At 52.5% G+C, this 71,500-nt stretch overlaps 3 protein-coding genes across 3 annotated transcripts in view; all 3 read right to left on the reverse strand.

The window, feature by feature from the left end:
- Window positions 1-8,612: 8,612 nt before the first annotated feature.
- Window positions 8,613-49,548, reverse strand: LOC119922221 (histone-lysine N-methyltransferase PRDM9-like). The gene is made up of 12 exons (XM_038742181.1): window positions 49,500-49,548; window positions 40,280-40,397; window positions 35,530-35,653; window positions 31,208-31,318; window positions 28,275-28,348; window positions 27,210-27,224; window positions 26,194-26,881; window positions 25,889-25,990; window positions 24,169-24,440; window positions 20,738-20,805; window positions 15,461-15,645; window positions 8,613-9,534 (listed from the first exon to the last, which is right to left on the reverse strand). Exons 2-12 carry the CDS (start codon window positions 40,367-40,369, stop codon window positions 8,693-8,695), a joined length of 2,571 nt encoding a protein of 856 aa, XP_038598109.1. The 5' UTR covers window positions 40,370-40,397; window positions 49,500-49,548; the 3' UTR covers window positions 8,613-8,692.
- A 603-nt stretch (window positions 49,549-50,151) lies between these two features.
- Window positions 50,152-51,411, reverse strand: ZBTB9 (zinc finger and BTB domain containing 9). Its single transcript, XM_038742182.1, has 2 exons — window positions 50,744-51,411; window positions 50,152-50,694 (listed from the first exon to the last, which is right to left on the reverse strand). The coding sequence occupies exons 1-2, from the start codon at window positions 51,386-51,388 to the stop codon at window positions 50,170-50,172; spliced, it is 1,170 nt and encodes a 389-aa protein (XP_038598110.1). The 5' UTR covers window positions 51,389-51,411; the 3' UTR covers window positions 50,152-50,169.
- Window positions 51,412-60,253: 8,842 nt separating this feature from the next.
- Window positions 60,254-71,500, reverse strand: part of SYNGAP1 (synaptic Ras GTPase activating protein 1) — a 193,448-nt gene continuing 182,201 nt past the window's right edge. The window contains exons 20-23 of the mRNA XM_038742183.1: window positions 63,563-63,662; window positions 62,127-62,224; window positions 61,857-61,977; window positions 60,254-60,303 (exon numbers count right to left, since the gene is read on the reverse strand). Coding sequence (XP_038598111.1) covers window positions 60,254-60,303; window positions 61,857-61,977; window positions 62,127-62,224; window positions 63,563-63,662 — 369 coding nt within the window. The remainder of the gene's footprint in view (window positions 60,304-61,856; window positions 61,978-62,126; window positions 62,225-63,562; window positions 63,663-71,500) is intronic.

Below are 71,500 nucleotides of genomic sequence, written 5' to 3' on the forward strand. Positions count from 1 at the left end.
GTAAAAATGGGGAAGGAGACTGGGAGCCCCCCGTGGGACAACTTGATCACACTGTATCCCCCCCTGCAGCGCTTAGGGCACGTAGTAAGCGCTTAACAAATGCCATGATTATTATGATGATGATCATCATCATCAATCGTATTTATTGAGTGCTTACTATTATGATGATGATCATCATCATCATCAATCATATTTATTGAGCGCTTACTACGTGCAGAGCACTGTACTAAGCGCTTGGGAAGGACAACGATGATGATGATGAATAAATTCCCCCCTTTTAGACTGTGAGCCCACTGTTGGGTAGGGACCGTCTCTAGATGTTGCCAATTTGGACTTCCCAAGCGCTTAGTACAGTGCTCTGCGCATAGTAGGCGCTCAATAAATACGACTGATGATGATGATGATAAATACGATTGATCGATCGATCGATCATCCAAGAGCTCTGGTCTCTCCCGATGCAGGGAGAATCAATCAATCAATCGTATTTATTGAGCGCTTACTACGTGCAGAGCACTGTACTAAGCGCTTGGGGAGTACAATGATGATGATGATGATGAATAAATTTCCCCCTTTTAGACTGTGAGCCCACTGTTGGGCAGGGACCGTCTCTAGATGTTGCCAATTTGGACTTCCCAAGCGCTTAGTCCAGTGCTCTGCACATAGTAAGCGCTCAATAAATACGATTGATGATGATGATAAATACGATTGATGGATCGATCGATCATCCAAGAGCTCTGGTCTCTCCCGATGCAGGGAGAATCAATCAATCAATCATATTTATTGAGCGCTTACTACGTGCAGAGCACTGTACTAAGCGCTTGGGAAGGACAACGATGATGATGATGAATAAATTTCCCCCTTTTAGACTGTGAGCCCACTGTGGGGTAGGGACCGTCTCTAGATGTTGCCAATTTGGACTTCCCAAGCGCTTAGTACAGTGCTCTGCGCATAGTAGGCGCTCAATAAATACGATTGATGATGATGATGAATACGATTGATCGATCGATCGATCATCCAAGAGCTCTGGTCTCTCCCGATGCAGGGAGAATCAATCAATCAATCGTATTTATTGAGCGCTTACTACGTGCAGAGCACTGTACTAAGCGCTTGGGAAGTACAATGATGATGATAATGATGAATAAATTCCCCCCTTTTAGACTGTGAGCCCACTGTTGGGCAGGGACCGTCTCTAGATGTTGCCAATTTGGCCTTCCCAAGCGCTTAGTACAGTGCTCTGCACATAGTAGGCGCTCAATAAATACGATTGATGATGATGATGATGAATACGATTGATTGATCGATCGATCATCCAAGAGCTCTGGTCTCTCTCGATGCAGGGAGAATCAATCAATCAATCGTATTTATTGAGCGCTTACTACGTGCAGAGCACTGTACTAAGCACTTGGGAAGGACCACGATGATGATGATGATGAATAAATTTCCCCCTTTTAGACTGTGAGCCCACTGTTGGGTAGGGACCGTCTCTAGATGTTGCCAATTTGGACTTCCCAAGCGCTTAGTACAGTGCTCTGCGCATAGTAGGCGCTCAATAAATACGATTGATGATGATGATGATAAATACGATTGATCGATCGATCGATCATCCAAGAGCTCTGGTCTCTCCCGATGCTGGGAGAATCAATCAATCAATCAATCAATCAATCGTATTTATTGAGCGCTTACTACGTGCAGAGCACTGTACTAAGCGCTTGGGAAGGACCACGATGATGATGATGATGAATAAATTCCCCCCTTTTAGACTGTGAGCCCACTGTTGGGTAGGGACCGTCTCTAGATGTTGCCAATTTGGACTTCCCAAGCGCTTAGTACAGTGCTCTGCGCATAGTAGGCGCTCAATAAATACGATTGATGATGATAAATACGATTGATCGATCGATCGATCATCCAAGAGCTCTGGTCTCTCCCGATGCAGGGAGAATCAATCAATCAATCGTATTTATTGAGCGCTTACTACGTGCAGAGCACTGTACTAAGCGCTTGGGAAGTACAACGATGATGATGATCAATAAATTTCCCCCTTTTAGACTGTGTGCCCACTGTTGGGTAGGGACCGTCTCTAGATGTTGCCAACTTGGACTTCCCAAGCGCTTAGTACAGTGCTCTGCACATAGTAGGCGCTCAATAAATATGATTGATGATGATGATGATGAATACGATTGATCGATCGATCGATCATCCAAGAGCTCTGGTCTCTCCCGATGCAGGGAGAATCAGTCAATCAATCGTATTTATTGAGCGCTTACTACGTGCAGAGCACTGTACTAAGCGCTTGGGAAGGCCAAATTGGCGGCATTGGAGCCCCCATCCCCCTCCGCCGACGGTAGTTGAGGCCTCCGGCTATCAGCTGAGCACCCCCTCCTCCCTCCGCCGCTTTTTGTCATGCAAACGTGGGACATCAGCAGAGGTCTGCCCCGGCCCCGGCCCATTGTCCGGCCCTTTTCTCCTGCAAACTGAGCCCACCCCTTCCCCCCATTATTGGACCCCTATTATCCCACCTAAAGTCCACCCAATGCTTAATTAATTCATTAGTGAAGGCCATTTGTTAAGCACTTACAACGCCTCGAGCGCTGGGGGAGACGCAAAAGTCAGCGGGGGGGGGGCTCCCAGTCTTCATCCCCATTTTACAGAGCGGGGAAACTGAGGCACAGAGAAGGGAAGTGACTTACCCAAGGCCACACACATTAGAAAGCGGGTGGGGGCGGGATTAAAACCCATGTCCTTTGACTCCCAAGCATGGGACCAATTGATCACCTTGTAACCTCCCCAGCGCTTACGACAGTGCTGTGCACATAGTAAGCGCCTAATAAATGCCATTTTTATTATTCATTCATTCATGCAATCGCATTTATTGAGCGCCTACTGTGTGCAGAGCACTGGACGAAGCGCTTGGGAGGCACAATAACAATCATGATGGCATTTGTGAAGCGCTTACTACGTGCAAAGCGCTGAGCACTTTGGGCGTCCTTGTTAATTTTAAAACCTATTTTTTGGAACATGATTTAAGACTAAATTAAAAGGCCCCAGAGTGAAAGAAATCGGCAAAAATGCTGAATTTATAAAGCAGTCACTGGGAAAATCTGATTCCCCCCTCTCCATCCCCCCCATCTTACCTCCTTCCCTTCCCCACAGCACCTGTATATATGGATATATGTTTGTACAGATTTATTAATCTATTTATTTATTTTACTTGTACATATCTATTCTATTTATTTTATTTAGTTAGTATGTTTGGTTTTGTTCTCCATCTCCCCCTTTTAGACTGTGAGCTCACAGTTGGGGTAGGGGCCGTCTCTAGATGTTGCCAGCTTGTACTTCCCAAGCGCTTAGTACAGCGCTCTGCCCACAGTAAGCGCTCAATAAATACGATTGATGATGATGATGATTACTCTATTTATTTTACTTGTACATATCTATTCTATTTATTTTATTTTGTCGGTATATTTGGTTTTGTTCTCCATCTCCCCGTTTTAGACCGTGAGCCCACTGTTGGGTAGGGACCGTCTCTAGATGTTGCCAACTTGTCCTTCCCAAGCGCTTAGTACAGTGCTCTGCACACAGTAAGCGCTCAATAAATACGATTGATGATGATGATGATGATTACTCTATTTATTTATTTTACTTGTACATATCTATTCTATTTATTTTATTTTATTAGTATGTTTGGTTTGGTTCTCCGTCTCCCCCTTTTAGACTGTGAGCCCGCTGTGGGGTAGGGACCGTCTCTAGATGTTGCCATCTCGTACTTCCCGAGCGCTTAGTACAGTGCTCTGCACACAGTAAGTGCTCAATAAATACGATTGATTGATTCTAAGCGCTGAGCACTGTTCTAAGCGCTCAAGTTGGCAACATCTAGAGACGGTCCCTACCCAACAGTGGGCTCACAGCCTAAACGGGGGAGACAGAACAAAACCAAACCTACTAACAAAATAAAATAAATAGAATACATATGTACAAGTAAAATAAATAGAGTAATAAATAGGTACAAACACATATCCATCTATACAGGTGCTGTGGGGAAGGGAAGGAGGTAAGATGGGGGGGATGGAGAGGGGGACGAAGGGGAGAGGAAGGAAGGGGCTCAGCCTGGGAAGGCCTCCTGGAGGAGGGGAGCTCTCAGCAGGGGAAATGACCTTGGGCAAGTCACTTTTCTGGGCCTCAGTTTCCTCATGTCAACACACGTGCTCACAGCGCCCCCTGCTGTAAAACACAAACACACACACAGCGCCCCCTGCTGGACGCCCTCCCCCCACTCACGCACACACATACTCACAGCGCCCCCTGCTGGACCCCACACACTCACGCCCACAGCGCCCCCTGCTGGAAGCCCCCCTCGCCCCACGCGCGCACACACACACGCTCACAGTGTCCCCTGCTGGACCACACACACACACTCTCACACCCACAGCGCCCCCTGCTGGAAGACACCACGCACACACAGAGCGCCCCCCTCCCCAGCACAGCGCCCCCTGCTGGAAGCGCCCCGCCCCACATACGCACACCCACAGCGCCCCCTGCTGGACCACACACACACTCCCAGCGCCCCCTGCTGGACACCCCCCCCACGCGCGCGCGCGCACACACACACACACACACACACACAGAGCCCCACACTCCCAGCGCCCCCTGCTGGACCCCACACACTCACGCCCACAGCGCCCCCTGTTGGACGCGCACATACACACACACTCTCTCTCTCTCCCAGCGCCCCCTGCTGGAAGCCCCCCCCCACGCACACACATACAGCGTCCCCTGCTGGACCACACACACACACTCTCACACCCCCAACGCCCCCTGCTGGAAGTCCCCACACACCCACAGCGCCCCCTGCTGGAATCAATCAATCAATCAATCAATCGTATTTATTGAGCGCTTACTATGTGCAGAGCACTGTACTAAGCGCTTGGGAAGTACAAATTGGCAACACATAGAGACAGTCTCTACCCAACAGTGGGCTCACAGTCTAAAAGGGGGAGACAGAGAACAGAACCAAACATACCAACAAAATAAAATAAATAGGATAGAAATGTACAAGTAAAATAAATAAATAAATAAATAGAGTAATAAATATGTACAACCATATATACATATATACAGGTGCTGTGGGGAAGGGAAGGAGGTAAGATGGGGGGATGGAGAGGGGGACGAGGGGGAGAGGAGGGAAGGGGCTCAGTCTGGGAAGGCCTCCTGGAGGAGGTGAGCTCTCAGCAGGGCCTTGAAGGGAGGAAGAGAGCTAGCTTGGAAGACCACCGCCCCCCCCCAAACACACACAGCGCCGCCTGCTGGAAGCGCCCCCCACATACACTCATAGCGTCCCCTGCTGGACTACACACACACACACACACACACACACACACACACACTCCCTGCGCCCCCTGCTGGAAGCCCCCCCACACACACACAGCGCCCCCTGCTGGAAGCCCACACCCACCCACCCACCCACAGCGCCCCCTGCTAGACCACACTCACAGTCATGGCGCCCCCTGCTGGAAGCGCGCCCCCCACATTCACACACTCACAGCGTCCCGTGCTGGACACCACACACACAAACTCCCAGCGCCCCCTGCTGGAAGCCCCCCACAAACACCCACAGCGCCCCCTGCTGGACCACACTCTCGCACTCCCACTGCCCCCTGCTGGAAGCGCCCTCCCCCCACATACACACACTCACAGCGTCCCCTGCTGGACCACACACACTGTCACACCCACACCGCCCTCTGCTGGAAGCCCCCCACCCCTCCCTCTCTCTCTCTCACAGCGCCCCCTGCTGGACTAGTGCCCGCCAAGACCTGCTGCCCCAACGGGACACGGGCGGGGACACACACACACACACACACACACACACACACACACACACACACACATAGCGCCCCCTGCTGGCCCAGCGGCGGGGGGAAGGGCCGGGGTCCCCCGAAACCGGGACACGGACACCCAAACACATCCAACACACACACACACACCAACACACACCAGGACCAGCCGCCTCAGCGGGACACGGACCGACATACACACACGACACCCCACCGAGGACGCCCCCTGGCGGGCCGGGGGTGTAAACCGAGGGAGCGTGGGCACGCACACCCCGACGCACGCCGGCGCGCGGACACCGAGTCCGCAGCGGGAAGCGCGCCACGCCGCCCAGGAAGCGGGACTTCCGGTGCCGCTCTAGCCCGCCGGAGGACCGACCGCCCGCCCGCCCGCCTCGGAGGCTCTGGCGCGCGGCCACAGATCCGCGCATGCGCAGCCCTGGGAGAGCCCGCGCATGCGCAGCCCTGGGAGTGCCCCCCCCCCCCCCACTCACTCATCCATCCATCCACTCATTCAGTCACTCAATCGTATTTACCTGGCACTGTACTAAGCGCTCGGGAGAAGACAATACAACCATAAACCGACAAATAAACAGGGCGGGAACAGCCAATCGATCGATGGTACTTACTGAGCCCTTACTGTGTGCAGAGCACTCTAAAATAATAATATTAATAATAATAATAATAAAGGCATTTATTAAGCTCTTACTATGTGCAAATCACTGTTGTAAGCGCTGGGGAGGTTACAAGGAGAGCGGGCTCACAGTCCTAATCCCCATTTTGCATGTTGCCAACCTGGACTTCCCAAGCGCTTAGTACAGTGCTCTGCACACAGTAAGCGCTCAATAAATACGATTGAATGAATGGATTTTACAGAGGAGGGAACTGAGGCACAGAGAAGTGAAGTGACGTGCCCAAAGTCACACAGCTTGACAGTTGGGAGAGCCGGGATTCGAACCCATGACCCCCGACTCCAAAGCCCGGGCTCTTTCCACTGAGCCACGTTGCTTCTCTACTAAGCGCTTGGAAGAGTACCCTATAGCGATAAAAAGGATAAATAAGCAGGGTGGGAATAATCAATCAATCAATCGATGCTATTTACTGACCGTTAGCCCACTGTTGGGTAGGGACCGCCTCTATATGTTGCCAACTTGGGCTTCCCAAGCGCTCAGTACAGTGCTCTGCACACAGTAAGCGCTCAATAAATACGATTGAATGAATGGATTTTACAGATGAGGGAACTGAGGCCCAGAGAAGTGAAGTGACTTGCCCAGAGTCACACAGCTTGACAGTTGGCAGAGCCGGGATTCGAACCCGTGACCCCCGACTCCAAAGCCCGGGCTCTTTCCACCGAGCCACGCTGCTTCTCTACTAAGCGCTTGGGAGAGTACCCTATAGTGATAAAATGATAACTGTCTCTATATGTTGCCAATTTGTACTTCCCAAGCGCTTAGTACAGTGCTCTGCACATAGTAAGCGCTCAATAAATACGATTGATGATGATGATGAAACAAGTAGGGTGGGAATAATCAATCAATCAATCAATCAATCAATGCTATTTACTGACCGTGAGCCCGCTGTTGGGTAGGGACCGCCTCTATATGTTGCCAACTTGGGCTTCCCAAGCGCTCAGTACAGTGCTCCGCACACAGTAAGCGCTCCCTGATGCCCATTTACTTGCTTCGATGCCCGTCTCCCCGCCTTCTAGACTGGGAGCTCGTCGCGGGCAGGGACCGTCGCTCTCGATGGCCGAATGGCACTCTCCGAGCCCGCCGTCCGGTGCTCCGCCTACGGCAAGCGCTCAATAAATAGCCCGAACGGATCACAAATCCCATTCCCCCCCGGGCCGGAGCCTGAAGATTGGATCAAACCAGGACACGCGGACACGCGCTCGGCGTCTTCGCGAGAGTGAGCGCTCAGGAGGTGGTCGGGGGGCTAACAATAGTAACGACGGCATTTATTGGGCGCCCGCCGCGTGCTATGTACTAGGCGCCGAGGGAAAGCCCGAGATGCAGAAGCCGGACGGGAGAAAGAAGGCGCCCATCGCGACCGACACAAAACGGCCAAGCGAGGGGCCGCGGGATGCGTGGGTGAGGGTGGAGCCACCAGGCCCGTTACCACGGATTTGGAGCGCTGAAATCATCATCGGTCCTATTTATTGAGCGCTTACTAGGTGCAGAGCACTGTACTGAGCGCTTGAAATGGCAACCAACCCCGAGTCGATTCCGCCTGGGTGGGGCCCGGCTTTTCCGCCGCCCGCGAGTAACATAGAAGCGTTTTCTTCCCGTTAGGGAAGCTCCAATATCCCCAGATAAGGGGAACTTCAGTTCAATAATCAAATAATTCCATTGGCCTCGCGGGAGGAATTCCCAAACTCCGGCTCTCCGTCTCCCTCCGTCGCCGATTCCCGCGCCCGGCCACGCGGCTTCCGGTCAGACGGGCCGGTCACCGCGTCTCCATAATCAAATAATTCCATTGGCCTCGCGGGAGGAATTCCCAAACTCCGGCTTCCCGTCTCCCTCCGTCGCCGATTCCCGCGCCCGGCCACGCGGCTTCCGGTCGGACGGGCCGGGCCGGTCGCCGCGTCTCCAGAATCAAATAATTCCATTGGCCTCGCGGGAGGAATTCCCAAACTCCGGCTCTCCGTCTCCCTCCGTCGCCGATTCCCGCGCCCGGCCACGCGGCTTCCGGTCGGACGGGCCGGGCCGGTCGCCGCGTCTCCATAATCAAATAATTCCATCGGCCTCGCGGGAGGAATTCCCAAACTCCGGCTTCCCGTCTCCCTCCGTCACCGATTCCCGCGCCCGGCCACGCGGCTTCCGGTCGGACGGGCCGGGCCGGTCGCCGCGTCTCCATGATCAAATAATTCAACTGGCCTCGCGGGAGGAATTCCCAAACTCCGGCTCCCCGTCTCCCGTCTCCCTCCGTCGCCGATTCCCGGGCCGGGCCGTGTGCATCCGACGGCGGTGCCGGGTCAGTGCGGATGCCCGGCGGAAGGTTTTCCCGCAGTCCGGGCACGCGGAGGGCCGGTTCCCGGCGTGGATACGGCGGTGTCTCCTCAAGTAGGACGGCAGGAGGAAGGTTTTCCCGCAGTCCGCGCAGGCGAGGGGCCGGTCCCCGGCGTGTAGACGCCGGTGTTGGGCCAGCGCCGACGACTGCCGGAAGGTTTTCCCGCAATCCGGGCAGGCGAAGGGCCGGTCTCCGGTGTGGATGCGGTGGTGCCTCCTCAAGTGGGACGACAGAAGGAAGGTTTTCCCGCAATCCGCGCAGGCGAAGGGCCGTTCCCCGGTGTGGACGCGCCCGTGCTCGGCCAAGGCCGACGACTGCCGGAAGGTTTTCCCGCATTCCGGGCAGGCGAAGGGCCGGTCCCCGGTGTGGATCCGCCCGTGCCGGGCCAGCGCCGACGGCTGCCGGAAGGTTTTCCCGCAGTCCGGGCAGGAGAAGGGCCGGTCCCCGGTGTGGATCCGCCGGTGCCGGCTCAGTTTCGAGGCGTAGAGGAAGGTTTTCCCGCAATCCCCGCAGGCGCGTCCTCCTCCTCCTTCCCGGTTGCCCGGGTCGCCGAGGCAACGCCTCCCGGTCCCCGGCTCGGCCCGGAGGGCTTCCCGGCGGCGGTGGCGCCAGCTCCGGTGGCGGGCGAGGAGGTCGGGGCCGGAGAAGGCCAGCGGGCAGTCGGGGCACGGATAAGGCGGCGGGGTACCTGGCGGGGAGACTGGGGGGAGAGAAACCGTCAAATTGCCCTGACCCTCCCGGGCCCGGGCTCTCATAATCAATCAATCAATCAATCAATCAATCAATCAATCGTAATTACTGAGCGCTTACTACGTGCGGAGCACTGTACTGAGCGCTTGGGAAGCACAAGTTGGCAACATCTAGAGACGGTCCCTACCCAACAGCGGGCTCCCGGTCTAAAAGGGGGAGACGGAGAACAAAACCAAACAGACTAACAAAATAAAATAAATATAGAATAGATAGGGACAAATAAAATAAATAAATAAATCAATAGAGTAATAAATATGTACAAACATATATACAACATCATCAATCGTATTTATTGAGCGCTTACTACGTGCGGGGCACTGTACCGAGCGCTTGGGAAGGCCAAATTGGCAACAGATAGAGACGGTCCCTACCCGGGCGCTCTTAATCATCATCATCATCATCATCATCAATCGTATTTATTGAGCGCTCATTATGTGCAGAGCACTGTACTGAGCGCTTGGGAAGTCCAAATTGGCAACAGATAGAGACGGTCCCTAGCCGGGCTCTCATAATCATCATCATCGTCATCAATCGTATTTATTGAGCGCTTACTGCGTGCGGAGCACTGTACTGAGCGCTTGGGAAGTCCAAATTGGCAACAGATAGAGACGGTCCCTACCCGGGCTCTCATAATCATCGTCATCATCGTCATCAATCCTATTTATTGAGCGCTTACTACGTGCGGGGCACTGTACTGAGCGCTTGGGAAGTCCAAATTGGCAACAGATAGAGACGGTCCCTACCCAGGCTCTCATCATCATCATCATCATCGTCATCAATCGTGTTTATTGAGCGCTTACTACGTGCGGAGCACTGTACTGAGCGCTTGGGAAGTCCAAATTGGCAACAGATAGAGACGGTCCCTACCCGGGCTCTCATAATCATCATCATCATCGTCATCAATCGTATTTATTGAGCACTTACTACGTGCGGAGCACTGTACTGAGCGCTTGGAAAGTCCAAATTGGCAACAGATAGAGACGGTCCCTACCCGGGTTCTCATAATCATCGTCATCATCGTCATCAATCGTATTTATTGAGCGCTTACTACGTGCGGGGCACTGTACTGAGCGCTTGGGAAGTCCAAATTGGCAACAGATAGAGACGGTCCCTACCCTGGCTCTCATCATCATCATCATCGTCGTCATCAATCGTATTTATTGAGCGCTTACTACGTGTGGGGCACTGTACTGAGCGCTTGGGAAGCACAAGTTGGCAACATCTAGAGACGGTCCCTACCCAACAGCGGGCTCCCGGTCTAAAAGGGGGAGACGGAGAACAAAACCAAACAGACTAACAAAATAAAATAAATATAGAATAGATAGGGACAAATAAAATAAATAAATAAATCAATAGAGTAATAAATATGTACAAACATATATACAACATCATCATCAATCGTATTTATTGAGTGCTTACTACGTGCGGGGCACTGTACCGAGCGCTTGGGAAAGCCAAATTGGCAACAGACAGAGACGGTCCCTACCCGGGCGCTCTTAATCATCATCATCATCGTCATCAATCGTATTTATTGAGTGCTTACTATGTGCGGGGCACTGTACCGAGCGCTTGGGAAGTCCAAATTGGCAACAGATAGAGACGGTCCCTACCCGGGCGCTCTTAATCATCATCATCATCATCATCAATCGTATTTATTGAGCGCTCATTATGTGCAGAGCACTGTACTGAGCGCTTGGGAAGTCCAAATTGGCAACAGATAGAGACGGTCCCTACCCTGGCTCTCATCATCATCATCATCGTCGTCATCAATCGTATTTATTGAGCGCTTACTACGTGTGGGGCACTGTACTGAGCGCTTGGGAAGCACAAGTTGGCAACATCTAGAGACGGTCCCTACCCAACAGCGGGCTCCCGGTCTAAAAGGGGGAGACGGAGAACAAAACCAAACAGACTAACAAAATAAAATAAATATAGAATAGATAGGGACAAATAAAATAAATAAATAAATCAATAGAGTAATAAATATGTACAAACATATATACATCATCATCATCAATCGTATTTATTGAGTGCTTACTACGTGCGGGGCACTGTACTGAGCGCTTGGGAAGTCCAAATTGGCAAGAGATAGAGACGGTCCCTACCCGGGCTCTCATAATCATCATCATCATCGTCATCAATCGTATTTGTTGAGCGCTTACTACGTGCGAAGCACCGTACTGAGCGCTTGGGAAGCACAAGTTGGCAACATCTAGAGACGGTCCCTACCCAACAGCGGGCTCCCAGTCTAAAAGGGGGAGACGGAGAACAAAACCAAACAGACTAACAAAATAAAATAAATATAGAATAGATAGGGACAAATAAAATAAATAAATAAATCAATAGAGTAATAAATATGTACAAACATATATACAACATCATCAATCGTATTTATTGAGCGCTTACTACGTGCGGGGCACTGTACCGAGCGCTTGGGAAGGCCAAATTGGCAACAGATAGAGACGGTCCCTACCCGGGCGCTCTTAATCATCATCATCATCATCATCAATCGTATTTATTGAGTGCTTACTACGTGCGGGGCACTGTACTGAGCGCTTGGGAAGTCCCAATTGGCAACAGATAGAGACGGCCCCTACCCAGGCTCTCATAATCATCACCATCATCATCATCAAGCGTATTTATTGAGCGCTCACTACGTGCGGGGCACTGTACTGAGCGCTTGGGAAGTCCAAATTGGCAACAGATAGAGACGGCCCCTAACCGGGCTCTCATAATCATCACCATCATCATCAAGCGTATTTATTGAGCGCTCACTACGTGCGGGGCACTGTACTGAGCGCTTGGGAAGTCCAAATTGGCAACAGATAGAGACGGTCCCTACCCAGGCGCTCATCATCATCATCATCAATCGTATTTATTGAGCGCTTACTACGTGCGGGGCACTGTACTGAGCGCTTGGGAAGTCCAAACTGGCAACAGATAGAGACGGTCCCTACCCGGGATCTCATCATCATCATCATCATCATCATCATCAATCGTATTTATTGAGCGCTTACTGCGTGCGGAGCACTGTACTGAGCGCTTGGAAAGTCCAAATTGGCAACAGATAGAGACGGTCCCTACCCAACAGCAGGCTCCCAGTCTGAAAGGGGGAGACGGAGAACAAAACCAAACAGACTAACAAAATAAAATAAATAGAATAGATAGGGACAAATAAAATAAATAAATCAATCAATAGAGTAATAAATATGTACAAACATATATACAACATCATCAATCATATTTATTGAGCGCTTACTACGTGCGGGGCACTGTACTGAGCGCTTGGGAAGTCCCAATTGGCAACAGATAGAGACGGTCCCTACCCGGGCGCTCTTAATCATCGTCATCATCATCATCATCAATCGTATTTATTGAGTGCTTACTACGTGCGGGGCACTGTACTGAGCGCTTGGGAAGTCCAAATTGGCAACATCTAGAGACGGCCCCTACCCGGGCGCTCATAATCATCATCATCGTCATCAATCGTATTTATTGAGCGCTTACTACGTGCGGGGCACTGTACTGAGCGCTTGGGAAGTCCCAATTGGCAACATCTAGAGACGGTCCCTACCCAACAGCGGGCTCCCAGTCTAAAAGGGGGAGACGGAGAACAAAACCAAACATACTGACAAAATAAAATAAATAGAAAAGATATGGACAAATAAAATAAATAAATAAATAAATAGAGTAATAAATATGTACAAACATATATACATCTATACATCATCATCAAGCGCATTTATTGAGCGCTTACTACGTGCGGGGCACTGTACTGAGCGCTTGGGAAGTCCAAACTGGCAACAGATAGAGACGGTCCCTACCCGGGATCTCATCATCATCATCATCATCATCATCATCAATCGTATTTATTGAGTGCTTACTACGTGCGGGGCACTGTACTGAGCGCTTGGGAAGTCCAAATTGGCAACATCTAGAGACGGTCCCTACCCAACAGTGGGCTCCCGGTCTAAAAGGGGGAGACGGAGAACAAAACCAAACAGACTAACAAAATAAAATAAATAGAATAGATAGGTACAAATAAAATAAATAAATAAATAGAGTAATAAATATGTACAAACATATATACATCATCATCATCAATCGTTTTTATTGAGCGCTTACTTCGTGCGGGGCACTGTACTGAGCGCTTGGGAAGTCCAAATTGGCAACATCTAGAGACGGCCCCTACCCGGGCGCTCATAATCATCATCATCGTCATCAATCGTATTTATTGAGCGCTTACTACGTGCGGGGCACTGTACTGAGCGCTTGGGAAGTCCCAATTGGCAACAGATAGAGACGGTCCCTACCCGGGCTCTCATCATCATCATCATCATCATCATCAATCGCATTTATTGAGCGCTTACTACGTGCGGAGCACTGTACTGAGCGCTTGGGAAGTCCAAATTGGCAGCAGATAGAGACGGTCCCTACCCGGGCGCTCATCATCATCATCATCAATCGTATTTATTGAGCGCTTACTACGTGTGGGGTACTGTACTGAGCGCTTGGGAAGTCCAAATTGGCAACAATTTGTAAATAGCATTGATTGATTGATTGGTTATTCCCACCCTGCTTATTTATCCTTTTATCGCTATAGGGTACTCTCCCAAGCGCTTAGTACAGAAGCAGCGTGGCTCAGTGGAAAGGGCCCGGGCTTTGGAGTCAGGGGTCATGGGTTCGAATCCCGGCTCTGCCGATTGTCAACTGTCCCTACCCAACAGCGGGCTCGCAGCCTAAAAGGGGGAGACGGAGAACAAAACCAAAACATACTAACAAAATAATAACGAGGGTATTTGTTAAGCGCTTACTACGCGCCAAGCACTGTTCTAAGCGCTGGGGCGGTTACAAGGTGAGGTTGTCCCACGGGGGGGGGGGGGGGTCACCATTTTCATCCCCATTTGACAGATGAGGCCACTGAGGCACGGAGAAGTGAAGCGGCATGGCTCGGTGGAAAGAGCCCGGGCTTTGGAGTCGGAGGTCACGGGTTCAAATCCCGCCTCCGCCGACTGTCAGCTGGGTGACTTTGGGCGAGTCACTTCGCTTCTCCAGGCCTCAGTTACCTCGTCTGTAAAATGGGGATTAAGACTGTGAGCCCCCCGTGGGGCAACCTGATTACCCTGTAACCTCCCCAGCGCTTAGAACAGTGCTTGGCACGTAGTAAGCGCTTAATAAACGCCATCCAACAACAACAAAAAAAACGCGACGCGCCCAAAGTCACCCTATGTGCGCTATGTGAGCCCCCTGTTGGGTAGGGACCGTCTCTATACGTTGCCAACTTGAACTTCCCGAGCGCTTAGTACAGTGCTCTGCACACAGTAAGCGCTCAATAAATACGATTGATGATGATCGTTAGACTGTGAGCCCGCTGTTGGGTAGGGACCGTCTCTATATGTTGCCAACTTGGACTTCCCAAGCGCTCAGTACAGTGCTCAGCACACAGTAAGCGCTCAATAAATACGACTGATGATGATAGTAAGCCATCATTATTATTATTAATACACCCAGAAAACCTCGCCCGAGCAGCGGAGTCGGGATTAGAACCCGCGTCCTCCGGCTCCCAGGCCCGCTGTGGGGGCCGTGTGACCTTGGGCAAGTCGCTTGCGCTCCTCCGGGCCTCGGTTTCCCCATCTGCAGACTGAAACCGCGAGCCCCGCGGGGGACGGGGACTGTAGTCGACCCGGTGCGCTCGGCTCCACCCCGGCGCTCAGTACAGAGCCCGGCACGTGGTAAGCGCCCGTCGAACACCCCGATGGCGGTCCCGCCACCTCGACGCCAGAGCCCGGCCTTCGGGGACCCCCGGCCCGGCCCAGAAATCCCCTGCCTCGTCGTCCCCCGGCCCCGGCCTACGTGGTGAGCGCCCCCCGGCCTACCTGGTGAGCGCCCCCGAGGCGGGGCGGCCCGCTCGATGCCCAGCTCGCGGCCGTACTCGTCGCCGTACCAGACGAGCAGCTCGCAGGCCGGCGGCACCGGCCGGCACGTGCGGTAGTAGATGCCCCCGCGGTACTGGAAGGCCACCAGGTTCTGCTCCTCCTCGTTCCGGGCGCAGTTGACGTACCTGGCGGGGATGGGGGACACCCCATTTTACAGACGGGGAAACTGAGGCCCGGAGAAGTGAGGTGACTCGCCCGAGGTCACACGGCAGACAAGGGGTGAGGAGGGGCTGGGGGGTGAGAAGGGGCGCTCATTAGGGTCTTGGGGGGGAGAAGGGGCGCTCAGAAGGGTCCCGGGGGCGAGGAGGGGCGCTTATTAGGGTCTTGGGAATGAGGAGGGGCGCTCAGAAGGGTCCCGGAATAATAATAATAATAATAATGGCGTTTATTAAGTGCGCTGTTCTAAGCTCTGGGGAGGTTACGAGGTGATCAGGTTGTCCCGTGTGGGGCTCATGGTCTTCATCCCCATTTTACAGAGGAGGGAACTGAGGCCCAGAGACGTGAGGTGACTCGCCAGAGGTCACACAGCAGACGAGGGAGGAGGAGGGGGCTGCTCGGGGAGAAGGGGCGCTCATTAGGGTCTTGGGGGGGGAGGAGGGGAGTTCAGAAGGGTCTCGGGGGCGAGGAAGGGTGCTTATTAGGGTCTTGGGGGTGAGGAGGGGCGCTCAGAAGGGTCCCAGAATAATAATAATAATAATAATAATGATAATAATAATAATAATAATAATAATAATGGCGCTTATTAAGTGCGCTGTTCTAAGCGCCGGGGAGGTTATGAGGTGAGCAGGTTGTCCCACGGGGGGCTCACAGTCTTCATCCCCATTTTACAGAGGAGGGAACTGAGGCCCAGAGACGTGAAGTGACTCGCCCGAGGTCACACAGCAGACAAGGGAGGAGGAGGGGGCTGCTCGGGAGGGGCTGGGGGGGAGGAGGGGCGCTCAGAAGGGTCTCGGGGGGGAGGAGGGGAGTTCAAAAGGGTCTCGGGGGCGAGGAGGGGCGCTCAGAAGGGTCCCGGAATAATAATAATAATAATAATAATAATAATAATAATAATAATGGCGTTTATTAAGTGCGCTGTTCTAAGCCCCGGGGAGGTTACGGGGTGATCAGGTTGTCCCACGGGGGGCTCACGGTCTTCATCCCCATTTTACAGAGGAGGGAACTGAGGCCCAGAGACGTGAGGTGACTCGCCCGAGGTCACACAGCAGACAAGGGAGGAGGAGGGGGCTGCTCGGGAGGGGCTGGGGGGGGAGGAGGGGGGCTCATTAGGGTCTTGGGGGGGAGGAGGGGCGCTCACTAGGGTCCCGGGGGCGAGGAGGGGCGCTCAGAAGGGTCCCGGAATAATAATAATAATAATAATAATAATAATAATAATAATGGCGCTTATTAAGTGCGCTGTTCTAAGCGCCGGGGAGGTTATGAGGTGAGCAGGTTGTCCCGCGGGGGGCTCGCGGTCTTCATCCCCATTTTACAGAGGAGGGAACTGAGGCCCAGAGACGTGAAGTGACTCGCCCGAGGTCACACAGCAGACAAGGGAGGAGGAGGGGGCTGCTCGGGAGGGGCTGGGGGGGAGGAGGGGCGCTCAGAAGGGTCTCGGGGGGGAGGAGGGGCGCTTATTAGGGTCTCGGGGGCGAGGAGGGGCGCTCAGAAAGGTCCCAGGGATGGGGAGGGGTGCTCAAGAAGGGTCTCGGGGATTAGGGGGGCGCCCAAAAAGGTTCCGGCCCTCCCAACACCACCACGGCGGCGCCCACGTGTGGGCAGCGTGGCTCAGCGGAAAGACCCCGTGCTCTGGAGTCCGAGGCCCTGGGTTCGAATCCCACCTCCGCCACTCGTCTGCCGTGCGACTCGGGGCGAGTCCCTTCACTTCTCTGGGCCTCAGTTCCCTCATCTGGAAAATGGGGATTAAAGCCGCGAGCCCCCCCCCGGCGGGGGACAACCTGCTGGCCTTGTCACCTCCCCGGCGCTTAGCACAGTGCTTGGCACGTAGTAAGCGCTTAATAAATGCCATTATTATTATTATTATTATTATTGTTATTATTATTATCACAAGTGCCCGCAGAGAGAGGCTCCCGCCCCCAGCTGACTGGGAGCCCGCTGTCGGGGAGGGATGTTGCTGACTTGGACTTCCCAAGCGCTCAGTACAGTGCTCTGCACACGGTAAGCGCTCAATAAATACGATTGAATGAATGAATGAATGGCATTTGTTAATAATCATGGTGGCATTTCATTCCAGCGCGGCCCAGTGGAAAGAGCCCGGGCTTTGGAGTCCGGGGTCATGGGTTCGAATCCCGGCTCTGCCAACTGTCAAGCTGTGTGACTCTGGGCAAGTCACTTCACTTCTCTGTGCCTCAGTTCCCTCCTCTGTAAAATCCATTCATTCAATCGTATTTATTGAGCGCTTCCTGTGTGCAGGGCACTGTACTGAGCGCTTGGGAAGTACAAGTTGGCAACATCTAGAGGCGGTCCCTACCCAACAGCGGGCTCACGGTCAGTAAATAGCATTGATTGATTGATTGATTGATTGATTATTCCCACCCTACTTATTTCATCATCATCAATCGTATTTATTGAGCGCTATGTGCAGAGCACTGTACTAAGCGCTTGGGAAGTACAAATTGGCAACATATAGAGACAGTTATCCTTTTATCGCTATAGGGTACTCTCCCAAGCGCTTAACAGAGAAGCAGCGTGGCTCAGTGGAAAGAGCCCGGGCTTTGGAGTCGGGGGTCATGGGTTCGAATCCCGGCTCTCCCAACTGTCAAGCTGTGTGACTCTGGGCAAGTCACTTCACTTCTCTGGGCCTCAGTTCCCTCCTCTGTAAAATCCATTCATTCAGTCGTATTTATTGAGCGCTTACTGTGTGCAGGGCACTGTACTGAGCGCTTGGGAAGTCCAAGTTGGCAACATATAGAGGCGGTCCCTACCCAACAGCGGGCTCACGGTCAGTAAATAGCATTGATTGATTGATTGATTGATTATTCCCACCCTACTTATTTCATCATCATCAATCGTATTTATTGAGCGCTTACTATGTGCAGAGCACTGTACTAAGCGCTTGGGAAGTACAAATTGGCAACATATAGAGACAGTTATCCTTTTATCACTATAGGGTACTCTCCCAAGCGCTTAGTATCACTATAGGGTACTCTCCCAAGCGCTTAGTAGAGAAGCAGCGTGGCTCAGTGGAAAGAGCCCGGGCTTTGGAGTCGGGGGTCATGGGTTCGAATCCTGGCTCTCCCAACTGTCAAGCTGTGTGACTGTGGGCAAGTCACTTCACTTCTCTGGGCCTCAGTTCCCTCCTCTGTAAAATCCATTCATTCAGTCATATTTATTGAGCACTTACTGTGTGCAGAGCACTGTACTGAGCGCTTGGGAAGTCCAGGCTGGCAACATATAGAGGCGGTCCCTACCCAACAGCAGGCTCACGCTCAGTAAATAGCATTGATTGATTGATTGATTGATTGATTGATTATTCCCACCCTACTTATTTCATCATCATCACCAATCATATTTATTGAGCACTTACTATGTGCAGAGCACTGTACTAAGCGCTTGGGAAGTACAAATTGGCAACACATAGAGACAGTTATCCTTTTATCACTATAGGGTATTCTCCCAAGCACTTAGTACAGAAGCAGCGTGGCTCAGTGGAAAGAGCCCGGGCTTTGGAGTCGGGGGTCATGGGTTCGAATCCCGGCTCTCCCAACTGTCAAGCTGTGTGACTCTGGGCAAGTCACTTCACTTCTCTGTGCCTCAGTTCCCTCCTCTGTAAAATCCACTCATTCAATCGTATTTATTGAGCGCTTCCTGTGTGCAGGGCACTGTACTGAGCGCTTGGGAAGTCCAGGTTGGCAACCTGTAAAATGGGGATTAAGACTGTGAGCCCGCTCTCCTTGTAACCTCCCCAGCGCTTACAACAGTGATTTGCACATAGTAAGAGCTTAATAAATGCCTTTATTATTATTATTATTATTACTATTATTAGAGTGCTCTGCGCACAGTAAGGGCTCAGTAAGTACCATCGATCGATTGGCTGTTCCCGCCCTGTTTATTCGTCGGTTTATGGTTGTATTGCCTTCTCCCGAGCGCTTAGTACAGTGCCAGGTAAATACGATTGAGTGAGTGAATGAATGAATGGCATTTGTTAATAATCATGGTGGTATTTCCTTCCAGCGCGGCTCGGTGGAAAGAGCCCGGGCTTTGGAGTCCGAGGCCATGGGTTCGAATCCCGGCTCCGCCACACGTCCGCTGTGTGACCTGGGGCGAGTCACTTCACTTCTCTGAGCCTCACTTATCTCATCTGCAAAATGGGGATGAAGACTGTGAGCCCCACGGGGGACAACTTGATCATCTTGGATCTCCCCCGGCGCTTAGAACAGTGCTCTGCACATAGTAAGCGCTTAACAAATGCCGTCATTATTATTATCATTGTTATTATTGAGTGTTACTGTGTGCAGAGCACTGTACTAAGCGCTGGGGAAGTTGGCAACATATAGAGACGGTCCAATAAATACGGCTGAATGAATGAATAAAGACGAATGAATGAATGCATACGCACACTCCATCTCTCTAGACCGTGAGCCCGCTGTTCCCGACTCGTCCTTCCCAAGCGCTCAGTACAGCGCTCTGCACACGGTGAGCGCTCAATAAATACGACTGAATGAATGAATAAGGACGAACGAATGAATGCATACGCACACTCCGTCTCTCTAGACCGTGAGCCCGCTGTCGGGTCGGGGCCGTCTCTCGATGCCGCCGGCTTGGACTTCCCAGGCGCTCAGTACAGCGCTCCGCACACGGTGGGCGCTCAATAAATACGACTGAATGAATGAATAAGGACGAATGAATGAATGCATACGCACACTCCGTCTCTCTAGACCGTGAGCCCGCTGTCGGGTCGGGGCCGTCTCTCGATGCCGCCGACTTGGACTCCCCAGGCGCTCAGTACAGCGCTCCACACACGGTGAGCGCTCAATAAATACGACTGAATGAATGAATGAAGACGAATGAATGAATGCATACGCACACTCCATCTCTCTAAACCGTGAGCCCGCTGTCGGGTCGGGGCCGTCTCTCGATGCCGCCGGCTTGGACTTCCCAGGCGCTCAGTACAGCGCTCCGCACACGGTGGGCGCTCAATAAATACGACTGAATGAATGAATGAATGACCTTTGACCCCCCCCGGGGGTCAGGGGTCGCGGCGCTCACCCCACTCACCTCATCCAGTTGGCCAGAGACTCCTCCTTGCCGTCGACGTACTCACAGCGGTTCCTGCCCCTGGTGACCTGCGGGCCGGGGACACGACGCTCACCCTCCGAGAAGCCCTCCGGCCTCCCCCCCCCCCCCGATAATAACGGTGGCATGGATTAAGCGCCTACTACGTGCCAGGCACTGTTCTAAGCGCCGGGGAGGTTACCGGGCGATCGGGTTGTCCCCCGGGGGGCTCGCAATCTTCATCCCCATTCTCCAGAGGAGGCCACTGAGGCCCAGAGAAGCGACGCGACTCGCCCCAGGTCACCGTCAATCATCCGTCGTATTTATTGAGCGCTCACTGGGTGCGGAGCACTGTACTGAGCGCTTGGGAAGTACAAGTTGGCAACATCTAGAGACGGCCCCTACCCGACAGTGGGCTCACAGTCTAGAAAGGGGGAGACGGAGAACAAAACCAAACGTACTGACAAAATAAAATAAATAGAATAGATATGTACAAGTAAAATAAATAAATAAATAAATACATAAATAAATAAATAGAGTAATAAATATGTACAAACATATATACATATATACATATATATGCATACATATATACACATACATATGTATACATCTATATACATATATATGTATACATATATATGCACATATATACATATACATGCATACATACATACACATACATATGTATACATCTATATACATATATATGTATACGTATATATATACATATATATACATGCATATATATGTACACATGTATACATGTATATGTGTGTATATATACATATGTGTGTATATACGTATATATATGCATATATATGCGTACATATGCATATGTATGCATATATACATATACATGCATACATATATACATATATATGTATATATGCACACACATATACATATATGTACATATACATGCATACATATATACGCATATACACACATATATGCATACATATATACATATATGTGTATATACACACATATATACATGCCAGGCACTGTACTAAGCGCCAAGGTGGGTGCGAGCAGCTTGGGTTGGACACAGCCCCTGTCCCACGTGCAGCTCAGTCTTAATCCCCATTTTACAGATGAGGGAACTGAGGCCTAGAGAATGAAGACCGTGAGCCCCATGTGGGACAACACGGTGACCTGGTGTCTCCCCCAGCGCTGGGAACAGCGCTTTGCGGGCAGTGAGCGCTCAATAAATGCCATCGTCATCATTATTATTATTATTATGATGATGATTATTGGTCCATTATCATCATCATTATTATTATTATTATTATTATTATTATTATTATTATTATCGGTCCAGTGCTCTGCACATGGCGGGCGCTCAATAAACACGATTTAATGACTGAATGGTGCAAAAAAAATTGTATTTGTTTTGTCAATATGTTTCGTTTTGTCGTCTGTCTCCCCTTTCTAGACTGTGAGCCCGCTGTCGGGTAGGGGCCGTCTCTAGATGTTGCCGACTTGTCCTTCCCAAGCGCTTAGTACAGTGCTCTGCACACGGTAAGCGCTCAATAAATATGATTGATTGATTGATTGATTCTCTGGGCCTCAGTTCCCTCATCTGTAAAATGGGGATGAAGACTGGGAGCCCCCCGGGGGGCAACCTGATCGCCTTGTAACCTCCCCAGCGCTTAGAACGGTGCTTTGCACAGAGTAAATGCTTAATAAATGCCATCATTATTATCTTTATTATTATTATTATTATTATTAAGCTCTCAATCTACGTCTTATCTGTCATTTATTTCTGTTAACGTCTGTCTCCCCCCTTTAGACTGTCAGTTCGTTGCGGGCAGGGAATGCATCCGTTCGTTGTCGTACGGTCCTCTCCCGAGCGCTTAGTACAGTGCTCTGCACATATTAAGCGTTCAATAAACACGTCATCTGTAATTTATTTATTTCTATTAACGTCCATCTCCCCCCTCTAAACCCCTGTGGGCAGGGAATGCGTCCGCCTGTTGTCGTGCGGTCCTCTCCCGAGCGCTTAGTACAGTGCTCTGCACATATTAAGCGCTCAATAAACACGCTATCTGTAATTTATTTACTTCTATTAACGTCCATCTCCCCCCTCTAAACCCCTGTGGGCAGGGAATGCGTCCGCCTGTTGTCGTGCGGTCCTCTCCCGAGCGCTTAGTACAGTGCTCTGCACATATTAAGCGCTCAATAAACACGTTATCTGTAATTTATTTATTTCTATTAACGTCCATCTCCCCCCTCTAAACCACCAGCTCATCGTGGGCAGGGAATGCGTCCATTTGTTGTCGTACGGTCCTCTCCCGAGCGCTCAGTACAGTGCTCTGCACATATTAAGCGCTCAATAAACACGTCATCTGTAATTTATTTATTTCTATTAACGTCCATCTCCCCCCTCTAAACCGCCGTGGGCAGGGAATGCGTCCGCCCGTTGTCGTGCGGTCCTCTCCCGAGCGCTTAGTACAGTGCTCTGCACATATTAAGCACTCAATAAACACGTCATCTGTAATTTATTTATTTCTATTAACGTCCATCTCCCCCCCTAAACCACTGTGGGCAGGGAATGCGTCCGCCTGCTGTCGTGCGGTCCTCTCCCGAGCGCTTAGTACAGTGCTCTGCACATATTAAGCGCTCAATAAACACGTCATCTGTAATTTATTTATTTCTATTAACGTCCGTCTCCCCGCCTCTAAACCCCTGTGGGCAGGGAATGCGTCCGCCTGTCGTCGTGCGGTCCTCTCCCGAGCGCCTAGTACAGTGCTCTGCACCCCGTAGGCGCTCAATAAATACGACTGATTGATTGATTGATCGATCGATCGATCTCCCCCGATGAGGCCGTCAGCTCAGTGTGGACGGGGAACGGGTCTGCCTGTTCACTCATTCATTCCCTCCGCGGTATTTATTGAGCGCTTCCTGCGTGCGGAGCGCTTGGGAAGGACGAGTTTGTACCTATTTATTACTCTGTTTATTTTATTTCTATATATCTATTCTATTTATTTTATTTCGTTGATACGTTTCGCTTCGTTCTCTGTCTCCCCCTTCTAGGCCGCGGGCCCGCTGTGGGGTAGGGACCGTCTCTAGATGTCGCCGACTCGCACCCAGTAGGCGCTCAATAAATACGACCGATTGATTGATTGATTGATTACGAGCGCTTAGTACAGTGCTCTGCACACAGCAAGCGCTCGATCAATACGACCGATTGATTGATTACAAGACGGCAACATCGAGAGGTGTCCCGCTGGCTGCGTGGCCGTCTCCCAAGCGCTCAGTCCCGGGCCCTGCACGCCGTAAGCGCTCAGCAAGTAGCGCCGACTCGCTCGGCACGTGAGAGGCGTGCGGCGGATGTGATGGACGCCCGCGGCTAGCGTCCCCCGGACGGTGTGGCCCCCGAGGGGGCGGGCGGGGGGTCCCGGGGCGGTTGGGGGGGGGGGGGTCCTCACCATCCAGGAGTAGCCGTTGTCGGCGGCCTCTTGGTCGTGGGTGAGGCGGCCCTCGTAGGGGCCCAGGTGGAGGCCGAGCGGCAGGGCCCGGGCCCCGGTCCACACGCCCAGCCCGGCGCCGGGGATGCCCGAGGGCCCGACCCGCAGGCCGGGGGGCACCGTGCCCGCCGCCCGGCCCGCCGTCCCCGGCGCCACCGCCGCGTCCCGCAGGAAGGCCGGAGCCCCGTGCACGGCGCACTCCTCCAGGAAGAACGCCTGGCATTCCTCGCAGACTGGGGGGCGGGGGGGAGAAGGCGGTCGGAGCTCGGGGAGGGCCCGGGCCCCGGGGGAGGAAACTGAGGCCCGGGGAAGGGAGGGGGGCTTGGCCAAGGGGCACACGGCGGACAAGTGGCGGGGGCGGGGGGCGGGAGGGGGGTGAGGGGGAGGAGGAGGAAGAGGAGAAAGGAGGAGGATGAAGATGAGGTGAGGGGAAGGAGGAGGAGGAAGACGAGGAGGAAGAGAAGGAGGAAGAGGAGATGAGGAGGAGGAGGAAGACAAAGAGGAAGAGGAGGAAGAAGAGATGAGGAGGTGGAAGAGGAGGAGGAGGAAGACAAGGAGGAAGAGATGAGGAGGAGGAGAAGACGAGGAGGAAGAGATGAGGAGGAGGAGAGAGGAAGAGGAGGAGGAAGAGAAGGAGGAGGAAGAGGAGGAGGAAGAAGAGATGAGGAGGAGGAGGAAGACAAGGAGGAAGAGGAGGAGGAGGCAGAGATGAGGAGGAGGAGGAGGAGGGGGAAGACAAGGAGGAAGAGGAGATGAGGAGGAGGAAGAGGAGGAGGAAGAAGAGATGATGAAGAGGAGGAAGACAAGGAGGAAGGGGAGGAGGAGAGAGGAAGAGGAGGAGGAAGAGATGAGGAGGAGGAGGACAAGGAGAAAGAGGAGGAGGAAGAGATAAGAAGAAGGAGGAAGAGGAGGAGGAAGAAGAGATGAGGAGGGGGAAGACAAGGAGGAAAAGGAGGAGGAGGCAGAGATGAGGAGGAGATAAGGAGGAAGAGGAGGAGGAAGAGGAGATGAGGAGGAGGAAGAGGAGGAGGAAGAAGAGACGATGAAGAGGAGGAAGGCAAGGAGGAAGAGGAGGAGGAAGAAGGGATGAGGAGGAGGAGAGAGGAGGAGGAAGAAGAGATGAGGAGGAGGAGAGAGGAAGAGGAGGAAGAGATGAGGAGGAGGAGGACAAGGAGAAAGAGGAGGAGGAAGAGATAAGAATAAGGAGGAAGAGGAGGAGGAAGAATAGATGAGGAGGGGGAAGACAAGGAGGAAGAGGAGGAGGAGGAGGAAGAGATGAGGGGGAGGAAGAGGAGGAAGACGAGGAGGAGGAGGAGGAGGAGGAGGAGGAAGATGAGATGATGAAGAGGAGGAAGACAAGGAGGAAGAGGAGGAGGAAGAGATGAGGAGGAGAGAGGAAGAGGAGGAGGAAGAGATGAGGAGGAGGAGAGAGGAAGAGAAGGAGGAAGAGATGAGGAGGAGGAGGAAGAGGAGGAAAAAGGGAGGAGGAAGAGGAGGAGAAAGGGAGGAGGAGGAGGAGGAGGAGGAGGAAGGGGTGTGGGTGGTTTGACGGAGGGGGGGTGAGGGTGAGGCTGGGGGGGGGGTCGGAGCTGATGGAGAGGGGAGCTAGAGGGGAAGGGGCGGCCCGGGCCGGGGCCGGGGGTCAGGGGTCAGGGGTCAGGGGTCGGAGGCCTCCACTCACACAAGTAGTCGTCGTCCTGGGGCTCGCTGATCTCCGTGTACACTGGCCGCGCGCGCTCCCGCAGGCTGTAGCGGGACGCCCCGAGGGACCCCCGGCGGGGCTCTATGGGGGGAGGGGGTGGGGGGGCCCCCAAGGGTCACCGGCCACTCCGCGGGGACCCCCACGTCCGCCTCGGCGGCCTCTTCGACGTCGGCCGGGGCGGGGGGACGGGCATCCGGGGTGGGCTGGGGTCGGGGGTCCCCCCAAGTCCGCCCTGAGCCGTGGGGGAGGGGGGCGGAAGTGTTTCCGGCGGAGGGTCCGGTCACCTGTCCTGGGGGGTCCGGCGGCGCAGATGCCTCTGGCGGGACCCTTGACCCCGGAGATCTCGGCGTCCGTCGGAGGTCCCGGGGACCCGGGCGTCCTCTGGGCCTCCTCCTCCTCCTCCTCCTCCTCCTCTTCGTCCTGCTCCTGGGAGGAAAAGTCCACCCCCGGCCCCCCGGCCCGGGGAGAGGGGAAGGGGGGTGGGCCATCCCCCAGCCCCCAATTTGCGGGCGACACCGGGAAAGATGGGGCGGGAAAGGGAGAAGCGGGACGACAAGGGACGGGAAAAGTGGGCGGAAGGATGCTAACATGTGGGTGAGGAATGGGAGAAGCGGGAGACGGGAAAGGAGAAGCGGGCCGACAAGGGACGGGAGAAGTGGGCGGAAGGATGCTAACAAGTGGGTGAGGAATGGGAGAGGCGGGTGAAGGGATGGGAGAAGCGGGAGAGGGGAAAGGAGAAGCGGGCCGACAAGGGACGGGAAAAGTGGGCGGAAGGATGCTAACAAGTGGGTGAGGAATGGGAGAGGCGGGTGAAGGGATGGGAGAAGCGGGAGACGGGAAAGGAGAAGCGGGCCGACAAGGGACGGGAAAAGTGGGCGGAAGGATGCTACAGGTGGGTGAGGAATGGGAGAAGCGGGAGACGGGAAAGGAGAAGCGGGCCGACAAGGGACGGGAGAAGTGGGCGGAAGGATGCTAACAAGTGGGTGAGGAATGGGAGAGGCGGGTGAAGGGATGGGAGAAGCGGGAGAGGGGAAAGGAGAAGCGGGCCGACAAGGGACGGGAAAAGTGGGCGGAAGGATGCTACAGGTGGGTGAGGAATGGGAGAAGCGGGAGAAGGGATGGGAGAAGCAGGAGACGGGACAGGAGAAGCGGTCGGAAGGACGGGAGAGGCGGGCGAAAGGGACGGGAAAAGCGGGCGAAGGAGCAGGAGAAGCAGCGTGGCCCAGTGGGTAGAGCCCGGGCTTGGGGTCCGCCGCTCGTCCGCCGGGAGACCCTGGCCGAGTCACTTCACTCCTCCGCGCCTCAGTGACCCCATCTGGAAAACGGGGACGGAGAGCGTGAGCCCCACGGGGGGGACGACCCCGATGACCTCGGGTCTCCCCAGGTGCTCAGAAGGGCGCTTAGCACATAGTCGGCGCTTAGCAGATGCGGTCAGAGGAGGAGAAGCGGGCAGAGGGGTGGGAGAGCCCACTGTTGGGTAGGGACTGTCTCTATGTGTTGCCATCTTGTACTTCCCAAGCGCTCAGTACAGCGCTCTGCACACAGTGAGCGCTCAATAAATACGATTGATGATGATATGTTGCCATCTAGTACTTCCCAAGTGCTTAGTACAGCGCTCTGCACACAGTGAGCGCTCAATAAGCACGATTGATGATGATATGTTGCCATCTTGTACTTCCCAAGCGCTTAGTACAGTGCTCTGCACACAGTGAGCGCTCAATAAGCACGATTGATGATGATATGTTGCCATCTTGTACTTCCCAAGCGCTTAGTACAGTGCTCTGCACACACTAAGCGCTCAATAAATATGATGACGATGATATGTTGCCATCTTGTACTTCCCAAGCGCTTAGTACAGCGCTCTGCACACAGTAAGCGCTCAATAAATACGACTGATGATGATATGTTGCCATCTTGTACTTCCCAAGCACTTAGTACAGCGCTCTGCACACAGTGAGCGCTCGATAAATACGATTGATGATGATGATGATGTGTTGCCACCTTGTACTTCCCAAGCGCTTAGTACAGCGCTCTGCACACAGTGAGCGCTCGATAAATACGATTGATGGATTGATTGATTAGAGGAAGAGGAGAAGCGGGCGAAAGAACAGGAGGAGCGAGGATGGGTAGGGACGGTCTCTCTATGTTGCCAATTTGTACTTCCCAAGCGCTTAGTACAGTGCTCTGCACATAGTAAGCGCTCAATAAATACGATTGATGATGATGGCTGCTGCCCCGACCCCCCGGCATCGCCGGGTTGGGCACGGCTCTTGCCCGCGTTATCGAGTGCTCTGCACGCGGTAGGCGCCCAGCACAGCGCTCCGCACGCGGGAGGCGTCTAGCACAGGGCTCCGGGGACACTCACCCTCCTGGTTTTCCGGGGTTGGGGCCCGTGACCTTTATCCCGGGCTGATCCCGCCGGAGACCGTTTGGATTTCCCTGAAAGAGATGGAGAACCAGGAGCTGATAATTCTCATTACTGTCATTACCGTGGTACTTGCTGAGCGCTCATTATGTGCTGAGCGCTTGGACCCAGGCCCCGCCCCACATGGAGCTCCCGGTCTTCATCCCCATTTTGCGGATGAGGTCACTGAGGCCCAAGGAAGTAGCGAGACTCCCCCAAGGTCACCCGGCGGGAGAGTGGAGGGGGCGGGATTGGAACCCGGGTCTCGGTCCCCGTTTTGCGGATGAGGTCGCCGAGGCCCGGAAAAGCGAAGGGACTCGTCCTGCGGCACGAGAGGGGAGGACAGGGGCGGGATTGGAACCCGGGTCTCGGTCCCCGTGTGGCAGCCGAGGCCCGGAAAAGCGAAGTGACCCGTCCTGCGGCATGAGAGGGGAGGACGGGGTGGGATTGGAACCCGGGTCTCGGTTCCCGTGTGACAGCCGAGGCCTGGAAAAGTGAGGTGACTCGCCCTGCGGCCCGAGAGGGGAGGACGGGGCGGGATTGGAACCCGGGTCTCGGTTCCCATTTTGCAGATGAGGTCGCCGAGGCCAGGAAAAGTGAAGGGACACGTCCTGCGGCACGAGAGGGAGGATGGGGCGGGATTAGAACCCGGGTCTCGGTTCCCGTGTGACAGCCGAGGCCTGGAAAAGTGAGGTGACTCGCCCTGCGGCCCGAGAGGGGAGGACGGGGCGGGATTGGAACCCGGGTCTCGGTTCCCATTTTGCAGATGAGGTCGCTGAGGCCAGGAAAAGCGAAGGGACCCGTCCTGCGGCACGAGAGGGAGGATGGGGCGGGATTAGAACCCGGGTCTCGGTTCCCGTGTGGCAGCCGAGGCCTGGAAAAGTGAGGTGACTCGCCCTGCGGCCCGAGAGGGGAGGACGGGGCGGGATTGGAACCCGGGTCTCGGTTCCCATGTGGCAGCCGAGGCCCGGAAAAGCGAAGGGACTCGTCCTGCGGCACGAGAGGGGAGGACGGGGCGGGATTGGAACCCGGGTCTCGGTTCCCGTGTGACAGCCGAGGCCTGGAAAAGTGAGGTGACTCGTCCTGCGGCCCGAGAGGGGAGGACGGGGCGGGATTGGAACCCGGGTCTCGGTTCCCATTTTGCAGATGAGGTCGCCGAGGCCAGGAAAAGCGAAGGGACACGTCCTGCAGCACGAGAGGGAGGATGGGGCGGGATTAGAACCCGGGTCTCGGTTCCCGTGTGGCAGCCGAGGCCTGGAAAAGTGAAGTGACTCGTGCCGCGGCACGAAAGGGGAGGACGGGGGCGGGATTAGAACCCGGGTCTTGGTTCCCGTGCCAGTCCCCATTTTGCGGATGAGGTCGCTGAGGCCCGGAAAAGGGAAGTGACCCGTCCTGTGGCCTGAGAGGGGAGGACGGGGGCGGGACTGGAACCCGGGTCTCGGTTTCCATGTGGCAGCCGAGGCCCGGAAAAGTGAAGTGACTCGTCCTGCGGCACAAGAGGGGAGGACGGGGGCGGGATTAGAACCCGGGTCTCGGTCCCCGTTTTGCAGATGAGGTTGCCGAGGCCCGGAAAAGCGAAGTGACTCGTCCTGCGGCCCGAGAGGGGAGGACGGGGGCGGGATTGGAACCCGGGTCTCGGTCCCCGTGTGGCAGCCGAGGCCCGGAAAAGCGAAGTGACCCGTCCTGCGGCACGAGAGGGGAGGACGGGGCGGAATTAGAACCCGGGTCTCGGTTCCCGTGTGGCAGCCGAGGCCCGGAAAAGTGAAGTGACCCGTCCTGCGGCACGACAGGGGAGGACGGGGCGGGATTGGAACCCGGGTCTCGCTTCCCATTTTGCGGATGAGGTCACCGAGGCCTGGAAAAGCGAAGGGACCCGTCCTGCGGCACGAGAGGGGGGGACGGGGGCGGGATTAGAACCCAGGTCTCGGTTCCCGTGTGGCAGCCGAGGCCCGGAAAAGTGAAATGACCCGTCCTGCGGCACGAGAGGGGAGGTTGGTGCAGGATTAGAACCCAGGTCTCGGTTCCCGTGTGGCAGCCGAGGCCGGGAAAAGTGAAGTGACTCGTCCTGCAGCACGAGAGGGGAGGACGGGGTGGGATTAGAACCCAGGTCTCGGTTCCCGTGTGGCAGCCGAGGCCCGGAAAAGTGAAGTGACCCGTCCTGCGGCACGAGAAGGGAGGACGGGGGCGGGATTGGAACCCAGGTCTTGGTTTCCATGTGGCAGCCGAGGCCCGGAAAAGTGAAGTGACTCGTCCTGCGGCATGAGAGGGGAGGATAGGGCGGAATTGGAACCCGGGTCTCAGATCCCATTCTGCAGATGAGGTCGCCGAGGCCCGGAAAAGTGACCCGTCCTGCAGCCCGAGAGGGGAGGACGGGGTGGGATTAGAACCCGGGTCTCAGTCCCCATTTTGCGGATGAGGTCGCCGAGGCCTGGAAAATAATAATAATAATAATAATAATAATGGTATTTCTTAAGTGCTTACTATGTGCAAAGCACTGTTCTAAGCGCTGGGGAGGTTACAAGGTGATCAGGCTGTCCCACTGGGGGCTCACAATCTTAATCCCCATTTTACAGATGAGGAAACTGAGGCCCAGAGAAGTGAAGTGACTTGCCCAAAGTCACACAGCTGACAATTGGCGGAGGCGGGATTTGAACCCATGACCTCTGATTCCAAAGCCCAGGCTCTTTCCACTGAAGTGAAAAGTGAAGGGACCCATCCTGCGGCACGAGAGGGGAGGATGGGGCGGGATTAGAACCCAGGTCTCGGTTCCCATGTGGCAGCCGAGGCCCGGAAAAGTGAAGTGACCCGTCCTGCGGCCCGAGAGGGGAGGACGGGGGCGGGATTGGAACCCGCGTCTCAGTCCCCCGACCCCCCGCGACCCCCGGGGGTCTCACCTGCAGGCGGGGGGCCCCCCTCCTTGTCGGACTCCCCGGAACTGTCGTGGCGGGCCCCTCCGGTGACCCCGGCGCGGCGGCGCGTGAAAGGAGGCCGGGGGGCGTCCAGGCCTGGGCACAACCGGGTGGGCGACCCCTCAGGCACACGGGGGGCGACCCGGGGGCGGGGGCGTCTCTACACGTTGCCAACTTGTCCTTCCCAAGCGCTCAGTGCAGTGCTCTGCACGCAGCAAGCGCTCAATAAGTACAAATGAATGAATGGTATTTGCTCGGCACTCACTACGTGCCGCCATCATCATCATCAATCGTTATTTATTTATACATACATATATACATACACATATACATACATACCATCATCATCATCATCATCAATCGTATTTATTGAGCGCTTACTGTGTGCAGAGCACTGGACTAAGCGCTTGGGAAGGACAAATTGGCAACATCTAGAGACGGTCCCTACCCGACGGCGGGCTCACAGTCTAAAAGGGGGAGACGGAGAACAAAACCAAACATACTAACCAAATAAAATAAATAGAATAGATAGGTACAAGTAAGATAAATAAATAAATAGAGTAATAAATATGTACAAACATATATACATATATGATGATGATATGATCATGATGATGATCATGATGATGATCATGATACACATATATATGTATACATACATATATATACATATCATCATCATCATCATCAATCGTATTTATTGAGCGCTTACTATGTGCAGAGCACTGTACTAAGTGCTTGGGAAGGACAAATTGGCCCCTACCCAACAGCAGGCTCACAGTCTAAAAGGGGGAGACGGAGAACAAAACCAAACACCCTAACAAAATAAAATAAATAGAATAGATATGTACAAGTAAGATAAATAGAGTAATAAATATGTACAAACATATATACATATATACAGGATATACACATATATACATATATATACATATATGATGATATGATCATGATGATGATGATGATGATGATACACATATATATGTATACATACATACATACATATACATATCATCATCATCAATCGTATTTATTGAGCGCTTACTATGTGCAGAGCACTGTACTAAGCATTTGGGAAGTCCAAGTTGGCAACATCTAGAGACGGTCCCTACCCGACGGCGGGCTCACAGTCTAAAAGGGGGGGACGGAGAACAAAACCAAACATACTAACCGAATAAAATAAATAGAATAGATATGTACAAGTAAGATAAATAAGTAGAGTAATAAATATGTACAAACATATATACATAGATACAGGATATACATATATATACATATATATACATATATGATGATGATATGATGATGATGATGATGATGATGATGATACACATATATATGTATACATACATATATACACATATCATCATCATCATCATCATCATCAATCGTATTTATTGAGCGCTTACTATGTGCAGAGCACTGTACTAAGCGCTTGGGAAGGACAAATTGGCAACATCTAGAGACGGTCCCTACCCAACAGGGGGCTCACAGTCTAAAAGGGGGAGACGGAGAACAAAACCAAACATCCTAACAAAATAAAATAAATAGAATAGATATGTACAAGTAAGATAAATAAATAGAGTAATAAATATGTACAAGCATATATACATATATATACATATATGATGATGATATGATCATGATGATGATCATGATGATGATGATACACATATATATATGTATACATACATATATATATATATACATATCATCATCATCATTAATCGTATTTACTGAGCGCCTACTATGTGCAGAGCACTGTACTAAGCGCTTGGGAAGTACAAATTGGCAACATCTAGAGACGGTCCCTACCCAACGGTGGGCTCACAGTCTAAAAGGGGGAGACGGAGAACAAAACCAAACATACTAACAAAATAAAATAAATAGAATAGATATGTACAAGTAAAATAACTAACTAAATAAATAAATAAATAAATAGAGTAATGAATATGTACAAACATATATACATATATACAGAATATATACATATATATACATGTATATACATATATAATACATACAGGATATATACATATATGTATACATACATACACATACACACACACACACACACACACACACACACACACACACATACATATATACGTGCCAGGCACCGTACTAAGCGCCAAGGTGGGTGCGAGCAGCTTGCGTTGGACACGGCCCCTGTCCCACATGCAGCTCAGTCTTAATCCCCATTTTACAGATGAGGGAACTGAGGCCTGGAGAATGAAGACTGTGAGCCCCATGTGGGACGACCCGGTGACCTGGTGTCTCCCCCAGCGCTGGGAACGGCGCTTTGCAGGTAGTGAGAGCTTAATAAATGCCATTATCATTATTATTATTATTATTATTATTATTATTATTATTACTATCATTATTACTATTATTATCATTATTATCATTATTATTATTATTATTATTGGTCCGTCATCATCATCATCATTATTATCGGTCCAGTGCTCTGCACACAGCGGGCGCTCAATAAACATGATTTAATGACTGAATGGTGCAAAAAAAATTGTATTTATTTTGTCGATATGTTTTGTTTTGTCGTCTGTCTCCCCTTTCTAGACCGTGAGCCCGCTGTCGGGTACGGGCCGTATCTAGATGTTGCCAACTTGGACTTCCCAAGCGCTTAGTACAGTGCTCTGCACACAGTGAGCGCTCAATAAATACGACTGATTGATTGATTGACTGATTGGGCGAGGAGGTGGGGGAGAAGGGGACCGAAGGGTCAAGGGAGTGGGGGGGATAATAAAAATAATAATAATAATGATGGTATTTGTTAAGCGCTTATTCTTCATTCATTCAATTGCATTTATTGAGCACTTCCTGTGTGCAGACCACTGTAATAATAATAATAATAATAATAATAATAATAATGGCATAATAATAATAATAATAATGGCATTTGTTAAACGCTTACTATGTGCAAAGCACTGTTCTAAGCGCTGGGGAGGATACAAGGTGATTAAATTGTCCCCCGTGGGGCTCACAGTCTTAACCCCCATTTTACAGATGAGGTAACTGAGGCTCAGAGAAGTTAAGTGACTTGCCCAAGGTCACACGGCAGACATGGGGCAGAGTCAGGATTTGAACCCCTGACCTCTGACTCCAAAGTCCAGGCTCTTTCCACTGAGCCACACTGCTTCTCCAATAATAATGACGGCATTTATTAAGCGCTTACTACTACTAATAATAATAATGTTGGCGTTTGTTAAGCGCTTACTATGTGCAAAGCACTGTTGTAAGCGCTGGGGTAGATACAAGGTAATCAGGTTGTCCCACGTGGGGCTCCCAGTCTTAATCCCCATTTTACAGATGAGGTAACTGAGGCTCAGAGAAGTTAAGTGTCTTGCCCAAGGTCACCCAGCAGACATGGGGCGGAGCCGGGATTCGAACCCCTGACCTCTGACTCCAAAGTCCGGGCTCTTTCCACTGAGCCACACTGCTTCTCTAATAATACTAATGATGGTCTTTGTTAAGCGCTTACTAGGTGCCAAGCACTGTTCTAAGCGCTGGGGGAGATCCAAGGTCATCGGATTGGGGCCCAAAGTCTTCATCCCCATTTTCCAGATGAGGTCACCGAGGCCCAGAGAATAATAATAATAATAATAATAATAATGTTGGCATTTGTTAAGCGCTTACTATGTGCAAAGCACTGTTCTAAGCGCTTGGGGGGATACAAAGTGATCAGGTTGTCCCACGTGGGGCTCACAGTCTTAATCCCCATTTTACAGATGAGGTAACTGAGGCTCAGAGAAGTGAAGTGACTGGCCCAAGGTCACCCAGCAGACATGGGGCGGAGCTGGGATTCGAACCCCTGACCTCTGACTCCAAGGCCCGGGCTCTTTCCACTGAGCCACGCTGCTTCTCTAATAATACTAATCATCGTCATCAATCGTATTTATTGAGCGCTTCCTGTGTGCAGAGCACTGTACTAAGCGCTGGGGGAGATCCAAGGTCATCGGGCTGGGGCTCCCAGTCTTCATCCCCATTTTCCAGATGAGGTCACCGAGGCCCAGAGAATAATAATAATAACGATGGCGTTTGTTAAGCGCTTACTAGGTGCCAAGCACTGTTCTAAGCGCTGGGGGAGATCCAAGGTCATCGGACTGGGGCTCCCGGTCTTCATCCCCATTTTCCAGATGAGGTCACCGAGGCCCAGAGAATAATAATAATAATAATAATAATAATAATAATAATATATTAATAATATAATATATAATAATAATAATAATAATTGTGATGATTGTGATGGTGATGATTGTGATGATTGTGATTGTGAGGGCGATTGTTACCTAGTTGGAGCAGGGCCTCGGAGTTGCGTTTGAGGTTGCGGAAGCGGAGTTTCTCCCAGTGTCCCAGCTGGGCCCAGCGACGCTTGGAGAAGAATCCGGCGATGTCCTGGAAGCGGTCGTCTTCCTGGCGGGATGGGGGCATGAGGTGAACGCGTGTGCATGTGTATCAGCGGGTGAATACATGTGTGTGTGTATATGTGTGTATCAGTGAGTGTGTGAATGATGATGGCATTTGCTAAGCGCTTACTACGTGCAAAGCGCCGTTCTAAGCGCTGGGGGGGGGGGATACAGGGTGATCGGGTTGTCCCGCGTGGGGCTTCCAGTCATCACCCCCATTTTACAGAGGAGGTAACTGAGGCTCCGAGAAGTTAGGTGACTTGCCCAAGGTCACACAGCAGACACACGGCAGAGCCGGGACTCGAACCCAGGACCTCTGACTCCCAAGCCCGGGCTCTTTCCACTGAGCCACGCTGGGGTCTGTGTGTGCTGGTGGCTGCGTGACTGTGTGTCGGTGACCGTGAATGTGTGGATTAATAGTATATATTATATTACATGATATTATAGGGTGTGACGTACATATTATATTATATTACATGATATTATAGGGCGTGACCTACATAGCACCCCTTACTCTATTTATTTATTTCATTTATTTTACTTGTCCATATTTATTCTATTTACTTTATTTTGTTAATACGTTCTGCTTTGTCCTCTGTCTCCCCCTTCTATCAATCAATCAATCAATCGTATTTGTTGAGCGCTTACTGTGTGCAGAGCACTGTACTAAGCGCTTGGGAAGTAACACATATAGACAATCCCTACTCAACAGCGGGCTCACCGTCTAGAAGGGGGAGACAGAGGATAAAACCAAACATACTGACAAAATAAAATAAATAGAATAGAGATGTACGAGTAAATCTTACCCCATCTTACCTCCTTCCCTTCCCCACAACACCTGTATATATGTATAGATGTTTGTACAGATTTATTACTCTATTTATTTATTTATTTTACTTGTACATATCTATTCTATTTATTTTATTTTGTTAGTATGCTTGGTTTTGTTCCCTGTCTCCCCTTTTAGACTGTGAGCCCACTGTTGGGTAGGGACGGTCTCTATATATTGCCAATTTGTACTTCCCAAGCGCTTAGTACAGTGCTCTACACGTAGTAAGCGCTCAATAAATACGATTGATGATGATGATGATGATAAATAGAGTAATAAATATGTACAAACATATTTAGCCTGTTCTAGCCTGTGAGCCCACTGTTGGGTAGGGACCGTCTCTATACGTTGCCAACTTGCACTTCCCAAGCGCTTAGTACAGTGCTCTGCACACAGTAAGCGCTCAATAAATACGATTGAATGAATGAGTGAATGAATAAATACGATTGAATGAATGAATGAATGAGCCAGGCCCCGGGGGCAGCGGGCAGGACCCGTGCCAGGGAAGCCCCACCAGGCCCCCCGGGCCCGCGTAGGACTTTAATAATAATAATAATAATAATGATGGCATGTATTAGGCGCTTACTATGTGCAGAGCACTGTTCTAAGCGCTGGGGAGGTTACAAGGCGATCAGCTTGTCTCCCGGGGGGCTCACAGTCTTCATCCCCATTTTACAGATAAGGTCACTGAGGCCCAGGGAAGTGAAACGACTCGCCCAAAGTCACCCAGCTGACAAGTGGCGGAGCTGGGATTCGAACCCACGACCTCTGACTCCAAAGCCCGGGCTCTTTCCACTGAGCCCCGCCGCTTCTCTATTACTTTATTACCCTATTTATTTTATTATATAAAATATAAATATAAAATATTTATTTTGTTTTAGACTGTGAGCCCGCTGTTGGGTAGGGACCGTCTCTATATGTTGCCAACTGGTACTTCCCAAGCGCTTAGTACAGTGCTCTGCACACAGTAAGCGCTCCATAAATACGATTGATTGATTGATTTTTTTTTTCCTTTTAGACTGTGAGCCCACTGTTGGGTAGGGACTGTCTCTATATGTTGCCAATTTGTACTTCCCAAGCGCTTAGTACAGTGCTCTGCACATAGTAAGCGCTCAATAAATACGATTGATGATGATGATGATGATTGATTAATGATGTCTCTATTATTTATCTACTTTGATGGTCTTGACTCCCGTCTACTTGTTGTGTTTTGTCGTCTGTCTCCCCCTTCTAGACCGTGAGCCCGCTGTTGGGTAGGGACCGTCTCTAGATGTTGCCAACTTGGACTTCCCAAGCGCTTAGTACAGTGCTCTGCACGCAGTAAGCGCTCAATAAATACGACTGAATGAATGAATATGTTGCCAAATTGGACTTTCCAAGTGCTTAACTTCTCTGAGCCTCAGTTACCTCATCTGTAAAAGGGGGATGAAGACTGTGAGCCCCACGTGGGGCAACCTGATCACCCTGTATCTTCCCCAGCGCTTAGAACAGTGCTTTGCACATAGTAAGCGCTTAACAAATGCCACTTGTTATTATTATTATTATTATTAGAAGCCTAGTCTAGAATATGATTGAATGAATGAATGTCCTGTATATACGTAGATATGCTTTGTATACGTATGTGTATATGTATACGTAGATATGATACGTAGATAGAGTATTTATTTATTTTATTTGTACATATTTATTCTATTTATTTTATTTTGTCAATATGTTTTGTTTCGTTGTCTGTCTAGACCGTGAGCCCACTGTTGGGGAGGGACCGTCTCTATATGTTGCCAACTTGGACTTCCCAAGCGCTTAGTACGGTGCTCTGCACACAGGAAGCGCTCAATAAATACGATTGAATGAATGAATGCTTAGTACTGTGCTCTGCACACAGTAGGCGTTCAATAAATATGAATGAATGAATGAGTGAGTGAGTGAGTGAATGAATGAATGAATGAATGAATGAATGAACGAAAGTTCAACCCTTCCCTCCCTTCGTCCCTCCAGCCTGGTCCCTTGGTCGCCAACAATAATCATCTTCACGATAACGACGGCACTTGTTAAGCGCTATGTGCTGAGCACCGTCCTAAGCGCTGGGGGAGAGACGAGGTCACCAGGTTGTCCCCCGTGACCTGGGGGGACGGTCTTCATCCCCATTTTCTTATTAAAACTACTACTAATGATGATAATGATGGTATTTGCTAAGCACTACGTGCCGAGCACTGTTCTAAGCGCCGGGGGAGAGACGAGGTCACCAGGTTGTCCCCCGTGGGACTCACGGTCTTCATCCTCATTTTCTTATTAAAACTACTATTAATAATTAGAGAAGCAGCGCGACTCAGTGGAAAGAGCCCGGGCTTTGGAGTCGGAGGTCGTGGGTTCGAATCCCGGCTCCGCCACAAGTCTGCTGTGGGACCCTGGGCAAGTCACTTCACTTCTCTGAGCCTCAGTTACCTCCTTTGTAAAAATGGGGATTAAGACTGTGAGCCCCACGTGGGACAACTTGATCACACTGTATCCCCCCCAGCGCTTAAAATAGTGCTTTGCACATAGTAAGCGCTGAACAAATGCCATTATTATTATTATTATTATAATGATGATACTCGTTAAGCACCGACTACGTGCCGAGCACTGTTCTAAGCGCTGGGGGAGAGACGAGGTCACCAGGTTGTCCCCCCAGGGGCTCACGGTCTTCATCCCCATTTTCTTATTAAATAATGATGGTACTTGTTAAGCACTGACTACGTGTCGAGCACTGTTCTAAGCGCTCTGCCAATTGTCAGCTCCGTGACTCTGGGCACGTCCCTTAACTTCTCTGGGCCTCAGTTCCCTCATCTGTAAAACGGGGATGAAGACTGTGAGCCCCCGTAGGACAACCTGATCTCCTTGCAACCTCCCCGGCGCTTAGAACAGTGCCTTGCACATAGTAAGCGCTTAATAAATGCCATTATTATTATTATTATTATAATGATGATACTCGTTAAGCACCGACTACGTGCCGAGCACTGTTCTAAGCGCTGGGGGAGAGACGAGGTCACCAGGTTGTCCCCCCTGGGGCTCACGGTCTTCATCCCCATTTTCTTATTAAATAATGATGGTACTTGTTAAGCACTGACTACGTGTCGAGCACTGTTCTAAGCGCTCTGCCAATTGTCAGCTCCGTGACTCTGGGCACGTCCCTTAACTTCTCTGGGCCTCAGTTCCCTCATCTGTAAAACGGGGATGAAGACTGTGAGCCCCCGTAGGACAACCTGATCTCCTTGCAACCTCCCCGGCGCTTAGAACAGTGCCTTGCACATAGTAAGCGCTTAATAAATGCCATCATTATTATTATATTCTTATTCAGGTCGCCAGGTTATCCCCGTGGTGCTCACCGTCTTCACCCCCATTTTATCACGAATACTACTCCTAATAATAACGATAACGATGGTCCTTGTTCAGCACGGACCACGTGCCCGCTGTTGGGTAGGGACCGTCTCTGTGCGTTGCCCACTTGTACCTCCCAGGCGCTTAGTACAGTGCCCTGCACACAGTAAGCGCTCAATAAATACGATTGATTGATCGATTGAGCGCTGTTCTAAGCGCTGGGGGAGAGACGAGGTCATCGGGTTGTCCCCCGTCCTTGCGGCCTCAGTGACCTCATCAGCCAAATGGGGACGAAGACCCGATGACCTCGGATCTGCCCCGGGGCTTAGGACAGTGCTTGGCACGTAGTAGGCGCTTCACAAATACCATCATTATCATCATTATTATCATTATTCCCCTCAGCCGGAGTTTCTTCTTGGTCTCGGCACCACAGCCAAGCCCGGCACTTACCTCTTTTTCTTCATCGGAGGAGGAGAAGGCAGTGGGGCCGCCATCTTCGGGGCCACCATCCTTGGGGTGGTCCACGACCTCGGGGTCCATCGGCGTCACGACCTCGGGGTCCGGATTCCTGCGTCCCCGGGCCGGGATCAGAGACACGCGCTGGGTTACGGGCGAGGGTTGGGGGGCTGGGGGACACACACACGGACACACACGGACACACACACGGGACCCAGAGGAGGGACACAAGTTGCCGCGTGTTGTGGGAGGGAGACACGCGACCCGGTTTGTGTTACGGGGCGCGGGGGGAGATGACACAGGGTGTGTTATAAGGGGGACGGACGGGACTAAAAAAAATAAAAATAAGCTTTGGTATTTGTTAAGCGCTTACTATGTGCAAAGCACGGTGCTAAGCGCTGGGGAGGATACAAGGTGATCAGGTTGTCCCATGGGGGGCTCACGATATTGATCCCCATTTTCCAGATGAGGTGACCGAGGCCCAGAGAAGGGAAGGGACTGGCCCAAAGTCACCTAGCTGACAAGTGGAGGAGCCGGGATTTGAACCCGTGACCTCTGACTCCAAAGCCCGGGCTCCTTCCACTGAGCCACGCTGCTTCTCCGATAGGGAGGGTATTCGTGAAGCGTTTACTATGTGCGGAGCGCTGTTCTGAGCGCTGGGGGAGATACAATAACAACAATAACGATAGTAATGACGGTATTGATTAAGCGCTTTGTATGAGCCGAGCGCTGTTCTAAGTGCTGGGGGAGATACAACAACAATAACAATAATAACGATGGTATTGGTTAAGCACTTACTATTTGCTAAGCGCTGTGGAAGAGATAATAAGAACAACAATAATAATAAGAGTATTCATTAGGCGTTTACTAGGTGCCGAGCGCTGTTCTAAGTGCTGGGGGAGATACAACAACAATAGCAATAATAATGATGGTATTGGTTAAGCACTTACTATTTGCTAAGCGCTGTGTAAGAGATAATAATAATACCAATAATAATAATAATAGTATTCATTAGGCGTTTACTAGGTGCCGAGCGCTGTTCTAAGTGCTGGGGGAGATACAACAACAATAACAATAATAATGTTGGTATTGGTTAAGCACTTACTATTTGCTAAGCGCACGGAAGAGATAATAATAACAATAATAATAGTATTCATTAGGCGTTTACTAGGTGCTGAGCGCTGTTCTAAGCGCCAGGGGAGATACAACAAGAATAATAATAATAATAATGAGCCCACTTTTAGACTGTGAGCCCACTGTTGGGTAGGGACTGTCTCTATATGTTGCCAATTTGTACTTCCCAAGGGCTTAGTACAGTGCTCTGCACATAGTAAGCGCTCAATAAATATGATTGATGATGATGATGATGATATTTGTTAAGCGCTCACTATGTGCCAAGCACTGTTCTAAGCACTAGGGAAAAGATGATAATAATAATGATAATGGTATTTGTTAAGCATTTACTATGTGTCGAGCACTGTTCTGAGCGCTGGGGAAGATATAATAATAAGAAGAATAATGGTGGTATTTGTTAAGCGTTTACTATGTGCCCAGTGCTGTTCTGAGCGCTGGGAGGAGATACAATAATAATTATAATAATAATAATGCTGCTATTTGTTAAGCGTTTACTCTGTGCCAAGCACCGTTCTGAGCACTGGGGGAGATATAATAATAATAATGGCATTTGTTAAGCGCTTACTACGTGCCACACACTGTTCTAAGCACAGGGAGAGAGACAAGGTCATCAGGTTGTCCCCCGTGGGGCTCACCGCCTTCACCCGTATTTTACAGATGAGAGAACTGAGGCCCAGAGAAGTGAAGTGACTTACCCAAAGTCACCCATCTGACAAGGGGTGGAGCCGGGATTAGAACCCACGACCTTCCGACCTCCAAGCCCGGGCTCTACCTACTGAGCCGCACGGCTCTCTGCTCCTCTCTACTGTGTGCAGAACGCTGAATGAAATGGTTGGGAGAAGAAGCTACAGCAATAAATACCATAATTTTGATTATTATATTATTGAGCGCATATTGTGTGCAAGGCACTGTCTCAAGCGCTGGAGAGAGGACAATACAATAAACAAATACCATAATTTTTATTATCATTGCGCACTTACCGGGTGCAAAGCAGTGTCTTATGAGCTTGAGAGAGGACAGTACAACAGTCAAAAATACCGTAATTACTGTTATTATTATTACTGAGCACTTACCGTGTACAAAGCACTGTCCTAAGCACTTGGGAGAGGACAACAATAAACAAATACCATAATTATGATTACTATTGAGCACCTACTGTGTGCAAAGCACTATCATCTTAAGCGCTTGGGAGAGGACAATGCGACAATAAACAGATACCTTAATCGGTATTATTATTGAGCGCTTATGGTGTGGAAAGCACTGTCCTAAGCGCTCGGGAGAGGACAGTACAACAATCAGAGAGTGACATCCCCCCGCCCAAAACAAGCTGACGGTCTGGAGTGGGGGAGGCCGACCCGTTGTCGGGTAGGGAAAGCCTCTCTCTGTTGCTGAATTGTACTTTCCAAGCGCTTAGTGCAGTGCTCTGCACACAGTAAGTGCTCAATAAATATGATGGTGTGAATGAATGAATGAATGAATGAATGAATGAGTGAAGGAATGAGCGGAAGAGAAAGATCTGAAATGACAGTGTTCCCTGGATCCCTGCGGAAAAATGGCTAAATGAGGGTGGAGGGGTCTGGGGGAGATCCTTGAGGGAAAATGAGGTTTTGCTGGAGAAAAATGGCTAAATGGGTGGGGGTCTTGAGGATCCTTGAGGGGAAAGGAGGGTTGTGGGAGAAAAATGGCTTAACAGGTGGGGGTCTTGAGAATCCTGGAGGGAACAGGAGAGTTGTTGGAGAAAATGGCTAAATGGGTTGGGGGTCTTGGGAAAGTCCCTGAGGGGAAAAGAAGGTTGTTGGAGAAAATGGCTAAATGAGGGGGGTCTTGGGGGAGTCCTTGAGGGGAAAAGAAGGTGGCTGGAGAAAAACGGCTAAATAGGGTGAGGGGTGTCTTGGGGGAGCCCTGGAGGAGAAAGAAAGGTTATTGGAGAAAATAGGCTAAATGGGTAGGGGGGTCTTGGGGGTCCTTGAGGGAAAAAGAGGTTTGCTGGAGAAAAATGGCTAAATGGGTGGGGGGGGGTCCTTGGGGGGAAAGGAGGTTTTACTGGAGAAAAATGGCTAAATGAGGGAGGTGGGGGGGTTCTGAGGGGAAAGGAGGTTTTGCTGGAGAAAAATGGATAATGGGTTGGGGGGGTCCTTGGGGGGAAAAGAGGCTTTACTGGAGAAAAATGGCTAAATGAGGGAGGTGGGGGGGGGGTGTTCTGAGGGGAAAGGAGGTTTTGTTGGAGAAAAATGGATAATGGGTGGGGGGGTCCTTGGGGGGAAAAGAGGCTTTACTGGAGAAAAACGGCTAAATGAGGGAGGTGGGGGGGTTCTGAGGGGAAAGGAGGTTTTGCTGGAGAAAAATGGATAATGGGTGGGGGGGTTCTTGGGGGGAAAAGAGGCTTTACTGGAGAAAAACGGCTAAATGAGGGAGGTGGGGGGGTTCTGAGGGGAAAGGAGGTTTTGCTGGAGAAAAATGGCTTAATGTGGTGGTGGTGTGTGTGTGGGGGGATCCTTGAGGGGAAAGGAGGGGGCCCGGGGGCGGGGGGACCTGTCTGTCAGCGCTTAGTACAGTGTTGGACACGTAGTCAGCGCTTAACAAATAGCATTACAACAAAAAATCTCCTGTGTCCTTCGTTGGGCTAGGAAGCGGGGAGTGGGGGGTCTGTCAACTTTCGGGTCTCTTGGCATTTGGGGGTGGGGGGGCTGTCAACTTTAGGGGTCTCGGGGGTCTGGGGCCTAGCGACTTCCGGTGCCTCGGGGGTCTGTCGGTCAGCTTCCGGGCCTTTTCGGGGGGTCTTGAGGGAGGGAGGGGGGGTCTGTCAGCTTTTGGTGTCATGGGGGTCTTGGGCGGAGCAGGGGTCTGTCAGCTTTTGGGTCAGTTCTGTCAACCTCTGGTGGCCCGGGGGTCTGAGGCCTGTCAAGTTTGGGGGGCTTGGCAACTTCCAGTGCCCCGGGGGTCTCTTGGGGTGGGAGGGGTCTGTCACCTTCTGGTGTTTTGGGGGGTCTTAGGGGGGACTGCAAGCTTTTAGACTGTGAGCCCACTGTTGGGTAGGGACCGTCTCTAGATGTTGCCAATTTGTACTTCCCAAGCGCTTAGTACAGTGCTCTGTACATAGTAAGCGCTCAATAAATACGATTGATGATGAGTACAGTCTGTCAGTGCCCAGGGGCTTGGCAACTTCCGGTGTCTCGGGGTCTTGAGTCAGTGGCTCACTGGAAAGAACCCGGGCTTTGGAGTCAGAGTTCACGGGTTCGAATCCTGGCTCTGCCAGTTGTCAGCTGTGTGACCTTGGGCAAGTCACTTCACTTCTCTGGGCCTCAGTTATCCCATCTGTAAAATGGGGGTTAAGACTGTAAACCCCCTGCGGGACAACCTGATCACCTTGTAACCTCCCCAGTGCTTAGAACAGTGCTTTGCACATAGTAAGCGCTTAATAAATGCCATTATTATCTTTTAGACTGTGAGCCCACTGCTGGGTAGGGACTGTCTCTAGACGTTGCCGACTTGGACTTCCCAAGCGCTTAGTACAGTGCTCTGCACACAGTAAGCGCTCAATAAATACGATTGATTGATTGATTGGGGGTCTGTCTGTCAGTCAGGTCCAGGGGTCAGGGGGAAGAAGAGGGACCTGTCCAGGAGGGGTCAGCCCCAACAGTCCAGCCTCTCCTGCTCTCTCAGGCCTAAGATGGCGTCGTCTCCTCAGGAGAAAGGGGGCGGGGCCCGCTTTTCCCGCGCAAACGCGGCCCGACCAATCGCGGCCGAGGGCGGCCGCCAGCCCGGCCAATCAGAGCCCTGGAACCCGGCCGGCGGCGCGCGCGCGCTCGGGCCTCGCGCCCTGGCAAGCCCGTCGCGCGCCGCGCGGGCCCCGTCTCGGCGCGCATGCGCGCAGCCCCCCCCCCCCCCCCCCCATTCCTGTCAGGCTCTCAGTGACCAGCCCCCGGCCATCTTGGAAACAGCATGGCATAGGGGGTAATCATAATAATGATATTTGTTAAGCGCTTACTACGTGCCAACAGCTGTTCATTCAATCGTATTTATGAAAATAATAATAATGATGGCATTTATTAAGCACTTACTATGGGCAGAGCACTGTTCTAAGCAATGGGGAGGTTACAAGATGATCAGGTCATCCAATGGGGGGCTGAGTCAATCCCCATTTTACAGATGAGGTAACTGAGGCGCAGAGAAGTGACTTGCCCCAAGTCACCCAGCTGACAGTTGGCGGAGCCAGGATTTGAACCCATATTAATTAGCGCTTAGTACAGTGCTCTGCACATATTAAGCGCTCAATACATACAATTGATGAAGATGATGGCGTTTATTAAGCGCTTACTATGGGCAGAGCACTGTTCTAAGCGCTGCGGAGGTTACAAGATGATCGGGTCGTCCCATGGGGGGCTTAGAGTCAATCCCCATTTTACAGATGAGGTAACTGAGGCGCAGAAAACTTACTTGCCCCAAGTCACCCAGCTGACAATTGGCGGAGCCGGGATTTGAACCCATATTAATAATAATGATGGCGTTTATTAAGCGCTTATTATGGGCAGAGCACTGTTCTAAGCACTGGGGAGGCTACAAGGTGATCAGGTTGTCCCACAGGGGGCTTAGAGTCAATCCCCATTTTACAGATGAGGTAACTGAGGCACAAAGAAGTGACTTGCCCCAAGTCACCCAGCTGACAATTGGCGGAGCCGGGATTTGAACCCATATTAATAATAATGATGGTGTTTATTAAGCGCTTACTATGGGCAGAGCACTGTTCTGAGCGCTGCGGAGGTTACAAGATGATCAGGTCATCCAATGGGGGGCTGAGTCAATCCCCATTTTACAGATGAGGTAACTGAGGCGCAGAGAAATGACTTGCCCCAAGTCACCCAGCTGACAATTGGCGGAGCCAGGATTTGAACCCATATTAATTAGCGCTTAGTACAGTGCTCTGCACATATTAAGCGCTCAATACATACAATTGATGAAGACGATGGCGTTTATTAAGCGCTTACTATGGGCAGAGCACTGTTCTAAGCGCTGCGGAGGTTACAAGATGATCGGGTCGTCCCATGGGGGGCTTAGAGTCAATCCCCATTTTACAGATGAGGTAACTGAGGCGCAGAAAACTTACTTGCCCCAAGTCACCCAGCTGACAATTGGCGGAGCCGGGATTTGAACCCATATTAATAATAATGATGGCGTTTATTAAGCGCTTATTATGGGCAGAGCACTGTTCTGAGCGCTGGGGAGGTTACAAAATGATCAGGTCGTCCCATGGGGGGCTTAGAGTCAATCCCCATTTTCCAGATGAGGTAACTGAGGCGCAGAGAAGTGACTTGCCCCAAGTCACCCAGCTGACAATTGGCGGAGTCGGGATTTGAACCCATATTAATAATAATGATGGCGTTTATTAAGCACTTACTATGGGCAGAGCACTGTTCTAAGCGCTGGGGAGGTTATAAGATGATCAGGTTGTCCCATGAGGGGGCTTAGTCAATCCCCATTTTACAGATGAGGTAACTGAGGCACAGAGAAGTGACTTGCCCCAAGCCACCCAGCTGACAATTGGCGGAGCTGGGATTTGAACCCATATTAATAATAATGATGGCGTTTATTAAGCACTTACTATGGGCGGAGCACTGTTCTGAGCGCTGGGGAGGTTACAAGATGATCAGGTCATCCAATGGGGGGCTGAGTCAATCCCCATTTTACAGATGAGGTAACTGAGGCGCAGAGAAGCGACTTGCCCCAAGTCACCCAGCTGACATTGGCGGAGCCGGGATTTGAACCCATGACAACTGACTCCAAAGCCCGGGCTCTTTCCACCGAGCCACGCTGCTTGCTTTGGAGTCAGAGGTTGTGGGTTCAAATCCCGGCTCCGCCACTCGTCAGCTGGGTGACTTTGGGCCAGTCACTTCACTTCCCTGGGCCTCAGTTCGCTCATCTGTCAAATGGGGATTAAGACAGTGAACCCCCAGTGGGACAACGCGATCACCTTGTAACCTCCCCAGCGCTTAGAACAGTGCTTGGCACATAGTAAGCGCTTAACAAATTCCATCATTATTATCATTATTGGGAGTCAGTTGTCATGGGTTCAAATCCCAGCTCCGCCAATTGTCAGCTGGGTGACTTTGGGCGAGCCGCTTCACTTCTCTGGGCCTCAGTTACGTCATCTGTCAAATGGGGATTAAGACTGTGAGCCTCCCTTGGGACAAACTGATCACCTGGTAACCTCCCCAGCGCTTAGCACATAGTAAGCGCTTAATAAATGTCATCAATATTATTATCATTACTGTCCTAAGCCCTGGGGTGGCTACTAATAACCATGATGGCATATGTTAAGCGCTTACTACGTGCCAAACGGGCTGTTCTAAGCACCGGGGGAGATACAAAGTCATCAGGTTGTCCCCCGTGGGGCTCAGCCTTCATTCCCATGCTACGGATGAGGAAACTGAGGCACGCTGAAGTGAAGCGACTCGCCCAAGGTCACACAGCAGGCAAGCGGCGGCGCCGGGATCGGGGTAGAGCGCGGGCTTGGGAGTCGGAGGACGTGGGTTCAAATCCAGGCTCCGCCACTTGTCTGCTGGGTGACCTTGGGCCAGTCGCTTCCCTTCTCTGGGCCTCAGTTCCCTCATCTGGAAAATGGGGGTGAAGACCGCGAGCCCCCGCGGGGGACAATCTGATCACCCTGTTCCCCCCAATGCTTACAACAGTGCTTGGCACATAGTAAGCGCTTAACAAATACCATCATTAGCAGTGTGGTTCAGTGGGAAGATCCCGGGCTTTGGAGTCAGAGGTCACGGGTTCAAATCCGACTCCAGCAATTGTCAGCTGTGTGACTTTGGGCGAGTCACTTCACTTCTCTGGGCCTCAGTTACCTCCCCTGTAAAATGGGGATTAAGACTGTGAGCCCCCCCGTGGGACAACCTGATCACCTTGTAACCTCCCCAGCGCTTAGAACAGTGCCTTGCACATAGTAAGCGCTTAATAAATGCCATAATAATAATAATAATAAAGAGCCCGGGCTTTGGAGTCAGAGGTCACGGGTTCCAATCCCAGCTCCGCCAACTGTCAGCTGTGTGACTTTGGGCCAGTCACATCACTTCTCTGGGCCTCAGTTCCCTCATCTGGAAAATGGGGATGAAGACTGTGAGCCCCTCGTGGGACAACCTGATCACCTTGTAACCTCCCCAGCGCTTAGAACAGTGCTTGGCACATAGTAAGCGCTTAATAAATGTCATCATCATCAGTGGAAACAGCCCAGGCTTTGGAGTCAGAGGTCATGGGTTCAAATCCCAGCTCCGCCAACTGTCGGCTGAGTGACTTTGGGCAAGTCGCTTAACTTCTCTGGGCCTCAGTTCCCTCATCTGGAAAATGGGGATGAAGACCGTGAGCCCCCCGTGGGACAACCTGATCACCTTGTAACCTCCCCAGCGCTTAGAACAGTGCTTGGCACATAGTAAGCGCTTAACAAATATCATCATTATTATTATGACCCCGGTGCTTAGAACAGTGCTTGGAACATAGTAAGCGCTTAACAACCTGCCAACTTGAACTTCCCAAGCGCTTAGCACAGCGCTCTGCACACAGTAAGCGCTCAATAAATACGATTGATTGATTAACAAATACCATCATTACTATTATGACCACAGTGCTTAGGACAGTACTTGGCACACGGCGCTGAACAGACACCATCATCACTGTTATTCACCGGGACGTCTCCTACGTCGGCAGAGATTTCGGGGGCGGCGGAAACACGGGACGGGGGCCGTGTGCGAATCCGTCCCCCCGGACCCCAGCCCGGGGACTCGACGCCCCCCACCCCCTCCGCGAAATGGGAACGACCGCGGCCTCCAGCCTCATTTCCGTTCTGGGCCTCCTGGTGGTCCGGGGGACTGTACTGAGCGCCCTCGGGCCCGGATTGGGCAACTGAGGCCACCCGCCCCCCCAGACCCAAGCCCGGGGCGTCCCCCCGCCGCGGTCGCCACCCGCTCCCCGGCAGCCACCCCTCGCCGCCGGCCCTGAGCCGCCCGGTCACCTCTTCATTCATTCATTCACCGGATCGTATTTATTGAGCACTTCCTGTGGGCAAGAGCACCGTACTAACCGCCTCGCTCTTCCTGCTCCGGGCGTCTCTCTGCTCGAGCCACGTGTCCCTGGCCGGCGACCCCCCGAACCCCAACCCCGTCACGCCTCCTCCGGGAGCCCCCCCGGGGGGGTCGTCGTCTCCCCCGGCCTCCGCTTCGGCCCGCGTTCACCCTCCGCGCTCTCCTAGACCGGGCGCCGTGCTAAGCGGCGGGCCGGACCGGCGGAGCACCGTACTGAGCGCCCTTGGGAGGACGGCGGGGCGATAAAACGGACACGTTTCCCGCCCGCGACGACCTTAAGAGCGTAGAGGGGGGAGCCTGGTGGGGGGCGCCGCCCAAGGCGGTGCCGCGGGCGAGCTGCGGGATTAGAACCCCGGCCCCGAGGGGGAGGATGGGCGGCACCCTCGCGCCCGTCTCCAAACCGGCTTTCCTCCCCCGGCCCGCCGCTTATTTCAGCGTCCCTCCCTCCGGCGATCGAGCGCCGGAACCCGGGTCCCGGACGGCAAGGGAGGGGCCGGTCGCCTCCGGCTCTCCCCCGGGGATCCGAACTCGGGCCTGGCCGCGGTCCTCCGGGCTCCCCCGCGAGACCCGAACCCGGGTCCGTCGCCCGGAGACGGGGACCGGGGTCCGGGGCGGCGCTCCCGGCTCCCCCCCCCCCCCCCCCGCGAGATCCGAACCCGGGCCCGGGCGTCACTTGTAGGTCCAGTGGGCGGTGGCCCAGCCCTGGCCCTTGCAGAGGTCGCGGTGGCGCAGGAAGCAGGCGTGGACGCGGAAGCGGCGGCCGCAGTCGGGGCAGGCGTGCAGGGCCCCCGCGTGCGTCTTCATGTGCTCCGTCAGGTGGTGCTTCAGCTTGAAGCGCTTGTTGCACAGGCCGCAGCCGAAGGGGCGCAGGCTGAACGTCAGCATGATGTGGCGGTCCCGCTTGGGCTTGACGGCGAAGCGCTTCCCGCACAGGCAGCCGAAGCGCTTCCCGTCCGGCGGCGGGGCCCCCCCGAGCTTCACGGGACCGTGCACCGCCTGCCCGGGGCCCGGACCCCCCTGCGCCAGGATCTCGTTGCCGTGGAGATCCACCGGTTTCCAGGACGGGCCCTGGGGGGCCGCCGCCGCCGCCGCCGTCCCGCTGCCGGGGGTCCCCGCCGCCGCCGCCGCCGCGGCCAGCCCCGGGGTCAGCAGGAAGCCCGGCTCGGCCCCGCCGCCGGCGGGGTAGCCCCCGGCCTCCCCCGGCGGGCCCGGCGCCGCCTCGTCCGGCTCGAAGCGCTCCTGCTTGACGTAGAAGATCTTCGGCGGCGGGGGGCGGCGGCGGCGGGGCGGCCTCGGGGGGCGGCCCGGGGACCGCCGCCGCCTCGTCGTCGTCGTCGTCCTCCTCCTCGTCGTCCTCCTCCACGCGGATCCGCAGGACGTCCCCGGGCCCCGGGTCGGCGACGGCGGCGGCGGGCGAGGGCGCGGCGCGGGCCCCCCCGGCCCGCCCGGCGTGGGCGGCGTTGGCGGCCTCCAGCTCGCGCAGGATCTCCGAGCACTGGTCCACCACCTGCCACATCTGCAGGCCGCTGGCCACCAGGAGGTGGCCGGGCAGGGCGTCCAGCGGCAGGCGCAGGCGGCCCGAGTAGATGAGCTGCAGCAGCCCCTCGAAGGCGTCCGCCTCGATGACGCTGGGCAGGGCCAGGCAGGCCGTGTCCCGCAGGAGCAGCTTGTCGTGGAAGTAGGGCGAGGAGGCGGCCAGCACCGACTTGTGGGCGCGCAGCACGCGGCCCTGCACGTGCAGCGCGATGTCGCAGAACTTGCCCTCCAGCCGGTGGCGGTTCAGGGTCTCCAGCAGGCCCTGGCTGTACTGGGGGAACTCGATCTGGATGGTCCGCGGGCCGCCCGGGCCCAGCGGCGACGGCGCGGGCAACGGGGACGGGGGCTCCATCCCCCGGGGGCGATCGGGCGGGAGGGCGGAGGCGGGCGGCCGGCGGGAGAGACGGAGAAGGCGGGAGAGACGGGCGGGGTGGCGGAGACGGGGGGGGGGAGACCAAAAACGGAGAGCGGGGGAGAGAGGCGGAGACGCCGCCCCGGAGACGGGCGGAGAGACGGACGGGGTGGCAGAGACACGGATGCGGTGGCAGAGACGGGGAGATCAAAAACGGAGAGCGGGGGAGAAAGGCGGAGACCCCAGGAGACGGGTGGAGAGACGGATGGGGTGGCAGAGACGGTTGGACAGAGACAGAGAGCGGGGGAGAGAGGCAGAGACCCCCTCAGAGACGGGCGGAGAGACGGATGGGGTGGCAGAGAAGGATGGGGACAAACAGAGATGGCGGGAGAGATGGATGAGGTGGCAGAGACGGGTGGAGACAAACGGAGACGGCGGGAGAGAAGGATGGGGTGGCGGAGATCAAAACCGGAGAGAGACGGAGACCCCCCCAGAGACGGGCAGAGAGACGGATGGGGTACGTGGAGACAAACGGAGACGGTGGGAGAGACGGATGGGGTGGCGGAGACCACCCCAGAGACGGGCAGAGAGACGGATGGGGTACGTGGAGACAAACAGAGACGGCGGGAGAGACGGATGGGGCGGCAGAGACAAGGGAGAGAGAAAAACGGAGACGGTGGGAGAGAGGGGGAGACCCCCGGAGATGGATGGAGAGACGGATGGGGTGGCAGAGACGGGGGGAGAGAGGCGGAGACCCCCCAGAGACGGTCGGGGGACGGCTCGGGGACGGACGGATGGACGGAGAGAAACAGAGACGGGGCGGGGGGAGGCAGAGACTCAGAGACAGGCGAGAAGATGAGGAGAGACCCCAGAGACGGGGAGAGACACAAAAGGGAGGATCCAGAGACAGTGGGGGGGGGAGGTGGGGAGGGATGGGGGGGGCGGGGGGCTGAGGACCCTGCGGGCGAGAGACAGAGAAAACCCACCCAGCCATCAGTGGCCTTTATTGAGCACTCACTGCGCGCACAGCGCTGCGCTAAACACCGGGGAGAGGACGGCACCACCGAGTTCCTGCCCGCGACTCCCGGCCTTCGAGAGCCCACCGTCTCGGGGTGGGGGGGAACACAGACCGTAGCTTGGTGCTAAACGCTCAGTACAGTGCTCTGCACGGACTAAGCGCTCAATCGGAGAAGCGGCGCGGCCCCGTGGAAAGAGCCCGGGGCTTCGGAGTCCGAGGTCGTGGGTTCGAATCCCCGCCCCGCCCCTTGTCAGCTGGGTGACTTTGGGCGAGTCGCTTCACTTCTCTGGGCCTCGGTTCCCTCATCTGGAAAACGGGGGTTAGGACTGTGGGACAACTTTATCACCTCGTAACCTCCCCGGCGCTTAGAACGGTGCTTTGCACGTAGTAAGCGCTTAATAAATGCCGTTAAAAGAAAAAATCGATACAGTTGAAGGAATGCATGTCAGCTTAATCATCATCATCATCAATCGTATTTATTGAGCGCTATGTGCAGAGCACTGTACTAAGCGCTTGGGAAGTACAAATTGGCTATATATATATATATATATATATATATATATATATATATATATATATATATATATATATATATATATAGTCCAGTGCTCTGCACACAGTAAACGCCCAATAAATACCACTGAATGGATGATTGACAGACCTTAAATTAAATCAGAGAGGAGGGCAAGGAGCAGAGGGGATGCCTATAATAAGAATGATAAAGGTGCTATTTGTGAAGCATTTACTACGTGCCATCATTGTTATTCTAATCCCGCTCTGCCTCTTATAATAATAATAATAATTTTGGTTACCTGATCACCTTGTAACCTCCCCAGCGCTTAGAACAGTGCTTGGCACATAGTAAGCGCTTAATAAATGCCATCATTGTTACTCTAATCCCGCTCCGCCTCTTATAATAATAATAATTTTGGTAACCGGATCACCTTGTAACCTCCCCAGCGCTTAGAACAGTGCTTGGCACATAGTAAGCGCTTAATAAATGCCATCATTATTCTAACCCTGCTCCGCCTCTTATAATAATAATAATAATAATAATAATTTTGGTAACCTGATCACCTTGGAACCTCCCCAGCGCTTAGAACAGTGCTTGGCACATAGTAAGCGCTTAATAAATGCCATTATTGTGATTCTAATCCCGCTCCGCCTCATAAGAATAATAATAATAATAATTTTGGTAACCTGATCACCTTGGAACCTCCCCAGCGCTTAGAACAGTGCTTGGCACATAGTAAGCGCTTAATAAATGCCATCATTGTTATTCTAATCCCGCTCCGCCTCTTATAATAATAATAATAATTTTGGTTACCTGATCACCTTGCAACCTCCCCAGCACTTAGAACAGTGCTTGGCACATAGTAAGCGCTTAATAAATGCCATCATTGTTATTCTAATCCCGCTCTGCCTCTTATAATAATAATAGTAATTTTGGTAATCTGATCACCTTGTAACCTCCCCAGCGCTTACAGCAGTATTTGGCACATAGTAAGCGCTTAATAAATGCCATCATTGTTATTCTAATCCCACTCCGCCTCTTATAATGATAATAATAATAATAATTTTGGTAACCTGATCACCTTGTAACCTCCCCAGCGCTTAGAACAGTGCTTTGCACATAGTAAGCGCTTAATAAATGCCATCATTTCTATTCTAATCCCACTCCGCCTCTTATAATAATAATAATAATTTTGGTAACCTGATCACCTTGTAACCTCCCCAGTGCTTAGAACAGTGCTTGGCACATAGTAAGCACTTAATAAATGCCACCATTATTCTAATCCCGCTCCGCCTCTTATAATAATAATAATAATTTTGGTAACCTGATCACCTTGTAACCTCCCCAGCGTTTAGAACAGTGCTTTGCACGTAGTAAGCGCTTAATAAATGCCATCACTGTTATTCTAATCCCGCTCCACCTCTTATAATAATAATAATAATAATAATTTTGGTAACCTGATCACCTTGTAACCTCCTTAGCGTTTAGTCAGCGCTTATCAAATGCCATTATTATGATCATTATTATTAATAAAACGGGGATGAAGACCGTGAGCCCCACGGGGGACAACCCCATCACCTTGTAGCCTCCTTTGCGCTTAGAACAGTGCTTGGCACCTAGTCGGCGCTTACCAAATACCATTATTATGATCATTATTACTAATAAAATGGGGATGAAGACCGTGAGCCCCACGGGGGACAACCCCATCACCTTGTAATAATAATAATAATATTGGCATTTATTAAGCGCTTACTATAACCTCCTTAGCGCTTAGAACAGTGCTTGGCACCCAGTCGGTGCTTATCAAATACCATTATTGTGATCATTACTATTAATAAAACGGGGATGAAGACCGTGAGCCCCATGGGGGACAACCCCATCACCTTGTAACCTCCTTGGCGCTTAGCACAGTGCTTGGCACCTAGTCGGCGCTTATCAAATACCACTATTATGATCATTATTATTAATAAAATGGGGTTGAAGACCGTGAGCCCCACGGGGGACAACCCTATAACCTTGTAACCTCCTCAGCGCTTAGAAGAGTGCTTGGCACCTAGTCGGCGCTTATCAAATACCATTATTATTACCATTATTATTAATAAAATGGGGGTGAAGACCGTGAGCCCCACAGGGGACAACCTGATCACCTTGTAATAATAATAATAATAATAATAATATTGGCATTTATTAAGCACTTACTATAACCTCCCTAGTGCTTAGAACAGTGCTTGGCACCTAGTCGGCGCTTATCAAATACCATTATTATGATCATTATTATTAATAAAATGGGGATGAAGACCGTGAGCCCCACGGGGGACAACCCCATCACCTTGTAACCTCCTTGGCGCTTAGCACAGTGCTTGGCACCTACTGGGCGCTTATCAAATGCCATTATTATTAATAAAATGGGGATGAAGACCGTGAGCCCCACGGGGGACAACCTGATCACCTTGTAATAATAACAATAATATTGGCATTTATTAAGCGCTTACTATAACCTCCTTAGCGCTTAGAACAGTGCTTGGCACCCAGTCGGCGCTTATCAAATACCACTATAATGATCATTATTATTAATAAAACGGGGATGAAGACCGTCAGCCCCACGGGGGACAACCCCATCACCTTGTAACCTCCTTGGCGCTTAGCACAGTGCTTGGCACCTAGTCGGCGCTTATCAAATACCCTTATTATTACTATTATTACCATTACTATTGTTTTAGACTGTGGGCCCACTGTTGGGTAGGGACTGTCTCTATATGTCGCCACCTTGTCCTTCCCAAGCGCTTAGTACAGTGCTCTGCACACAGTAAGCGCTCAATAAATACGATTGATTGATTAACCCAAGCCAATGGGGTCGGAGCCGGTCTCCATCCCCCTTTGACAGATGAGATCACTGAGGCCCAGAGAGGTGCAGTGACAGGCCCAAGGTCACCCAGCAGCAGACGAGCGGGAGGGCTGTGGGATAATAATAATAATAATAATAATAATAATAATAATAATGATGGCATTTGTTAGGCGCTATGTACCAAGCACTGTTCTAAGCGCCGCGGTGGGGATACGAGGTGATAGGCTTGTCCCCCGTGGGGCTCCCAGTCTTCACCCCCATTTGACAGATGAGGTCACTGAGGCCCAGAGAAGTGAAGCAACTTGCCCAAGGTCACCCAGCGGACAAGGGGCGGAGCGGGATTCGAACCCACGACCTCTGACTCCAGACTCCCGCCTCTCGGGCCTCCCCACTGACTGACCTGAAACAAAGGGCCCCACAACTCTGCTCTAGTAGACTCCCCCGAACGCTCAGTACAGTGCTCCGCACATAGTAAGCACTCCCTAGGTACCGCTGTTTGACCGATGGCTGGAGAAAGGAGCAGCACAAGGGGGTGGGGGGCGCATCGGGGAGGGCTCAGCAAATACTCCCCTGGGGGGGCAGGGGCGCTCAATAAAGCACCCACAAACACACACACTCGGGGGGACGCTCAACAAATAATAACGATGGCATTTATTAAGCGCTTCCTATGTGCCAAGCACTGTTCTAAGCGCTGGGGAGGTTACAGGGTGATCGGGTTGTCCCACGGGGGGCTCACAGTCTTCATCCCCATTTTACAGATGAAGGAACTGAGGCCCAGAGAAGTGAGGTGACTTGCCCAAAGTCACACAGCTGTCGGTAGGGTCGGGATTTGAACCCATGACCTCTGACTCCAAAGCCCGGGCTCTTTCCACTGAGCCACGCTGCTTCTCCAATACTCCCCTCCTCCTCCGGTGGGCGCTTAGTAAATACTCCCCTCTTCCTCCTCCTTCAAGGGTGGAAAGCAAATACTCCCTCCTCCTTCAGGGGCCTCTCAGTAAATACTCCCCTCCTCCTGCTCCTTCGGGGGGTGCAAAGCAAATACTACCTCCTCCTTCGGGGGCCGCTCAGTAAATACTCCCCTCCTCTTCCTCCTTCGGGAGGCACTTAGTAAATACTCCCCTCCTCCTCCTCCTTCGGGGGTGCAAAGCAAATACTCCCTCCTTCGGGAGGCGCTTAGTAAATACTCCCCTCTTCCTCCTCCTTCAACGGGTGCAAAGCAAATACTCCCTCCTCCTTCGGGGGCCGCTCAGTAAATACTCCCCTCCTCCTCCTCCTTCGGGAGGCGCTTAGTAAATACTCCCCTCCTCCTCCTCCTCCAAGGGGTGCAAAGTAAATACTCCCTCCTCCTTCGGGGGGCGCTTAATAAATACTCCCCTCTTCCTCCCCCTTCAAGGGGTGCAAAGCCCTCCTCCCTCCTCTTAGTAAATACTCCCTCCTCCTTCGGGAGCCGCTCAGTAAATACTCCCCTCCTCCTCCTTCGGGGGGTGCAAAGCAAATACCCCCTCCTCCTTCGGGGGGGCGCTTAATACTCCCCTCTTCCTCCTCCTCCAAGAAGTGCAAAGCAAATACTCCCTCCTCCTTCGGGGGGCGCTTAGTAAATACTCCCCTCCCCCAAGAGTGCAAAGCAAATACTCCCTCCTCCTTCGGGGGCCGCTCAGTAAATACTCCCCATTTCTGGGGGGCGCTCAGTAAACACTCCCCTCCTCCTCCTCCTCCCGAGGAGAGCTCAGTAAAAAACCTCCCTCCCCAGGGGACGCTCAGCAAGTATCCCCACCACCATCCCGGGGGGCGCTCAGCCAATACTCCCCTCCCAGGGGGGACTCAGTAAAGCCCCCCGTCCCACGGGGCGCTCAGCAAATGCACCCCCTCCCCCCACAGCCCGGGGGGCGCTCAGCAAATACTCCCATCCCGGGGGGAGCTGAATAAACTATCCCCTCCATGGGCGCTCAGAAAGTACTCCCCCTTCCCCCCAAAGCCGGGGGGAGCTCAGTGCAATACCCCCCCCACGCCAGGGGGCGCTCAGCAAATACCCCCCCCAACCCCGCAACCCAGGGGGCGCTCAGCAAATAGTCCTCCCCTTCCCCGCTCCCCAACCCCAGCAACGCCGGCCTACCGCGCGGGCGACCGGAACAGGAAGCGGCCCCGCCTGTTTGTCTCAACTAGGCGCGACTTCCGGGAGGGAGGGGCGGGGCTTGCTCTGCCCCCGGCCAATCAGAGACCGCCGCACGCGGCCCCCGCTCCGTCGCTCGCGCCGATTGGTCGGGAGCCCTGACGAATGGGGGCGCGAGGGCGCGGACTGCACCATCACCGGCAGGGGGCGCCGGACCGCACCACTAGCGGCGGGGGGCGCCGGACTGCCTTATCATCATCAATCGTATTTATTGAGCGCTTACTATGTGCAGAGCACTGTACTAAGCGCTTGGGAAGTACAAATTGGCAGCATATAGAGACAGTCCCTACCCAACAGTGGGCTCACAGTCTAAAATAATAATATTTAATAATATATAATAATGATAATAATAATATTTATTAAGCGCGTCCTATGTGCAAAGCATATAATAATAATAATAATGTTGGCATTTGTTAAGCGCTGACTATGTGCAAAGCACTGTTCTAAGCGCTGGGGTAGATACAAGGTGATCAGGCTGTCCCACAGGGGGCTCACGGTCTTCACCCCCATTTTCCAGATGAGGGAACTGAGGCCCAGAGAAGTGAAGTGACTCGCCCAAAGTCACCCAGCTGACAGGTGGCGGAGTCGGGATTTGAACCCACGGCCTCTGACTCCAAAGCCCGGGCTCTTTCCACTGAGCCACGCTCCTATCACCGGCAGGGGGCGCCGGACTGCACCATCACCGGCGGGGGCGCCGGACTGCACCACTAGCGGCGGGGGGAGCCATACTGCATCATTACCACCAGGGGGCGCCGGACGGCCCCATCACCGGCGGGGGCGCCGGACTGCACCATCACCGGCGGGGGGAGCCGAACTGCACCATCACCACCAGGGGGCGCCGTACTGAACCATCACCGGCAGGGGGCGCCGGACTGCACTATAATAATAATAAAATAATAATAATAATAATAATAATGTTGGTATTTGTTAAACGCTGACTATGTACACTGTTCTAAGCGCTGGGATAGATACAAGGTGATCAGGTTGTCCCACAGGGGGCTCACAGTCTTCACCCCCATTTTACCGATGAGGGAACTGAGGCCCAGAGAAGTGAAGTGACTCGCCCAAAGTCACCCAGCTGACAAGTGGCGGAGGCGGGATTTGAACCCACGGCCTCTGACTCCAAAGCCCGGGCTCTTTCCACTGAGCCACGCTACCATCACCGGCAGGGGGAGCCGGACTGCACCACTAGCGGCGGGGGGAGCGTAACTGCACCATCACCACCAGGGGGCGCCGGACTGCACCATCACCGGCAGGGGGCGCCGGACTGCACTATAATAATAATAATAATAATAATGTTGGTATTTGTTAAGCGCTGACTATGTGCACTGTTCTAACCGCTGGGATAGATACAAGGTAATCAGGTTGTCCCACAGGGGGCTCACAGTCTTCACCCCCATTTTACAGATGAGGGAACTGAGGCCCAGAGAAGTGAAGTGACTTGCCCAAAGTCACACAGCTGACAATTGGAAGAGCCGGGATTTGAACCCCTGACCGCTGACTCCAAAGCCCGGGCTCTTTCCACTGAGCCACGCTACTGTCACCGGCAGGGGGCGCCGGACTGCACCACTAGCGGCGGGGGGCGCCATACTGCACTTTCACCACCAGGGGGCGCCGGACTGCATCACTAGCGGCGGGGGGCGCCATACTGCACTTTCACCACCAGGGGGCGCCGGACTGCACCATCACAGGCAGGGGGCGCCGGACTGCACTATAATAATAATAATAATAATAATAACAATAATGTTGGTATTTGTTAAGCGCTGACTAGGTGCACTGTTCTAAGCGCTGGGATAGATACAAGGTGATCGGATGTCCCACAGGGGGCTCACAGTCTTCACCCCCGTTTTACAGATGAGGGAACTGAGGCCCAGAGAAGTGAAGTGACTCGCCCAAAGTCACCCAGCTGACAAGTGGCGGAGGCGGGATTTGAACCCACGGCCTCTGACTCCAAAGCCTGGGCTCTTTCCCAGGAGAAGCAGCGTGGCTCAGTGGAAAGAACACGGGCTTTGGAGTCAGAGGTCATGGGTTCGAATCCTGACTCTGCCACATGTCTACCGTGCGACCTGGGGCAAGTCACTTAACTTCTCTGAGCCTCAGTTACCTCATCTGTAAAACGGGGATTAAGACTGTGAACCCCACATGGGACAACCTGATCACTTTGTATCCCCCCCCAGCGCTTAGAACAGTGCTTTGCACATAGTAAGCGCTTAACAAATGACATTATTATTATTATTATTTCCACTGAACCACGCTACTATCACCACCAGGGGGCGCCGGACTGCACCATCACCGGCAGGGGGCGCCGGACTGCACCACTAGCGGCGGGGGGCGCCGTACTGCATCATCACCACCAGGGGGCGCCGGGCTGCACCATCACCGCCGCGGTGGGGGGGGGGCAGCAGGACTGCACCACTAGCGGCGGGGGGTAGCGGGCTGCACCATCCCCAGCAGGGGGCGCGGGTTGCACCATCCATCCATTCATTCATTCATTCATTCATTCATTCATTCATTCATTCAATCGTATTTATTGAGCGCTTACTGTGTGCAGAGCACTGGACTAAGCGCTTGGGAAGTCCAAGTGGGCAACATCTAGAGACAGTCCCTACCCGACAGCGGGCTAACGGTCTAGAAGTGCCAACTTGGACTACCCAAGCGCTTAGTACAGTCAGTCCTCTGCACTCAGTAAGTGCTCAATAAATACGATTGATGGATGGATAGAAGCCATTCATTCACTCATTCATTCACCCTCATCGACCGTGGGCGGATCACTAGCACCATCATCGGCAGCTAGCTCTCTTGCTCCCTTCAAAGCCCTACTGAGAGCTCACCTCCTCCAGGAGGCCTTCCCACACTGAGCCCCCTTTTTCCTCTCCTCCTCCCCATCCCCTCCTCTGCCCTTCCTCTTTCCCCTCCCCACAGCACCTGTATAGATGTTTGTGCAGATTGATGACTCTATTTATTTGACCTGTACATATTTACTCTTCTATTTATTGTGTTAATGCTGTGCATCTAGCTTTATTTCTATTTATTCTGACGACTTGACACCTGTCCGCATGTTTTGTTCTGCTGTCTTTCTCCCCCTTCTAGACTGTGAGCCCGTTGTTGGGTAGGGACCGTCCCTATATGTTGCCAACTTGGACTTCCCAAGTGCTTAGTACAGTGTTCTGCACACAGTAGGCGCTCAATAAATACGATTGAATGAAATGAGCCCATTGTTGGGTAGGGACCGTCTCTATATGTTGCCAACTTGGACTTCCCAAGCGCTTAGGACAGTGCTCTGCACACAGAAAGCGCTCAATACAGTGGATTGGATTGAATGAATGAATGAATGATTGAGGCTGGTTTTGGGTTGGGAGGAGGATCTTGCAAGCCCATGTTGATTCATTCATTCAATCGTATTTATTGAGCTCTTCCTGTGTGCAGAGCATTCATTCAATCATATTTATTGAGCGCTTACTGTGTGCAGAGCACTGTACTAAGCGCTTGGGAAGTACAGGGTGGCAACAGGTGATGGTGACGGTCCCTACCCAACAACGGTAATGGCTTAATGGCTTAATAAGTGCCATTATAATAATAATAATTATTATTATTATTGGATGAGGTCACTGAGGTCACTATTATTCAGAGAATAATATAATAATAATGATGGCATTGATTAAGCGCTTACTTTGTGCAAAGCACCGTTCTAAGCGCTGGGGAGGTTACATGGTGATCAGGTTGCCCCACGGGGGGGCTCCCAGTCTTCATCCCCATTTTCCAGATGAGGGAACTGAGGCCCAGAGAAGTGAAGCGACTTGCCCCAAGTCACCCAGCTGACAGTTGGCGGGGTCGGGATTTGAACCCACGACCTCTGACCCCAAAGTCCGGGCTCCTTCCACGGAGCCACGCTGCTTCTCATCCTTGTAAGTGGGGAGAGGCCGCGGTGGCGGCCATCTTTGTAAGGGGTGAGGACGCAGCGGCCGCCATCTTTGTAAGGAAAAGCTGCGGCTGAGGCGGCGGCCGCCATCTTTGCAAGGGGTGAAGCCGCGGCGTCCGCCATCTTGGTAAGGGGAGGCCGCCATCTTTGTAAGGAAAGGCTGCGGTAGTCGCCGCCATCTTAATAAGGGGTGAAGCCGCTGGGTCCGCCATCTTGGTAAGGGGGGGAGGCCGCCATCTTGGTAAAGGCAGGCGTCGCGGCCTAGTCCCCACGTGCGGGCCCGGAAAAGCTGGCGACGACGACGACGACGGCGGCGGGAAAAGAACAATCTCTCCGTTTTTATTAAACATGATTTCCGTTTCACCACACACTCCAGAAAAAAGGAAAACGGGTGGGGGGGGGGGCGGGGGCGCCGGGTCTGGGGGGGGGTCAGAGGTCAGGGGTCACCGGTGGTCCGGGTTGGGTGGGTGGGTGGGTGGGGGGAGAAGAACGAGAACCAAAAAACCTGGGGGTCGGAGGTCAGGGGTCAGGGGTCGTCTCTCTCCCAGCCTGGGGAGGGGGTCTGGGGTGGGGGATTGGGGGGGCGATTGTTTTCTTTTGTACAGCCCGCCCCTCCGCCCCCCGGTCTATACAGTACAAAGCCCGGATAATTACAGGGGGGTGGGGTGGGGGGTCGGAGGTCAGAGGTCAGGGGTGGGCGGATGGATGGGGGGGGGGGGCGGCGTCGGGGCTAAAATTTCCCATATTTACAAGTTGTATATCCGTAGAAAGAGGGAGGTCCGGGCGGGGGCCTGGGCCGGAGGGAGGCGTCCATACAAAAGATTTGGGGGGGGGGGGGGGCTGGGGGGGGGAGGGGGCGTCAGCCCTAATACCAAACGCAAAGAGGGGGTGCGGGAGGGGTGGGGTTGGGGGTCTCCGTCGCCCCCTGACCTTCCCCCCCCCCCCCACCTTGGGGGGAGCTTATTTACAGAGAGGAAACACCGAAATCCAGGGTGGGGGGGTGCCCTCCAACCCCCCCCCCTTACACATACATACATACACACGCACACACACACACATACAGGCACACGCAGCCCCCCACCCCGCCCCCCTCCCGGGGTAGACATGGCTTATCCTAAAGGGAAGCCCCCCATCCCCTCCCACCCAGGGCGGGGGTGTCAATAAATAGGTCCCCCCCCCCCCCAACTAGGCCTCTACCTCTCCCAAGGGGCTGGAGGGGGAGGGCAAGCCGGGGGTTTCGGGGGGGGGGGGGTTCCCGAGCCCCCCACTCTGGGACCAGCCGAGAACAGCCCAGGGGGCCCGGGGGGGGGGGGGGGGGGGGGGGGGGGACCACCCCCGGGGGACGGGAGGGGCGGTTTGTGCGTGCTGAAGCCCCCCACACGCTCCTGAGAAGTAGAGGAGGGGGGATGGAGGGGGGGGTCCCGGGGGGGGTCGGGGGCGCAAGATTGTCGTCTCTGGTTTCTGCTTTTTCCAAAAAAAAAAAAAAGGAAAAAAGAAAAGGAAAATCTCCCTGAATCTGAGAGTTTTGGGGGGGGGGGGGGGGGGGCGGAAAAGAAGAGTCCCGGGCCGTGGACGCGGTCCGGGCCTAGCGGTCGGCCGTGTGCCGGAACTCGCCGTTCTCGGTGATCTGCAGGCGGGGCGGCGGCGGGGGAGGCGGCGGGGGGCGGCGGGGGCGGCGGCGGCGGCGGCGGGGGCGGAGGCGGGGGCGGCGGCGGCGGCGGCGGCGGCGGCGGGGGGGTCAGTCCGTTCCACGGCGGGGCCACGGTCAGACGCGGGTTTGCTGGACCCAAGGCGGAAAACTGCCTCTCCTGCAACACACCAAAGAGCGGAGCGAGGCCTTATTGACACGGTCCTCCCCTCCCCATCGCCCCATCATCATCATCATCATCGCCCCATCGTCAATCACTGTGTGCAGAGCACTGTACTAAGCGCATGGGAAGTCCAAGGCGGCAACACCTAGAGGCGGTCCCTACCCGACAGCGGGCTCACCTCATCGCCCCCCACCCCGCTTCTGGTATTTATTGAGCGCTTCCTGTGCGCAGAGCACTGGACTAAGCGCTCGGGAAGTCCAAGTTGGCAACACATAGCGACGGTCCCTACCCGACAGCGGGCTCACCTCATCGCCCCCCACCCCACTTCTGGTATTTATTGAGCGCTTCCTGTGTGCAGAGCACTGGACTAAGCGCTTGGGAAGGACGAGTCGGCAACACCTAGAGACGGTCCCTACCCGACAGCAGGCTCACAGTCTAAAGAGATGGAGTGTGCGTATGCATTCATTCGTTTTCATTCATTCAGTCGTCTTTATTCATTCATTCATTCATTCAATCGCATTTATTGAGCGCTTACCGTGTGCACAGCACTGGACTAAGCGCTTGGGAAGGACAAGTCGGCATCACATAGAGACGGTCCCTACCCGACGGCGGGTTCACAGTCTAGAGAGATGGAGTGTGCGTATGCATTCATTCGTTTTCATTCATTCAGTCGTCTTTATTCAGTCATTCATTCATTCAATCGTATTTATTGAGCGCTTCCTGTGCGCAGAGCACTGGACTAAGCGCTTGGGAAGGACAAGTCGGCATAACATAGAGACGGTCCCTACCCGACGGCGGGCTCACGGTCGGCTCACATCACCGCCCCGCTTCCGGGGCCGGACCACCCTCATCCGACGACTATCCGTTGGCATCGACGAGAAGCGGCCCACGGGCGAAGCGCTTACTACATTCCAGGCCCTCGAACGACCCTTTTATCGTTTTATTCAGTTAATATGTTTGGTTCTGTTCTCGGCCTCCCCCTTCTATCAGTCAATCAATCAATCAATCGTATTTATTGAGCGCTTATTGTGTGCACAGCACTGGACTAAGCACTTGAGAAGGACAAGTTGGCAATCAATCAATCAATTAATCAATCAATCGTATTTATTGAGCGCTTACTGTGTGCAGAGCACTGGACTAAGCGCTTGGGAAGTCCAAGTTGGCAACATATAGAAACAGTTCCTACCCAACAGTGGGCTCACAGGCTAGAAGGGGGAGACGGAGAACAAAACCAAACATACTAACAAAATAAAACAAGTGGAAGATATGTACAAGCATAAGCACTCAATAAATACGATCGATTGATTGATTCGATCATTGTGGTTAGGGCCGTTGCACCTAGTAAGCGCTTAATCAACGCCATCGTTGTGGTTAGGGTCAATCAATCAATCAATTGGATTTATTGATTCCACTTGAAGCCTTGATGGATAGAGTATGAGCCCTTGGATTTGGCAAGCAGGAGGTCGTTGGTGACCTCTGCACACAGTAAGCGCTCAATAAATACGATTGATTGATTGATTGTCCCGGGGGGACAAACTGATCACCTTGTAATAATAATAATGATGATGGCATTTGTTAAGCGCTTACTATGTGCCAAGCTCTGTTCTAAGCGCTGGGGGGGGGGGGGGGGGGAATCCAAGGTGATCAGGTTGTCCCGCGTGGGACTCCCAGTCATCACCCCCATTTTCCAGATGAGGGAACTGAGGCTCCGAGAAGTGAAGTGACTTGCCCAAGGCCACCCAGCAGACCTGTGGCAGAGCCGGGATTCGAACCCATGACCTCTGACTCCAAAGCCCGGGCTCTTTCCATGTATATATGTTTGTACATATTTATTACTCTACTTATTTTACTTGTCCACATCTATTCTATTTATTTTATTTTGTTAGTATGTTTGGTTTTGTTGTCTGTCTCCCCCTTTTAGACTGTGAGCCCGCTGTGGGGTAGGGACCGTCTCTAGACGTTGCCAACTTGGACTTCCCAAGCGCTTAGTACAGTGCTCTGCACACTGATTGATAAGTTGATTGATTTCCACTGAGCCACGCTGCTCCTCTAAACTTGTAACCTCCCCAGCGCTTAGCGCAGTGATTTGCACTGACTTCTAGACTGTGAGCCCACTGTTGGGTAGGGACCGTCTCTATATGTTGCCATCTTGTACTTCCCAAGCGCTCAGTGCAGTGCTCTGCACACAGTAAGCGCTCAATAAATACGATTGATTGATTTGCACATGGCAAGTGCTTAATAAATGCCATTATTTATTATTATCATTGTTATTATTATTATTCTGGAGCTGAGGCCCAGGGAGGTGACTAGGCCAAGGTCACCGGATGGAGGGGGGAGGGATTAGAACCCAAGCCTTTCTGACTTCCGGCCCCGCCCCCAGGCTATAACCAGCTTCCGGTTCCGGTTTCACGCCCCGGGATCTCCCCCAGCCCAACCGCCCTCCTCGTCACGTGATAACCACGTCAGCACGCACGTACGTGATGACGCACGTACGTCAGCACGCACACACGCCAAAACGCACGTCGCCCTGGCAACCGGGCTTGGCCGCCCCCTAGTGGTCGGCCCGGGCGCCCCGCTCATCAAACACACCCCCTCCAATACCACAACAACACACAACAACAACAACAACAACAACAACAACAATAATAATAATAATAATGGGATCAACAACAACAATAATAATAATTATAATGGTATTTGTTAAGCTCTTACAAGGTGCAAACCACTGTTCTAAGCAATAAGAACAATAATGATGGTATTTGTTAAGCGCTTACAAGGTGCAAAGCACTGTTCTAAGCAATAATCATAATAATGATGGCATTTGTTAAGCGCTTACTATGTGCAAAGCACTGTTCTAAATAATAATAATACTAATAATGGTATTTGTTAAGTGCTTACAAGGTGCAAAGCACTGTTCGAAGCAATAATAATAATAATGATGATGGTATTTGTTAAGCACTTACTATGTGCAAAGCACTGTTCTAAGCATTAATAATAATAATGATGGTATTTGTTAAGCGCTTATTATGTGCAAAGCACTGTTCTAAGCAATAATAATATGATGATGATGATGGTATTTGTTAAGCGCTTACTATGTGCAAAGCACTGTTCTAAGCATTAATAATAATAATGATGGTATTTGTTAAGCACTTACTATGTGCAAAGCACTGTTCTAAGCATTAATAATAATAATGATGGTATTTGTTAAGCGCTTATTATGTGCAAAGCACTGTTCTAAGCAATAATAATAATAATAATGATGGTATTTGTTAAGTGCTTACTAGGTGCAAAGCACTGTTCTAAGCAATAATAATAATAATAGTATTTATTAAGCGCTTACTATGTGCAAAGCACTATTCTAAAAGCAATAATAATAATAATAATGATGGTATTTGTTAAGCACTTACAAGGTGAAAAGCACTGTTCTAAACAATAATAATAATGACGGTATTTGTTAAGCGCTTACTATGTGCAAAGCACTGTTCTAAATAATAATAATAATGGTATTTGTTAATAATAATAATAATGGCATTTATTAAATGCTTACAAGATGCAAGGCACTGTTCTAAGCAATAATAATAATGATGGTGTTTGTTAAGCACTTACTATGTGCAAAACACTGTTCTAAGCAATAATAATAATAACAGTGATGGTATTTGTTCAGCGCTTACTATGTGCAAAGCACTGTTCTAAGCAATAATAATAATAATGATAACAATGGTATTTGTTAAGCACTTACTATGTGCAAAGCACTAAGCAGTAATAATAATAATAATAATAATAATAATAATAACAATAATGATGGTATTAAGCGCTTACTAAGTGCAAAGCACTGTTCTAAGCAATAATAATAATAATAATGATGGTATTTGTTAAATGTTTACTATGTGCAAAGCACTGTTCTACGCGATAATAATACTGATGGTATTTGTTAAGCGCTTACTATGTGCAAAGCACTGTTCCAAGCAATAATAATAATAATGATGGCATTTGATAAGCGCTTACTACGTGCCAAGCACTGTTCTAAGCGCTGGGGAGGTGACAAGGTGATCAGGCCGTCCCACGGGGGGCTCACAGTCTTAATCTATAAAGCACTTAAGCGTACTGTACTTAGGCGCTTAGTACAGTAGCGTGGCTCAGCGGAAAGAGCCCGGGCTTTGGAGTCGGAGGTCACGGGTTCAAATCCCGGCTCCGCCACTCTGTCAGCTGGGTGACTTGGGGCGAGTCGCTTCACTTCTCCGGGCCTCAGTTCCCTCATCTGGAAAATGGGGATGAAGACTGGGAGCCCCCGGGGGGACAACCTCATCACCTTGTAACCTCCCCGGCGCTTAGAACAGTGCTCGGCACATAGTAAGCGCTTAATAAATACCATTATTATTATTATTATTATTATTCTAAGGTGATCAGGCTGTCCCACGGGAGGCTCACGGGTTTAATCCTTAAAGCACTCCGGCGTCCTGTACTTAGGCGCTCAGTACAGTGCTCTGCACACAGTAAGCGCTCAATAAATACGACTGAGTGGATGAATGAATCCCCATTTGACAGGGGAGGTCACCGAGGCCCGGGGAAGTGACGTGACTCGCCCGAAGTCACCCAGCTGACGGTTGGCGGGGCCGGGATTTGAACCCAGAGCCCGGGCTCTTTCCACTGAGCCACCACAACGACGACGATAATGACGGTATTTGCTGAGCGCTTGCTACGTGCGAAGCACTGTTCTAAACGCTGGGAGGGGGGATACAAGGTGATTAGGTTGGGAGTTAGTAATTAATGACGATAATAATAATATTTATTCTATTTATTTTGTTAATATGTTGTGTTTTGTGGTCCGTCTCCCCCTTCTAGAGCCCGTTGTCGGGTAGGGACCGTCTCTATCTGTTGCCGACTTGGACTTCCCAAGCGCTTAGTACAGTGCTCTGCGCACGGTAAGCGCTCAATAAATACGATTGATTGAATGAATGACTTTATTTTGTTAATCATCAATCATCAATCGTATTTATTGAGCGCTTACTGTGAGCAGAGCACTGTACTACGCACTTAATGCTGTGCATCTAGCTTTATTTCTATTTATTTGGACGACTCGACACCTGTCCGCGTGTTTGGTCTTGTCGCCCGTCTCCCCCTTCTAGATCGGGAGCCGTTGTCGGGTAGGGGCCGTCTCTAGATGTTGCCGGCTTGGCCTTCCCAAGCGCTTAGTACAGTGCTCTGCACACGGTAAGCGCTCAATAAATATGACTGAATGACTGAATAAAGGCGACTGAATGACTGAAAATGAATGAATGCATACGCACACTCCACCTCTCTAGACTGTGAGCCCGCTGTCGCGTAGGGGCCGCCTCTAGATGTTGCCGACTTGGACTTCCCAAGCGCTTAGTACAGTGCTCCGCATACGGTAAGCGCTCAATAAATACGATTAAATGAATGAATGACTGAATAAAGACGACTGAATGAATGAAAACGAATGAATGAATGCATACGCACACTCCATCTCTCTAGACTGTGAGCCTGCTGTCGGGTAGGGACCGTCTCTATATGTTGCCGACTTGGCCTTCCCAAGCGCTCAGTACAGCGCTCTGCACACGGTGAGCGCTCAATAAATACGACTGAATGAATGAATAAAGACGAATGAATGAATACATATGTACACTCCATCTCTCTAGACCGTGAGCCCGCTGTCGGGTAGGGGCCGTCTCTAGATGTTGCCGACTTGGACTTCCCAAGCGCTCAGTACAGTGCTCTGCACGTGGTAAGCGCTCAATAAATATGTTTGTACATATTTATTACTCTATTATTTATTGATTGATTTATTTTACTTGTACATATCTATTCTATTTATTTTATTTTGTTAGTAGGCTTGGTTCTGTTCTCTGTCTCCCCCTTTTAGACTGTGAGCCCACTGTTGGGCAGGGACCGTCTCTAGATGTTGCCAATTTGTCCTTCCCAAGCGCTTAGTCCAGTGCTCTGCACACAGTAAGCGCTCAATAAATACGATTGATGATGATGATGAGTGAATGAATGAATAAAGACGAATGAATGAATGCATACGCACACTCCATCTCTCTAGCCCGTGAGCCCACTGTTGGGTAGGGACCGTCTCTCTATGTTGCCAACTTGGACTTCCCAAGCGCTTAGTCCAGTGCTCCGCACACGGTAAGCGCTCAATAAATACGATTGATGATGATGATGAATAAATACGATTGAATGACTGAATGAATAAAGACGATTGAATGAATGAAAACGAATGAATGCATACGCACACTCCATCTCTCTAGCCTGTGAACCCGCTGTCGGGTCGGGGCCGTCTCTAGATGTTGCCGACTTGGACTTCCCAAGCGCTTAGTGCAGTGCTCTGCACACGGTGAGCGCTCAATAAATATGAATGAATGAATAAAGACGAATGAATGAATGCATACGCACACTCCGTCTCTCTAGCCTGTGAGCCCGCTGTCGGGTAGGGACCGTCTCTAGATGTTGCCGACTTGGGCTTCCCAAGCGCTCAGTACAGCGCTCTGCACACGGTAAGCGCTCAATAAATACGACTGAATGAATGAACGAATGAAGACGACTGAATGAATGAAAATGAATGAATGAATGCATACGCACACTCCATCTCTCCAGCCTGTGAGCCCGCTGTCGGGTAGGGGCCGTCTCCATATGTTGCCGACTTGGACTTCCCAAGTGCTTAGTCCAGTGCTCTGCACACGGTAAGTGCTCAATAAATACGACTGAATGAATGAAGATGAATGAATGAATGCATACGCACACTCCTCTAGACTGTGAGCCTGCTGTCGGGTAGGGGCCGTCTCTAGATGCTGCCGACTTGGACTTCCCAAGCGCTCAGTCCGGTGCTCTGCACACGGTAAGCGCTCAATAAATACGACTGAATGAATGAATAAAGACGAATGAATGAATGCATACGCACACTCCTCTAGCCTGTGAGCCCGCTGTCGGGTAGGGCCCGTCTCTATACGTTGCCGACTTGGACTTCCCAAGCGCTTAGTCCAGTGCTCTGCACACGGTAAGTGCTCAATAAATACGACTGAATGAATGAATGAGTGAATGAATGAACGAATGAATGAACGAATCTCTCTCCCAGGCCCAGACTAGGCCGCCCGAGGCCCGGCATCCGTCGTCTTGCCTCGGTTTCCCCCGACGCCCTTCCTTCCCGGGGGGGGGGACGACAACGGGCAGCCCCACAGACACGCACAGACACACACCCACACACCCACACACACACACGCGAGCCCCGCCCGGCCCAGAGCGAGCGCCCGACGGGGGCCGGGCTGGGGAAGGGGGCGACCACCCCATCCCCGTGTCCCCCGGGCAGGCCCACCGCCTCCTCCCCCTCTCCCGCCTTCACCCCGTCGTACTTACTGAGCGCCGACGGTACTCGCTACAGTCCGACCCGGGACCTCCCGAGCGCTCCGGCCAGTGCTCCGCACACGGCGAGCGCTCGACAAGTATGGCTGAGCGAGTGACTGTGTGGAGAGCGCCTCTTCTGCCCCCCCCCCCCCCCACCGCCCCCCCAAAAAGACCTACCTGTCGGGGCCGCCGTCCAGTCCATCCCCCTGCGGCGGGCACCCCCGCCGCCGCCCCGGCCCCGCCCCGCGGGAGCCCCGTGAAATGTGGGGTGACGGACGACGACAGGGGAGGGGAAACAGAGGACCGGGGGCGGGGGCGGAGGGGGGCTGTTTTGGGGGGGGGGGGGGGCGTCTCTGCCGGGGGGGGGGGGGGGGGCGGGGGGGGGGGCGCTTCATGACCAACCTGGTAGGGTCCGGAGTCACCTCCCCCAGTGTCCACTGCCCGAGGCCCGAGGCGAACCTGTTACCTGATGAGGA

The sequence above is a fragment of the Tachyglossus aculeatus genome, unplaced genomic scaffold, assembly GCF_015852505.1.
Source record: "Tachyglossus aculeatus isolate mTacAcu1 unplaced genomic scaffold, mTacAcu1.pri scaffold_101_arrow_ctg1, whole genome shotgun sequence".
Taxonomy (NCBI): domain Eukaryota; kingdom Metazoa; phylum Chordata; class Mammalia; order Monotremata; family Tachyglossidae; genus Tachyglossus; species Tachyglossus aculeatus.

Coding starts and splice junctions, on each gene's coding strand:
- ZBTB9 (XM_038742182.1), bottom strand. CDS start 51,388: ATGGAGCCCCCGTCCCCGTTGCCCGCGCCGTCGCCGCTGGGCCCGGGC. Junction 50,695..50,743: donor CCGAAGATCTTCTACGTCAA/GCAGGAGCGCTT, acceptor CCGCCGGGGGAG/GCCGGGGGCTACCCCGCCGG.
- LOC119922221 (XM_038742181.1), bottom strand. CDS start 40,369: ATGGACCCCGAGGTCGTGGACCACCCCAAGGATGGTGGCCCCGAAGAT. Junction 20,806..24,168: donor ACAACGGCTACTCCTGGATG/GTGAGGACCCCC, acceptor CCCGGCCCGCAG/GTCACCAGGGGCAGGAACCG. Junction 9,535..15,460: donor GCCTCGGGGGCGCTCACCAG/GTAGGCCGGGGG, acceptor CTCTCCCCCCAG/TCTCCCCGCCAGGTACCCCG.